At 43.3% G+C, this 69,458-nt stretch overlaps 1 protein-coding gene across 2 annotated transcripts; it reads left to right on the top strand.

Annotated features, from left to right (window-relative positions):
* Window positions 1-23,724: 23,724 nt before the first annotated feature.
* Rasgef1b (RasGEF domain family member 1B) lies at window positions 23,725-60,234 on the top strand. Of its 2 annotated transcripts, none has more exons than XM_028773644.1 (14): window positions 23,725-23,926; window positions 34,703-34,885; window positions 36,434-36,556; window positions 36,996-37,133; window positions 42,210-42,425; window positions 42,933-43,007; window positions 44,482-44,577; window positions 44,684-44,786; window positions 47,472-47,551; window positions 48,702-48,797; window positions 53,814-53,909; window positions 54,420-54,543; window positions 55,426-55,498; window positions 58,842-60,234. In XM_028773644.1, the coding sequence occupies exons 2-14, from the start codon at window positions 34,709-34,711 to the stop codon at window positions 58,864-58,866; spliced, it is 1,422 nt and encodes a 473-aa protein (XP_028629477.1). In that variant the 5' UTR covers window positions 23,725-23,926; window positions 34,703-34,708; the 3' UTR covers window positions 58,867-60,234. The 2 variants fall into 2 exon arrangements, with proteins under 2 accessions (XP_028629477.1, XP_028629478.1); XM_028773645.1 differs by having other exon boundaries at window positions 42,213-42,425.
* Window positions 60,235-69,458: the final 9,224 nt, after the last annotated feature.

Here is a 69,458-nt window from a genome sequence, read left to right on the forward strand (position 1 = left end):
ATGAAGCCCATAGACATTAATAACAAAGGCCATGTTACCCACAGATGTCCAGAAGAGATGGCAAGTGGAACAAGGGGATAGAAGCTTTTCATAAGCTCCTACATGGATTAATTCTAAGAATATATTGCCATTTGTTTTTGAGCATTTAGCTAAGCATTTGCTAACTCTTTGCTTTATGAAGTCTTAGCTTACTAGACCACAGTGTACGGATAAAGCTATACTGCTGGATAAGTGAAGAGACCGAGAGTCAAACAGCTCAGCCTGTTCAATCCCTTTCACCCCAAATCCCAAAGTTAATTGGCACTTAATTTAGTTCAATACACTAGCCCCCTTCTTATCACCTGTAGACACAGCACTCACCATCTGCTGGCCTCGAGGCTCTACTGTGGTCCTAAGGGAGTTGCCTCTGAGGAGAGATTTCTCCTCATGTGCAGAGTTCAGAGCCATTGCAGACTGGAGCTCTTGCTTCAGCAGCAGGTTACCACAGCCTTATCAAGGCCACAGACAACTCCAGGAAGCTGATCGCTGCCTCTCCAGGTTTACTGTGCCTTGTTGCTGGCAATTTGGACCCAGCTCCCTGGGGCTGGAACTTAGTATAAATGAAGCATACCAACATGGGAGTTAAGATGCTGGTTCAAATTATGACACGGTCCCAATCACCTATGTGATCCTGGAGAGCGTGTCATGTTCTTTTTGAATTACTTTCTCTTCCCCACTTGCAGTCCTGACACAGTGACCCCAGGCTCAGATCAGTCAGGAACATGAAAGTGGTTTGCAGAAGGAATGGCAGCGTACCCTGTGCACACTCAGCTTCCAGTCTCAGATGCAGCTAGCCCATCCTCATAGTGCTAAACAGAGAAGTGGCGGACTCAGGCCCCAGAAGGTGTGTGTGCAGAAAGCCGTGAGCCACTCAATCTTTCAGGACCACTAGTTAGGGACTTTGGGCCACTGTAAAGCCCATTTTAATTCCCCCCACACCCCCTGCGGTCACATTAAGTCATTTTTGATTCAAGAAAGTGTCCCACTCATCCAGGGCTGTGCTCTATTAATTTTAGCATCGCCTGGGTGGATTACAGGTTTCTGATCAATCCCATGCAAGCTCTCTTTAGAGAAGAATTAAGGTAGCACCCCCCCCCCCCCGAACACCCATACACACCATGACTCACTTAATGCTTTAAGGTCTTCCACGTGAATAGCTTTGCTCTTTGCCCATGAACAGATTCTAGCAACAAAGGCTGCCAGGGTGTTCTTTCCTAATCATTTCCTGACCGTGGTCGTCATCATCATCATTGATGTGACATATTTACATTCAAAAATCCTCGGCGTGAGTGTGGCATTTGTCAGCTCTGGTACGTGGGGCGAATCTGCTATTATCAGAAGGGAGCCTGATGCAAATGCTCTGTGTGGAAGTTAGGGGAGCTTGATTTTGCCCCCCTTTCGAATTCAACTCCGTTAAAATACTAACTCATCCTACAAGACAGCAACCTTGTCATCTTGCTGACTCCTCACGCTGCCTCAGAAACAGGTGTGTGTGTGTGTGTGTGTGTGTTTCTCTTCCTTTAATGTCCAATCTGGCCTGCCTGCTGAAGGAGACACCAAAATGCCAGTGCACTGGAGCGAGTAATCGGCATTTACTCTCAGCTCTGCTCCATCTTCCAGGCAGAAGGACAACGGGATTTGAATGGGTGGGGGTCCCTTTGCCTGTGGCTCCATGCAGTAGGCCTGCCAAGCATTACTATTCCAGCCCTGCAACCTGCGCCAGACTGTTAATGTCTTTATACTTATTCAAGTGTCAGAGAGTGCTGGCAGATGTCAGAGAGAACGGGAGGCTGTCAATAAGGAAATTACTTACATTCACGGGTGATGGCAGCAGGCTGTCAGGTAGCATTTGAGGAGATGTCAAGCTGAAAGGGAGGAACCAGAGAAGAAAGAGGGTGACAGCAAACAGCGCTGGGAGAGGGCCCCCTTCTTTGAAAACCTGTTTGGAGATATTTTTCTCTTCTTTTTATTTCTAGAGATGAAGTCTAGGTACAGCAGTCACAGGTCACAGAATAAACAAGGAGGTGTTTTCTATTGCCAAGATAGAAGAACAGGGTAGCAGGGGGCCTTTTGTGTTTCCATATTAGGCAAACAATCCAATTCTTTTCATGATAAAGAAGTAGGCATAGGTTTCCTGAGAGACAAGTGCTTTTCCATGCCTTATGTATTTTATTTTATAGCTGCTTCTTCTATCTATTGTATTGTAGGGGTGGTAAAAAGCTTTCCTGAGTTGCCCATGAGAATCAGCTATTTTAAAACACATTTGGTATGCCAGAGGAGGGAAGGATACTTCCTCTGCTGAACAGTTTTAAGATGAAGTTTGACTGAAGGGAAGGCCCTTCATTTCTCTCTGTCTTTGACTGTGTGGGAAGGGTCGCTGGACACTAGGCGCTGGGCTGGACGTAGGAGCTTCTTAGCGTGAACCTAAGGTCTAGTTCCTGTAGAATACTCTTCTTTCCTCCTCTCTCTCTCTCTCTCTCTCTCTCTCTCTCTCTCTCTCTCTCTCTCCCTCTCTCTCTCTCTCTCTCTCTCTCTCTCTCTTGCTCTCTCTCTCTCGCTCTCTCTCGCTCTCTCGCTCTCTTGCTCTCTTGCTCTCTCTCTGTCTCAGTCTTTCCCTTTGCTTTCCTTTTCCCTTCCTTCCCTCCATTTCTCAAGTTTCTCCCTCCCTTCTTTATATGTTGGATTTTTTGTTTGTTTTTTGTTTTTTTGGTTGGTTGTTTGTTTTCTGAGACAAAGTCTTCTTGCTTAAACCACAGCCGTCTTGACTAAACCTCCTGAATGTTAGGGTTCCAGGCCTATGCCACTGTATTTGGGCTATCACAGATTTTTAGTGGCGTGTGTAGCTCCTATTCATTCCTGCAGTGTCAGTATCTGTGTGCGTGGAAGAGGCGGGGTCTATGCTCTGTTATCGTGACTCATCATCCAGCTTCAATGGGCTTCTAGATGGAAGGGTGACCCCTGGAATGTCCTTCTAGAAACCTGAGACCTACTGTTTGTTTCTGTTGATGAGAGAAAAACAAAAACACCATCTCCATCACTAATAACAATAAAAACTGACCTCCTTTGGAGAGAATATGGCAATGTGCTCCACCCCACCCCACCTTGGGGTTAACATGGGCTTCCTGGAACTGCCTATACACAATGTCCCATATCTCCAGCTATAACATAGATTCCTTTTAATTTTAGAATTTCTCATAGAAGGGATCAAGAAAAGTAAATTGGACACATTGTTTTGTTTTGCTTTGCTTTGTTTTCAACTAGTCAAAGAAGAGTCAATGTGTTAACTAATGGGAATCCCACGGCTAGAGGTACCCAAGAGCAGTAGCCAGATGCAGGGCGATTGTTCACAGAATCTCTAGAAGACGCTGCTGGCCAGGTCTGAACTATGGAGACAGAACTGGAGGTTAAATGAAGAATGAAGCTGAAGTCTAGACTTAACCTAGACGGAGAGACCCCTGCCCAGATTTTAGAGAGCCTCACCACACAGCTTCCCCTGTAGAGAGGTGTAGAGTTGGTGTTCTGGGTAACCAAATGTGTATGACCTACCTGCCTGCTGGTCTGGCTGTACTCAAGGTTCCCAGAGCTCAGCCCTCAATCCAGTTAACTCCAGTCATGGATGGATGGTACGCAGTTTCTGAGGTATCTTCTCAAGCTTGGAAGTACTTTCCCTTAGGGTATGTAAACACACTTCTGCCAGACAAATACAGCAGCAAGCAATGAGGTCAAAACCCTGCAGAGGGCCTTTGAAGTATCTTTTGTCTCTGTAGCTATAAGTTCCTCGTCACTACTATATTGCCCTTACCGGGCGGTGTGGCGCATGCCTTTAATCCCAGCACTTGGGAGGCAGAGACAGGTGGATTTCTGAGTTCGAGGCCAGCCTGGTCTACAGAGTGAGTTCCAGGACAGCCAGAGCTACACGGAGAAACCCTGTCTCGAAAAACAAAAAAAAAACCAAACCAAACCAAACCAAAACAAGACAAAAAACTACTATACTGCCCTTGAACACTCAGGTTCAACCCACCTCACTGGTTCTGTCTACTGTACCTCAATGTGACATTCTGGTTAGAAGATGGCCCAGCCTAGGATGTGTGTGGAAGGATCACTTCAACACTGGAAGGGACAGAAATACATGCTGCAGGAGACAATATCATGAGAGAATCCAGGAGCTGTGGGCGGAGCCATAGCAAGGCTTTAGACTCCCGATGTCTATGATCCAGATTGCTTGCATCTGCGATATGCTCTTTATCTTATGAAATGACCCCATTAAGAGTATAGAACCCATCCAATCAATATTTTTTTACAGCAGTAAAATATATAGTATTTCTGAAGTACTCCTTGCATTTTCCCTATTCCTAATGTCTGGTTGTCTGATTATTGCCATTTTCAATCTTTTACCCAGTTTTCTGCTGGATACTAGCCAGCAGCAATGGGAAATACAGCCACAGCACCTGAATCCTGGAGTGCCTTCCAGCATTGTTATCTTCTTAGTGACTCAGAGACCGGCTGCTAGCCCTACTTTTCTGGTGAGGCTTGAGATTTTAAAATCTTAAAGGGTTTAAAAGGAGCCTAGATTATAAGCAGAGGTTGTTATTACAGGACCCACTGCTCTCTGGTAAGTCATGTACCTACTTAGAGGCCTTTGCAATCTTACCTTGTAACATCCTTTTTAATCCCAATTTGTATTTTACCTGCATGGGTGTTTTGCCTGCATGTGTGTCTGCATACTACTTGTGTACCTGGTTCCGATTGAGGCTGACAAAAAAACAAAACAAACAAAAACCATCCAATTCTTCAGAACTAGTGTTGTTGGCCATTGTGAGTCATTATCTAGGTGCTGAGAATTCAGCCTGGGTCTTCTGGAACATCAGTTGGTATTTTTAACCACTGAGCCGTCACTCCAGCCCCCATGATGACATCTTATATCTCTCCAGAAGTACTCATTGCATGTATGATTGCATGTTTACTTGTATGACAGCTTACGTATATCACCTCTATAGACCCCAGGATCACAGAAATCATGTCTGTTTTTGTGAATATTAGGACCATTGCATAACAGGATTATAATAAAAACAGATATGTGAGTAGTTGAATGACGTTGTGCATAGATAAATGAGTCCCTATCTGTCTAACTCTACAATTTCAGAGCTTTAGATTAGGCAGAAAAAGTTCTTGTAAAACTGAGGTCTAGGTGACAGGTTCTGGGAAGTGCTATGTAATAATGCAATATAAAGCTGTTCTGCACAAGTTGCCTGAGCTGGAATCGCAGCCACATCACTTTTAACAGATTGAACATGTTTCTTAACTTCCCTGTGCTTCAGTTTCTTCATCTTCAAAATGGAGCTAAGAGTAATCCTCATGTGAAACAGTTGGAGGGACCAACAATGTGTTCATTCTGTCTCTCAGAACACTGCACAGAGCCTAGAACGCCTGCCTGGTGCATGCGTTGTATGTTTGCTGAAACATGCTCTGTGTAGAGAAGTGGACACTCCCGTTAGTCTTGTCCACACACTGCTGGGTGGCCCAGCTTATCAAGCCTTGTTCTGGTCCTTTGGATAGAGCATCTCAAAGATATCCCTCATAAAGAACTTTAGGCCAACTCTCTCAGAAAAGAAACACATCAAATCAGTCTATACACCTTTCTTAACCCTCCGTTTTCAGAAAAGGAAATATTCAGCAAAGATATATTATTTTTGAAACTTCAAACATGCACTATCAGTATTCCCTTAATTGTTGTGAATTCTCTTCCTTCGGGCCACATGGTCTGCAACCTTTGTCAATAACCGTGGTCGGAGACAGAGTGGTTAAGCCAGGTTCACACCAGGTCAGGGTTCATCAAAGCTCTGGAAACTACGAGCCTTCACTCATCTCATTTCTTAAACTAGAAAATGGAGGTGACATTAGTCACATCCGTGATGGTTAAATGAGATGGATATAAATGTCTAACAACACTGGCAGATCACAGACACTTAGGCAAGTTTACTGAAACATTCTTTCCACCCCATTCAACACTCCACTGTCCTCTGTGCCTTCTCTACTTTCCTCTCCAGTGACTCTCCATCCCCTTAGGGGCTGGAGTTCTTAGAGACCCTTCCCTTTCCTTACATTTCCCATGAATCCTCTAGGCTTTAGGCAACAGAAGCCAAGGATCAAGGAAATGTGGCAGCTGGCTAGAACATCTGGATGGAAATTGCCCTTTTCTGGTCCTTCTGACTGGTATTGGTTTTCAACAAGGTTGGTCTGGGTTTATTTATTTATTTATTTATTTATTTATTTATTTTTGACCTTCATCAGTGTCCTTTACTCATTTCCCAGGATCCTCCTCTGTCTTGTCTGCCAATGTTCTTGTCATGATCACAGAAGTATTGAGCTATTTTCAATGTTCACTTTCAAAACCCTGTCACACTGGTGTTATTGGTATGAAAATACAACTCATTCAGAGTAGGTGCCACCCCTCCTTTTCCAGTGTCTGAGTGAGGACATGGGGAGAGTATCTAGTTGGTAGGGGCACAGAGACCCATGGCTTGTCAGACTCCTAAGGCACACTTGTGTGTATCACACTGGGCAAAAGGCAAGGGTTATGGCAGAAGTTCCATTCTTTTTCTACTAGAGAATACACACACAGAATAAGTCATAACCTCAAGTGGTAGATGCCCAGAGGCCAATAAACCAGTACCAGAACTTTCAGTTTTGTTGATTTCTCTGTGAAGAGTCCCCCTCCCCTGTTTTCTTATATAGAATTTCTTTCCCCACCCAGTCACTTGTAGAGTCTAACAAAGAGATCCTTCCAGAGAGAAAACGTTAACTTCACTTTAACACCGTTATCTCAGTGTGAACACTAGCTTCAGAGAGACTAAACCATCCATACGTGTGAAGTCTGGACTGTTAAGTGGAACACAGCAACCAAAGTCCAGGGAAAAGATCTGGAGAAGTTTTTCTGTGAACCATTTTTATGCCTGAGTATGAGAAATCCGCGAAGTTTCACTTCCATTTTTAGTGAAACTAAAATGAAAGAAATGTACTTAATTTCTGGGATCCTACAACAGCAACAAGGGCTGTATGAATATATGGAATAGTTTCTATCTAAAATTAATATATATATTTCCAATAACTTATAATAAGATTTTTTAAAATGTTAGAAAATTTGAATCTGTGATATATTTACATAGTTCAAAGAGGATGAAATGTGAAAAGATATCTTGTAAAAATTTCCTGTCTCTTCCTCTTACAGCCTTCCTCCTTCAGATAACCACTTTCCAGTTCCTTGTTTACAACAACTAGGTGCTTTTTGTGTCATATATACGTGTGTGTGTGTGTGTATCCATCGATCTATACATACATACATACATACATACATACATACATACATACCTCTCTCTCCTATTATGGAATTCCATCCCCAATGCTTTGTAGTGATCCTCCCTTATACCCATAAGGAGATGGTTGCTGTGAACACCTCAGAATGTATTTATCAGTTCTATGCTAACAGACATTCAGTTAATGTCTGTTTCTTCTAATCTTTTTCCCCTCACAGAATGGTTAAGTTTGTTTGTATGTTATTTCACAGGACAAGAGGTGTGTGTCTGTGGGCTCATGTTCCTTAGTTGGAATTTCTTAACAGACATATGCCTTGGTCAGGCATGGTGCCTATCATGATAGTTCCAATGCTAGGAGGCTTAGGCAGAAGGGTCAAGAGTTCCAGGCCAGCCTGATCTAAAAGTAACTTTCAGACTATCTTGACCTGTACAGTGGGATCCTGCCTTAAAACAAAACAAGCAAAACAGTGAAAAAGAGTCTTCCTTCATAACCCTTCACAATACAGAAGATTTTTCCAAATCTCAGCAGCAAACAGTGAGTATGGATTTACTGGTTTGCTATCGTGAGCCAGAGTGAAGTTTTTCTTTTGTGTGGAAGCCTCTCAAATACAAAGGGCAGTTTCCGTGCTTTATGGGTTTCCTGTTGGGTCTTTTATGACTTTCACTTCATTCGGGTTGTAAGCAAGTGTGTAAGCCACTTCCTGCGTCGATCTGGATATAGGCTTCTTTAGGGGAAGGTGACCATTTCTGCCATCTTCTAATGCGAGTTGATAGGTGTCTGATGGTGGCAAGCACTGAGTAATGCTACACTTGTTTATTCTGTGGTAAGACTTGCTCAAATTGGGTTTGAGCACATTGAGGTGCAGCCCTCCAAAGTCCTAGCTTTCCTCCCTGTGGTTGGAAATTGCTCAGTGTGTTTGAAGTAAGAACCTACAACTGAGACAAATCCTCAGGTTTCCCTCCCCTTAAGCCCATTAGCTTTTAACATGTATTTGGTAAAAAAGAAAAACCTAGAACGTGAAGAGAGGTTGCAGTCATCTCTGTGCTGAAATTCATGTCTTGTTGAGAACTAGTTGTGAGTCAGGCGTTCTGCTTAACACTGAGAATGCTAACAAGCAAGAAAAATAGACCTTTGACTCCGAGGAGTCTAAACTACTCATTGTCTAAGTTACACATGAAAATGACCTGGGGAGATTTACAATCCCTCTGTTAAGCCTAGAGCTGTCATTCAGGAACAAGTATTTTGTTGTTGTTGTTTGTTTGTTTGTTTTTTGCCTTTTTGTTTTTAGAGACAGGGTTTCTCTGTGTAGCCCTGGCTGTCCTGGAACTCACTCTGTAGACCAAGCTGGCCTCGAACTCAGAAATCTGCCTGCCTCTGTCTCCCAAGTGCTGGGATTAAAGGCGTGTGCCACTACTGCCCAGCAGAAACAAGTATTTTTAAAAGCTCTGTAGATATGCTCTAAGTGAAGCCACAGTTGAAAACTATTGGCCTGGCCGTACCTTAGAGAAAGCGAGGAAGCCACTGCGTGTTTGGAAAGGGAAGTGGTCACAGAAAGTTTGATGATGTATAATACAAACTACGTAATATTAACTTTAAAACATTCTCACCACAGTGTTCAAGTGATGAGCAATAAACCAAAGACCCGCATTCAGATTTACAGGTGATGCAGAGGTTGGATGAACAATTAAAGATAACTTATAGAAAAATATCAGGCAAATACAGAAAATGGTGCTTTCTCCTGCACAAGTTGTCCAGTTTCTTGAAGAAGCTTAAACTGTTCTTGGGGATAGTTTTGAGGATCACTTAGAACATTTAAATATATAGTAGAAATTAGACGATAGGGATGATTATTGGATATCCCTCAGGGATAATATACTGTGGTTTATATATAATAATAATAATAATAATAATAATAATATACTTATTTAGAAGATGCAAGCAAGAGTCATAATTTTCACAGAGTTTTTCAACAACACAAAGTGAAATTACACAGAATAGGAAGATACACAGTCATGCTTGTTTTTTCTTTTCTATTTTGCTTTGTCTTTGGGATGGGAGCTTACTCTGTAGCCCAGGCCAGCTTGAACTCACAGTAATCTCTTGCGTCAGTGCTTAGTCTCCCAAGTACTGAGGTTACAGGTATTCAACATCATGCCTGGCTAGTCAGATGTTTTAAAATCAATCTCTCTCTCTCTCTCTCTCTCTCTCTCTCTCTCTCTCTCTCTCTCTCTCTCTCTCTCTCCCTCTCTCTCTCTGTGGGTGTGTCTGTGTCTGTCTGTGTCTGTCTGTGTCTGTGTGGCTTTTTGAGAGTGTCTCTGTTTCTCAGTGTGGCCTCAAACTCTTTATATAGCCCAGGTTAGCCTTGAACCTGTGATCCTCTGACCCCTCCTCCTCAGTGCTGGGATTCCCCTGACTTCTAAAGGATTCTGGGAGAGGCTGAGGTGTGAGGCATGGGAGAGGCTGTTGAAGAGTTGTGATAATTATATTTAATTAACTTTCATTTATTGAGTTCCAATTTCCAGAGTTTGTGCTAATGACTTTGGATGCATCATTTAACCTCAGTTCGCAAACAAGCATCAGTGTCATCTTAGACATGGAGGAGTCTTAGACATGAGGCTTGGAGTGACTGGACATCTGTTCAAGTCAGCTCTGAGTGGGGGTTTTGTGCAAGTTCTTCCTCTTTCCATGGTGGGCGATCTTGATCACTGTACAACATTGACTGTCCCAAACCTCAGTGGGAAGCACATGATTTTTGTTTCGCTTTTGGTATAGCACTTATTTGAAAGTTGGCCAATGTTTGTTGTGTGTGTTCTCTGAACTCTGCCTGTGATACAAAACACATTCTCTGTGGAGTAAGGTCTTGTTGGATCCATATCTCGGCTTATTGTTAGATGTTCTTATTCAATGAAGTAAAACTTCCCTTTCCTTCACTTTCCACTTCGATGATGGTGGAAATAACACTAGATGTTGTATATAACTGTTATAATGTTGAGAACATATATTAGGAAACCGTGCAACAAAAATGTTAATAAATATTAGCTATGCTTCCCATCTTTTTTTAAAATTTAACTTGAATGTCCTCAGAGAACTCTAGCTTACACAGGAGTAAAAAAAAATACTCATGCTAAAGGGATTGTATTGCTGGGTCCTACAAGCATATCAACTTGGCACCAGGGATTATACCACTGAGTCCTTAAAACCTACTACAGAATTCAATTGATGAGCAGAAAGTTATGTTTGTTAGTGTTAACTGTTATGATCTATTAGTCTATGGCCACTATTTAAAGATTTTATGTAGCAACTGAATATTAAGGTATTGTCAGCAGATTTCCAAAGGCAGGCGATGGGGCTGCAGAGATGGCTCAGCAGTTAAGAACTCTGGCTGCTCTTGCAGAGTACCTGAGCCCAGTTTCCAACACCCACATGGTGGTTCACAGCTCCTGTAACTCCAGCTCCATGGATCTGATGCTCTTCTTTGTCATCTGAGGGTACCAGCACACACACACACACACACACACACACACACACACACACGAAAAATAAAAATAAAAATAAAAATAAAAGGACAGAAACAGCAGTTATTAATACTCTGGGCTCTGAAACCTCACCCTGTATATATAGATTCGTCTGAGGAAAGCCTTTGAGAGAGAAAACTTAGGCAGTTTTGTTCTCCCACAGGGAAATAATCTACTCATTTGAGTTATTATGTATAGAAAATGTAAAAAAAAGTAGGTAAACTTGAAGATTCAAATTGCTTAAACATAGCGAACCATTGTCCATTGTCAAGCAAAGGAAGGACTCTGCTTCCTATCACACCAGACACGGGGGATGCTCTGACCTTGAAGTAAATCACATGTGTGTCTGTCAGTGAGGATAGTCATCGGGTAGGCTGAAGTTTCACTCTGCTCAGAATGCAGTGGGGCCAGAAGCAGCAAGAGAAAAAGGGAGATCTCCTGAGAAAAAAGAAGCAGCTGGGCCCTTGATGTAGGCATTGAGGTCAAGGCCCTGGGTTTTCAAGATAGGGGAGTGGTCAAGAAGGGGGAGTAGCCAAGAAAGGGGATTGGTCAAGAAAGGGGAGTGATCAGAAGGTAGAAAGTGATGGGCAGTACTGTTGGGAAGAGGGGAGAAATCCCTTAATGCAAACAGTGGAGTTGTCAGACCACAATTCTGTGAGTTCTTAACACTGATCATCCCACAACCCCTCTTTAGAGCCAGGCCATCCTAACCCACAGGGCTTAAAGCAGAAACAGATCTCACCCTGGCTTAGGTAGCAGAGTCTTAACACGTGGGCACAGAGCAAAGGCAAAGGCATACAAAGTGTGTCTTTGAAGCAGCAGGTATAGTCTGGTCCTGGATTCCTCTAGCCTGAAGCCAAAGGGTGATCCATGGTCCATTTGATCTATAATTACTTCAGGCTTATGGATAGGTTGGTTGAGAAGAGAGGAACTATTCAGGGAAAGTAAATCTAGGCTTAAACATAATATTTTTTTAAAAAGCAGTAATATTTTAACTCACATATTTACTAATTAAACACTGAGCACCTAGTATATGCCAAGTATTGTTGTGACATCAGAGCAGAATACAGACAAGGTCACTGTCAGCCTGTGCCTTTTCTAATTGTTCTATTAAGATTATATTAGTGTACATCCCTGCCCCATCCTCTCTCCTCTCCCAGGCTGGCCTTGATTTGCCTATATAAATGAATATATCCTTGAACTTCTGATCCGCCTGTGTTCCAGTTTGTGAGTACTAGGCTGATATCAAGGACTTTCTACATGTCAGGCAAGCACTCCGCCAACAGGACTACGTCTCCACCTCAAGATTTTTACTTCATCTAGTTCTAATAGAAGAACAAAAGTGGACATAATTTTAGAGAGACTTAATATTTTTCAGGGATCCTGAAGTGCTTTTCATATTTAAAAAATGAAGGCAGATGACCCTATCCTGACAAAATTCACTAACTCCTTCTTATACTTTGGGTCTGAAAGATGAGCAGTTTCCCCAGGCTATCCAAGAACACCTCTGGTTCCACGAGTGAACATCTCTGTGGGGACTGCTTATCTGGACCTCTGATGCTGTCTGCCTTGCCTTCCTGGGTGATCACTTCATGACGGCAGCCACCTTCTCTGTTTTGTCCCCAATGGTTTTTGTTAATGCCTTCTCAAGGGCCTGGCCTACAAACATTTTTTAGTAATGTCTCAATTTAGGGGATCAACCGCACCTTTTTACTCACATCTAAAGGTTTGTCCTAGTGCCAGGAAGGAGGCCCTGTAGGAAAGGCACCTGGTTCAAGCCTGACAACCCCAGTTGATCTCCAGAGCTCACACAGTGGAAAGTACCAACTCCTACAAAGTGTCCTGTGTCCTCCACGTGAGCAGCATGCCAACACCCACTCACATAAACCACTCACTGACACATAAAGAAAAAAGTGGTTTTGTTTTGTTTTTTTAAGACATGACATTCAGTATTAAGACCTGGCTGGTTACCTGACTGACATGGAAATGAATTGGATACAGGATTAATGTTGCATTATACTGTCTCTCATAGAAATTGTATCTTAACTGTGTTTTAAGCAACCTAAAGCAGGGATGATACTGTGCCTTTGTACAGTAAGTTTGAGTCACCTGCTGCCATATAGAGCTGAGATGTTACCTTAACATCCCAGAAAAATGCCCCGCCCCTGTCAGGCATTCTCCAAGGCTAGTTAACTGACCTGAATGCCAATGATGGAGAGAGTGGGAAAGTCGCTCGTCTGCAGCCAACTTACTTTATGTTATCTTAGTCCCTACATGGAGATTTATTGCCCACATCTCTGTGTGATCAACGTCCATGTAGCTATTAGGTAAAGTATTTTGGACAGACCCCCTAGCTTCCAGCAACCAAAAACAAAGAGTGTCATCAGATACCACTATGGCCTACAGTAGAGTTTCTGTTCCAATGTCTATGTCTTGTTTATGGATAGCCTCCAATCTTGGATAGCCTTGGATGTTCTTGGATAGCCTGGGAAAATGTTTATGATTTGCTTTGTTTGGATACTATGCTTCACTGAACTGCTACCACATTGGGACATGGGGTTTGGAATATCTAAATTTGTGTTCCTGGACCATTGCCGCTTATATTTGGCTTCCAAATATACTATCAAACCTCTGAGGTGAGGGCCGCTGTTTTGCTTTTGCTTTTTGTTGCTGGGCATGGTTGAGGAGGTAAGAAAAGTGAGAGCACATTCCCAGGCACAGATCGAGAGTCTCAGGAACATTAGTGTAACCAGGCAGAAGTGGGCTAAGAGACAAACTTGCCCTTATCTCTGACAGCAGTGGGGCTGGAGCAAGTCTGTCCCTCCTGGGCCTTCTCAGGTCACTTGGCTATTGAAGATCTCATATCTCTATCTAACAACTATGGCTAAAAGGCAATATTTCAGAGAGTATTGCAGAGCTCAGTGGGGAGAATACTTGCCTGGCATGTTTAAAACCTTGGGCTGCATAAACTGGCCATGGTGACATACAGCTTCAGAACTAGCACTGGGAGGTGGAGGCAGGAGGATTAGGTGTTTATCATCAGTCTGTGATTTGAATGGGAAGCCAGCCTGGGCTACATTTGACCTGTCTCAAAATAAAATGCAAGTAAACAAAGAAATCAATCAGTCAAGCAAGCAAACAAAACCAAATAAAACAAAAAAGCCAGTCTTTGCAAGGAACAGCATTTGCCAGTGGCAGTCTTTTCCCTCTTGTGGAACTCCAAGGGTGTGAGACAGTCTTCTCTAAGCTGGTTGGTTGTGTTTTGTTCTAATCTGACTAGAGTCCCTTTGAAACACTGCCAAAGGCTCTTGAGGTGAGCCCAGCTGCCTCCCCTTGCTCTCACTGGTCCTCCTGGTTTAAGCTGCTTCTCTCCAGAGCTCTCTAGATCATGTTCTACAAGCCTTTGTGCAAATGACCACTGCCATGTTATTTTTCCCCAAAGCACTGGTGTCTAGCAGACCAGACATTTGTCCTTCCTTAAGATGTGGATGACTGACTGTTCCTAGATTTGGAATGAATTTGTTTCATTATTCTATAGTTTTCAAATTGAGTGTGTGTGTGTGTGTGTATGTGTGACATATGAGAGAGAGGGGGGGGGAGGGAGATGGAGGGCGAGAGAGGAAGAGAGAAGGAGGAAGGGAGGGAGAGGGAGGAACAGAGGGGAAGGGGGGGGGAAGGTACACAATGTCAAGTGTATGTCCTTGCCTTCCATCTTGCTTGAGACAGAGTCCCCCTTCCCTGAACACAAAAGGCTGATTGGCCTGAGAGCTACTGGGAACTCTTGGGTCTCTACTTCACCCCTCAGTTGGAGCAGTGGGGTTGCTGGTGTGAGATACCAAGTCAGGCATTACAAGGGTTCTGGAGATCCAAGCTCAGAGCTCCATGCTTGGGAGATAAGTCCTTTACCCACTGGGCCTTCTCCATAGCCTGGTTTTCACAGAAATGGGGGAGTGAGTGGCGGAGAGACAGAGAGGGGGAGAGGGGACAGTGAGAAAGAGACACAGAGAGACAGAGAAAGACACAGAGGGAGAGAACTTTTCTTGTAATGTCATGAAACGCAGCAGGCCTCTTGAGTGTGAGGATTTCTTTCCTCAAGTTTGCTGTTCTATGACATATTGTACAGGGTTGGCTTGCACAGTGTTTTGTCTCATCAAGAGAAAGAACAAAACTCTTCCTCATTTTTATTTTGTTGTGCACCCTGAATCGAAAGGTTATGGTTAGCTTTAAAGTGAGAGGGGCTAGGGCTAACCAAACAATCTCATCTAGAGATGTTTTCAAAACATCATGTCCTAGTTCAACTATTTTGGAGGAAAATGGAGCTTGTTAGTGCTTTGGACATCCGGAAAAAAAATTGGGCTTATGATTTGTAACAGCTGGTGTTTGACTTTTAACCAGGGTGTTCCAGGGTGTTTAGGGGAAGAGTTTGTTGTGAGTTTTTATAAAACAACAAACAGAACAGAAGGCACATGTTTTATTTATCTGCAGGACTTTGACTAGACTGGGGGGAGATTTTGTCTTGCTGTGAGAGGTGTTAAATTCCTACCTGAAGAGAGAAGCCTTAGGTCTCCTCAGATTCAGTTCCTTCAATACACAGAGGATCTCTTAACTCACAGCCGCAGTCTGGCTTGGAAACCTGTCTTCACTTTTGTCCTCACTCTTCTCAAGCTCTGCTTCTGTGACAGCCACATCCCTCCTGCCCATATGCTAAGCCCAACACACCTCCTTCACCGTTGGAACAGATCTGAAGTGAATGCACCGTTCCACACTTAGGGGGCTGGAGTCAGCTTCCATTTCTTCCCACACTTGACCACCCTTCAGAGACAGCTAATTAGAGACAATTGTGTGGGTAATCGTAGATTCTAAAATTATCACCAGTTAATTCCAGGCCTTGGGAACATTCATCATATGCTAACAGCATGACTGCGAGGGGTTTGACTTTTAAGCAGGTTTCAGTCAAGAATCCGAGCTTATTCATGTGCTGTGTGTCACAGTGCAGAACGGGACCCACACAATCACATCAAGATGCAGAAGGCTTGATAAATCACATGAGGACCATCATATTCTTTAACAAACTTATTTCACATGAACTATCTTTTTACACTGTCGGACACAATTACCTGTACTACTGATGGGCACTTTATAAATGTGATCGATCTATAAATAGAAACAAAATAAGAGAAGTTCATAACCTCATCAGTAAAAATTGTGTTCAAGTAAATATAAAATTTTAAGGTTATGTAATACAGGTATATGGGAAAAAATCTAATTTTGTTGATAAATTCTTCTATTTTTAAGGAATTCACAAAATAAAAAAAAGAGTATCCTTTTACCTACCAACCGAATGATCATAATAAGCACATTGTCAAATCTGCTAAGTCTTTCTTCATGAGAAGAATTGAATTCTTCAGGTTAAAGCCCTACTGGCCTCCCATACCTAGGCTCCGCTGGTCCCAGAGACAGATTCTCTCAGCCATCTAGAGAAATGCAGGTGAATTCTAGAATCTGCCCCTGTGACCTGTGAGTGAGTGTGTGGGATTGTGTGTGTAAAGGGTGTGAAATGCACTCAGTGCTGTGCTTTTCCATACAGTGTGTCATCCAGATGTACTGTGCAGATGCTGGTTCTACTACTGAAATGTTGTTTATCCACATGTCAGAATGAATATTTGGATATTTTCACAGATTTAACTTCACAGAATCACCTAGAAGTCAGTGCTCTAGATAGATTGTCTAATTGACTTAAAAGACGATGTAATGTTGTGATTGGATATATGACTCTGAACCAGATGAGTCCTTAGTATGCGCTTTCATACCAACACAGCAAATGCTAATTGAAGAAGCCCTTTGACTACCATAATTTTGTGAGGTCTGACTAATAGATTAACTGAAAAATGATTACTGATAAAGGTATTAAACAATTTATTCTTTTATTGCCTTAGACATTAAATAAGATCATAAATTACCAGTGTTAGCAATATTTAGAGAATTTCAATGTGTCAGAAGTATCTAGAAAATTCTGATTTGTCATTTAATCAAGAGTCCTTAGTTTAGACTATCTGTCTTCAGCATTTGGTAACAAATTTTACTCCTATAATGTCAAGGTAGCCCCACAGAGTCAGCCCTGCAGGGATAATAATTAGCAAGTCAAATCAGGTGGTATTGGAAGTCCTGAGTTGTATCCAGGTCTTGGACAAGTGTAACTTTGCTATTATCTTGTTAGCCTTGGTGAGATCATTTATTCTCTCTGGGACTCAGTTTCTTCATCTCAGACATGCTTTGATTGGTGGCATGAGGATAGGAAAGATTAGAAGAGATGAAAATTAATATTCCTTCCAGCTCTAAAAATTGTCTTATTCTATTATTCACTTTCGCCTTTCTTCCTTCTTACTCAATGTTCTAGGACATAGAGTGATAATTAGTTAAAAAGGAAGGGACTGTCTAGAAAAATAAGAAAGCTCATTGTAAAAGGCTGAAAGTATCTCAAATATAAAACTCTCTTATCATCATCCTTGGTCATGTGGAGAGTTTGATGTAGTCCAGGACATGTGAGATCCTGGCTCCAAATAAAACAATGTAAAAGTGTTTTCTTCTGAATTCACTTTAAAGTCAACTCATTCAGAAGAAAACAGATGAATCTTGCCTGTATAGAAGTTAAAAATTGAGAAGTATATCTGAAAAATCCCGTGAAGAATACCTCCTAATGCAACCTCATGCATGGTTACACTGGATCCAGCTCAAAATGGTGATACACTTTAATCAATGACCCACGTTTACTAGATGTCTCTTTGTCAGTGCAGAAAAGTATGCTATTGTGTATTGCATGATCAACAGAGATGCATGCTCCGTGACCTTCTGATCACGACAAGTTATGTCAGCTTTTACTATATGGAGAGAAACATTGTCGTGTGTCACAGGTAACTACTCTCTATAGATAAATATGAATTGATAAGTGAAATAATAATGCTTATTAAAGGAACTGTTTTGGCAGTTCTTGTCTATAGAAAACTTTATAATTTTTACACATCAGTAAAGGAATTGAAAAACTATCCTTTGCATGGTGGAATTTCCCATGCAGTTGTTACATTCTTTGTGGAACATTAGGACCTTTGAGATAAAGAGCGGCAAGGGCTGGGATTTGCAAAAGTCAGTTCCTGAAGTGATCTTCTGTATTCAAGTCCTTATAAGAACGAAGTCTTCCTTAGCAGACTGGATGTAATCTTTTTACTGCTCTCAGAGAATGAATTGTCTATCTTCTATCATGGCTGCTGTTACACTGAGTGACTCTCAGTACCCTCCCTAAGGCAGTTTAGGAGATGAGAAAGAATTTTGAAAACTGACACATGATAGTAAGCATTGAGATGCTTGTTCAAAGGCTATCCTGGACATTTGTCTGAACAGAGAAGTTTCTCCAAAGCAGCGGGGCTCAATTTATAGTCATCCAAGAATTGATGGTCCTGAGCAGGGGAGTTAGGATCACAGGCAAACAATTTTAGATTCTGCTTTCCCTGTCCTTCTTACCATGCTCCAGGATTGTGAATGTTTGGATCCCCTACCCCACACTTTTGTATTTCTATGGAATTCCAACATGGCCACATTTTAAGCTAGGTTGGTCATGAGTAGGCTTTCCTTAGGTCAAAGCGGGAAGAGGGCACAAAACCAAAGCACGCCAAGCTATACTTCCTTCCCCTTCTGCTGTAAATCCTCAGACAATAAGGAAAGGAAAGCCATGGAGAGCAACACTCAAGAACAAGGAAGGAAATAAGGAATTTTCTCTAGGGTCTGGAGCCAAACTCTCCTCATTGCCCCAAGACCTTGGCACAATAACTCATTTTTCCATTGCTATCCAGTAAGAGCGAGAGTTTAAAGACAGAAGGCCCCAGGAAGTGAGGTTTGTGCTCTCCAGTATCCTGGTCATACAACTGCAGTGTTTCCCACTTTGTGGTGTGTATGGGTGGGTGGTGGGGGAGGGGTGTTACATTTTCTTCCTCTCTTTAAACTCTATTTGTTGTAAAATAAGAAAGGACTTTCCTTTCTTTAACAGGAAGTGGTTCATCTGTTAAATACTGTAGGTATCAGAGGGTTTTTCTTGTAATTTTTTTGCCCGTTGAAGAAAAAAAATTATTGCTTTGTATGTCATCAAGAAACTCTGTTTGAATATACTGCAGATTAACAAACAGCAAAATGATATTCAGACAGTATTAGATGTAGCTTATCAATACTTTATCTGCTCATTATTCATGGCTTTGCTGTATACAGTTCTCACAATCTTTTGTGAATGTGTACGACAGACCTTGTAAAGCATCCTTGCCAAGAGTGGGTTTCGGTTTACCTTCCTTGTTTTTCAAAGCTGGAAGGACAGGCAGTGTCCAGGCTCACTGATGATTCTCACTGAGACCTGGGCCTTTGTTTCTTTCCATTTACAAACTGGAGCTCAGGTTTCATATCTTCAACTGCACATACCCATATTCCAGAATGACTGAGAGAATAATTAGTGTGAAAATGTAAAAACACTCTGAGGAGTTTCATGGCCATCTCATAAAGCCCTTACAGATCTGTGACAACCCATAGTATCAGAGGCTGCCAGGGGAGAAAAGTTATTCACAGTACCACCCAGCTGTAAAGTCTGGGAACCTCAATAAAGATAGGCCTGGACCTGGGCCTGGGCCTGGGAAGATAGACCCAACTTTGCAGTAGTGGCACTTAGATCTTGAGGGTAACCAGCAGCTGTCTAATTGTATCTAAGGGCTTCTCAGTAGGAAGGAATTTATGCTTGGTACTATAAATCTAGCCAAGAACCCATGTCTGGAGCAGTCATTGACTCTAGAGGAGATCCAATTACAATCATTTTACTAAACTAATATTTCTTCCAAGTATATGCTAAATATCTGTCCTTACACCCATAGATAACTACCAGTCCTCACCATCATTGGGAGATTCCTTTGTTTGCAGTAGATGAATAATATGGCAGAGATACTCAAACGATCAAAATGCAGAACAAGTGATCACGAGGTTCCTAGCTCAGCTGGGACACCTCACACCTAAGGCTTGGGGACCCCAGCAGAAGAGGAAGCAGGAAGCTTGTATGATCCAGAAGACCCAGATGACTGCTGCAAGACACTGTCTTCCACATAAAAGGAAGGCTGCATCCATGCATTTTCAACACTGTGGCAACCCACATGGGACCATACGAATGGATGTGTCAACATGAATGAGGAAAATGTCACAAGGCCCCAGTCTAGAAGAAAAGCTACAGGTAGTCCATGAGTGCCTAGTGAGGGAGGAAGGATAGGTTTTCTCCTCATTAGGTTTCCCAGTCCTGAGGGGTCATCTGTAAACACATGCATGTGGGCACTAATTGGACTCTACAGATTGTGTTCTCTCTCTCTCTCTCTCTCTCTCTCTCTCTCTTTCTCTGTATAATATAATTATTCTTCTATAATGATTATAGAAGAGGTCATGAATACAGGCTGCAGGGACAGGAAGAGTTGGAAAAAGCAAGCAGGATAAGTAGAAATAATGTAAATGCAGTGTACTCACATATAAAATTCTCAAAAATAAAACAACAAGAGAGAGAGAGAGAGAGATCCAAGCAAGAGCTGCCTGTCCAATTCGGATACCTGCAGCATTTCCACTGCACCAACTTTATAATACACTCCCTTACTCCTTTTCTTCTTTGATCTTGACTGATGTTCTGGCGTCTCATTTTCTTTTAACACAGGAGGTTTGATATTTGAAGATGGTTATGTTTTCATTTTCACTTAAGGCCCAAATGCCTTAATGAAATTGCAAGTTATAACTAATGGAATTAAACTTGTATCTATTTTAGGTTAATAATAAACATTGCATTGCAAGAAAACAGCTTGTCTTCAACTTAAATACACATCTTAGACTTTTAAGCATTCTTTGCAAACTCACATGAGTGATTAGTGCCTTACTAGAACTGGAAGAACACGGGCACTGGATTCAGGATATGTGGCTTCTTTATTTTCCTGATCCTCATTCCTTCTTGTCACAATGTAAGTAATGATACCTGCCTCTCATGGCTCTGAGGTGGATTAAACATAACACAATCAGATGTAGCACAGGTATGGTAAACCTTTCAACAGTAGGTAGGAATGAGTCAATGACAGTTATATATGCTGACATGGATAGATTATTAAAAATGGAAGTTCAGGGACTGGAGAGATGGCTCAGTGTTTAAGACGTTGTTTTTGCAAAGGACAGGAATTTGGATTCCAGCAGCCACAGCAAGTCACTCACTACTCACAGCCCCTGTAACTCTAGCTCCAGGGTGTGGAGTGTCCTGGTCTTCGTAGGGACACACACTCAAGTACGCACCCGAACACAAATAACAAGTAAATCTAAATGACAGAAGAAAGAAAGATAAAGACAGATAAGTTGGGTCAGCATGATGGCTCAGTAGGTAAAAGCACTTGCTATGAAAACCTGACCCTTGTGTTCCATTCCTGGAACTCAGAACAGAACTTCCAAAAGTTGTCTTCAGGCTTCCACACCCATGCTGTAATGTACACACGCACTTCCATGCACACATGTGCACACACACATACACACACTCATACACACACACTCACACTCACTCACAAACACATCCACACACACTCACACACACACTCACATATACGTACACACAGACACACACACAATCATTGACTCTCACACACACATTATGCACACACCTAACAGTAATAAAACAGTGAATTATTTTAAAAAATCACAATCTGAAGAAAACATAACAGTAGACTGCACATTGGCATGTAGGTAAATAACTTACGAGACCTGTCAATCAATAGCATCTCTTTTCCCAAAAGGCGGGTTAAATACTCTGAATATAGCATGATGGAAGCTGGGATTTTTCTTTGGAAATGAAAGTGTCGAGAGAGAGAGAGAGAGAGAGAGAGAGAGAGAGAGAGAGATATGGATTTGTACTGTTCATGACAATACTTGCACTTTTGTGAGCCTGAGTACAAGAAGAGGCTTAGGAAAAACAACCCTTCCTTTCATAGCTATACAGTCCCCGGTATGGTGGAAGTGTAACACAGGTTACTGTCCTTCAGCACTGGAATGAGGTTCTAATCTGAGGGCTTGATTTGCCTTAATTTGACTGTTGGGTTTCCTAATATTTACATTTTTATATTAATCGGCTGTGTGTGTGTGTGTGTGTGTGTGTGTGTGTGTGTGTGTGAAGTTGAAGGATTCAGTTCTTGCCATTCACCATGTGAGTAAACAGGGACTCAGAGGTCTACAGTGCCTGAGGAGGGTTTCACAAGTGTCTGTACGATAGAGAGACAGCTATGGTTAGGAATGCTGACTCCAAAGGTGCATCCACAAATAATAGTAGTCACATTGGAGATAGAAGGACCCTGAGAGACCAGCCAGAATAGGGGGCTGGCAGGTGGCTTGGGAAACGAAACAAAACATTGTGTGAATGTCATAGTGGCATCTGCTTTAGATTTTTAGAATCTAAAGTGAACTTTATCTTTCGTTTATGGGGAAAGACTTCAGGAAGTAAAAAAGACAGCCTTCTGGGTTACCGTCTCAGGGATCTGAGAGCTCACAGATGTCACAAAGGACATTTCTGGTGGCACTACTAAGACATCCTGGTTTAGCAGGCCCTTTTAATTTCTTGCTACATGAGCAGGAGAGTGTGCTTTACCCAGCGTCATATGGTTTACTTATTAGTAGACTCCAGACGGAAGGCTCAGCCACAACTGCAGGACCTGCACTGCGGCTTCTTGTCTGAATCCATTCTCCTTCACAGTGCAGACACCAGAGTTAAACAAAAGGCTCAGGTTTTTTAGAATTAATTGCTGGATCCAGGGAGACACATCCACAGAAGGCCTGCATAGCAGGAGGTATGGGAGAGAGAGGGATCAGCCAAGAACAGTCAACGAGTAGGAACAGCAGGAATGTTATGGCTCTTTCCATCTCAGGAAGGAAAGGCAGGGACCTTAGAGAAGGGACCCTGTTGCTCCATCTTAATAAAGCCAACTACAGCCCCACAGGATGTCCTACAGTGTTTGTGTATGAACTGAAGCTCACAAAGCCAACTTTTCACATTTAGGGTCACAGGGGCAAAGTCTCCAAATCTTGTACATTTCCCCCGTGGGTATCTTTATTTCGACTTCTTCCCTTGCCTTTTTATCATGCTTACGAGAGTTTTGAGTTCTTACTTTTTTTTTTTTCTAAAATAGTTATCAGGCATTTAACGGTAGCTTTAAGTATGTGGCTACAATGATAAAAACAACCTTCACTGAGGACTAGCCTTACATAATAGAGTACGTTCTTTTCCTTTGCGAAAGTTCTAACACCTGTAATTTTATGCGTCGATTGAGTGGCAGTTTACTTAGCGTTTGCCTTCCAGTAGCCAATAAGCTTCTGGGACGAGGGGATTGCGGCCACCAGTGTGCCCCCCAGCGTTTATTACAATACTCAGCACTCAGCAAGCTTCGTGGTTCCTCTCAGATCTCTGAAAGTTACGCCGACAGTAACCTTCAGCTCATAATTATGATAATAGATACTGTACAACGAGTCGAGCCGGTATTTACAGGCAGAGCACACAAGGCAAATGAATACACACTAGGGGACACATGACTGCACAAACAGCCGCGGGCAGCGGCACGAAGGAGGAAACGCGCCCCGGACTGGGCCCAGCCCTGGCTGCCAGGACCCGCTGCGCCAGCAAGCCAGCCTCCGCAGCGTGGGTGGGTACGGCCGCAGCGTCATGGGAGTCCCTACTCGCGGGGACCCAGGCAAGTCCCCGAGCGCCCGCTGCAGGGCGGCGTGGGCGGAGAGCCGCGCCGCGATTGGCCAGCGCGCGGTGGGCGTGGCCAGTGGCGGGGGCGTGGCCTGCGGCAGGAGGCGGGCACTCCCTAGCAAGGGGGTGTGCGCGGCTCCGGCTGGAGTTTCAGTATAAACAAGGACCCCGACTGGATCGGCGGGTTTTTCCTTTCTTCCTGCGGTCGACCCTTCCTGGCGTGAGCTTGCCTTTGGGGGCGCCTCTGTACGGCAGCCAGGAGGTGGAGGCTCGGGGCAGTGTGCGGGTAAGTGCTCCAGGGGACCCCGCGGCGGGATGGCGGGAGCGGGCTGCGCGGAGCCCCGGGGCTGCTCTGGTTCGGCGCCGGCTGTCCAGTGCGCCCGGGCGCGGCGGGAGATCCCCGGCCGGGTAGCGCTGGCGAAGCCAGAGACCTAGGAGTTCCCGCGCCTCCTGCTTCCGTGCCCTGGGCTGCCGCGCTCCCAACAGGTGCGGGGCTGAGCACTGGGGACTCGGGGATCCGGGGATCTGGGGACGCTGTGCTGCGCCTCGCCCCAGCCAGGCCTTCTGTTTGGGGATCTTAGATAGTGAGGGTTTGGTGTCTCATCCTTTTCGCTTTCCCTCTAGCTTCCTGTGCACACCTAGGCTGTTTCCATGTACTTTTTGACTAGTTTCCTAGGGTACTTGACAGTGTTCAGGCTGTTTTTTTTTTTTTTCTGCAGTTTCCTTATAATTTAAGGTCTGACTCTTAGAAACAGTCAGGGAAACAGGACTTGTGTGTTCCCCAGGCTCGTCTGCAAACTTGAACAAGTAGCCTGTTTTTTTGTTTGTTTTGTTTTGTGACCCAGGTGAGTTGCCTTCGGACGCTAGCCCCGGTGATACTAACGTGGCTTGGGGTACCTGAGCCTCGTGGGCTGAGCGCATGAAGGAGGCTCTTCTTTATTGGAGAGCCCCAGGAACAACTTCAGCACTGTATAAGGGAAAAGGGTAAACGCGGAAACAGAGATTTCTCAACCCCCCCCCCTCTGTGTGTCTGTCTCTGTCTCTGTCTCTGTCTCTGTCTCTGTCTCTGTCTCGTGTGCGTGTGATTTGACTATTGCTTGCCACCTTGCCCCATTCAAATTGGTGCAGTTCAGGCAAAGCACTGTGGCTTAGGCACTGACAGTGCAGGGAGAGTGTGGTAAACAGCGCAAGGAGAGCATCTAGGCGGCAGCTTTCTCTAGTGTATGTAAACGTGCCTGTTTGCAGATGGGTTCGGGGAGTCTGGTGTGTGTGGATAATATGCACGCATACTTGTGTATGTATGTTTGGGTGAACGCGTCTCCAAGGAGTCCTTCGTCAGCAGCGCCATGTGACAATGGCCTGGAACTGCTGGTGTGCGTAGAGCTATATTTAGCCCTGATGGTGTCTCACAGGAAGGACGGGTCTTGAGCTGGGAGGATAAAGGGGGAAGAATTCAGGAATAAGGTTATCGAGCTCTTGACTGATGTCTGGCACTGTCAGACTTAGATGGTGAATAATTACTCTTTCCTCACGAGCGCAGTAGCTGGAGCGTGGCGTGTGATGACCGTGCCTAAAATGGAGCATAGTTGTGACCAGGGTGGTCAGCCGATACGAAGAAGATTAAACAAGGAGGTTTAAAAGGAGAAGACAGTGTGTAGCTGATTTGAAGATTTGGGAGGAAACAACTGGTCACGTGAGGTTCAAAGCCCACAGAGAATTGATTTCTTAAAAGGAATAAAAATATTTGGCTGTTGAAGATGCAGGGAAGAAAAATGGCAGCCAGTTAAACAGTGTTATTCGTTAATGGCAGTTTTATTTGGAACAGGGAGCAATGTTTGAGTCACTGAAGACCCAGGGCATTTTTTGACAGAAATCAGGACTCACCAACAGTACTGGCTGCTTTTCCCCTTTCAAGCAGATATACTGTCAAGTGTGATAGCATCAGCCTCTGGTGAGCAAGTCGCTTCCCTGTGTCAGTTAAGCCTTTGTTTTCCTGAAGGTGGCGGCCCTTCTGGCTACGAAAAATCCTGGCCTAGGACTTATTTATTTCAGATTTGCTTCCAATCATGTGCTGCACATGGTGTCTGTGCCACCACACTTCGGACCTGGCCTTGTAGAAAGCTCTTCGTCGGAATGTGTGTGCATTGCCTTTCCCCTAGCCTGAGCATCTGATGGAGAATGTTCTTAAGTATAGATAGCTGAATATTGCTGTTCATTGTTTAGCACAGTATTCCTTTTACTGCCATTCTTATCGAATCCTTATAGCACTAACCTCACTGTTTAATAGAGCACTGTAGGCCAAACGAGCCAGTTAAATACCACTCCTCTACAGGGAAGAAAATAGGTAAGAAAACGGAGAAAGATGTGGGCCAAGCGGACCTGTGTAGGCCACGTAGGCTCCCTAGTATCGTATAGAAAACCATGGGAGCACCCTGTTCAGTCTCCTAGGTTACCTAGAACTGAACTTGGAGTATTTGGATGCTCCAAGGAGAACACTTGGGAAGGGGACAGGGAAAGGAAGGTACTCTGGCTTGCTTGGAAGAAGAATCAGGAATGTGAAGCAGGGGTTGAAGAGAGGCTTAATTCTGATGGCAGAATTTATTAGAAAACAAATGAAAAAGCTTTAAAGAGATCTTGTGAAGTCTTTACATTGGCTGACTGTCCTGTTGAGGATTTGGGGGAGGGGCTAAGTAATTGAATTTAAGTATTATCTGTCTCTACTATCATTTTTCCAGAGCTATGTAACTATATAGAGTTGTCTATACTTTTATTGATTTATCAGTTAGACCTACAAAACTTAGATATGTATAGACATTGCTTATTCTAAGATGAGCGTTGTAGCTTGGCAGACCTCTGCCCTGGGAATGAGTCTGGGCAGATGGGAGCCCTAACAAGACCTGGGCCTTCTTTATGTAACTGTGATATCTGTGAAGTGGACACAGGAAGTTAGAGATGTCTGTCTGTCTCAGCTGCTTTATCTCCTTGCAATCTCCCTCCTCATCTATGGTAAAGTGGGCCAGGGCAGGATGAAGGCAGCCTGTCACACGGGCAGGTGTCTTCTGGCGCATGGGAATGAAAACGGTGAGCCACATTCTTTCTTTGGTGAACTTAGGTAGGAGTTTAGTATTTTCTTGAACTGTCTTTTCCTTTTCTTCATTGTGAGAATATTTTTTAAAATGACTATCAATTAGGTGAGGTCAGAAAAACATTGCAGCTTGTGAACTCATCATCCTTGTCAGCCAAATGCCAATTTCTCTTTCACCAATCCGTTTTCATAGACTTATATAGCTATTATTTTCTCTTAAGGTGAATATATACCTAGAAATTAGCCAGTTGATTGAAATTATGTTAGGGAACCCTGGTGTAAAATTTTGACACAAAAAGATTTAGTCATGTAAAAAGGAAAACACTTTAAGACCATAATTAGCCTTTTTCAACTTGTCTAAAAGACAAAAACTGAAGGGAGAAAAAACATAGTTTTTTCAGCCCCCAAAATTAAATTGTCCCATTTACCATGTTACATAATAAAATACAAAGAAAAATAATCTTGTTTTTTTCAAATAAGTCTACTGAGTATTGAACTATTTCCCTAATGAAGTGAATTAGGCACAGAGAAATGAAATATTTTAATAAAAGTTACCCCCTGTGATACTTTATGATTTAACTTCAGCTCTATCATACACCTTTCACAAGCTGCAGTTCATCTGTTCTGTTTAATAGGCCAACCTCTAGCCATGTGGAGATATTTAAACATAAGTATGTTTAAGTTAAAAAAATTACTGACTTCCCAGTTGTCTTTTGTCATCTATTTCTTCTGCTCCTTTCTCCTGTGCTGGGATGAAGCCCAGGGCTTTGTACATGCTGTGCAGAACCTGTGCCACCACGCCACCCTCCAGCCCACAAGCCAGTGTGAAGTCACAGTCACTGCAGCCTTGGTGACCATCAGACAATGAAGAGGCTATTCTCTTAGGATTCCAGCCCTTGTTGGCAACATTTGATTAGGAAATGGTGATTTTCGAGATCAGTCTTACTACTCTCAATGAAATAACTGATTCTCATCACAGATGGGCATCTGGTGCATCAGGAAATAGAGCGGATGGGCACTGCCCACTAATTTGTGTCTTACTTGTTCCCCAAGCTCAGTCATATGCTGAGACCCTCACATCCCCTGTACAGTAGCTGCCCATTCCTTGTTTTTGTAAACCAGCTCTAAGTGCTGGAAAGCACCAGCTCTGTCAAAGACAGGGACCTGGGCGCCACCTACTGCTCAGCTAGAGAATTGCAAGGATGCTGTAAGGGTAAAGACTTTTAAGGCATGAAGGAAGTCAGCATGTCCTGGCTTCCCTTACTACACACTACAGGAAGGTTTTCAATGACACTCCAGGCCTATTCAGAGTTTCCATGTACCAAAATGTCATTTTGTGCTTTAATAAATTGCTAACAGCGCCCCATGACAAAAGATCATAAATCTAACCTTTGTCTTTCTTCCAACTGAAAATGTTAACTAGTTGAGTCAGAATTCTTTTCCTTTGCCAATTAGAGATTAGTTAAAAAAAAAGAAAAAGAAAAGAGAAAAAGAAAAATTCTAGGTAACTAAAGGGCTGATAAAGCAAAATGTAAATTGGCTCGTGTGTGTGTGTGTGTGTGTGTGTGTGTGTGGTGTGTCAGCGGGGGTGGAGTTGGGGGCCATGAAACAAATCAGGAAACATCCCCACTCCTTTGCAGAGGGAAGCAGGTCCAGTTCCCAGCACCCCTAGTGGCTCATAGACATTCATAACTCCAGTTCCAGGGATCTATCGCCCTCTTCTGGCCTCCTTGGGTAATACCGCACATACACTTTAATAAAAATAAATTTAAATAAGTAATCTTTCTCCCTTAACTAGGAATCTTACTGGGCATTTGGATTCAGTTCTAAAAGCTGCACATTGTAGCTGTGTTTCCATGTTCTCTGTCTTTCTACTCTCAGCCACTTGACTTCTTAACAAAATAATACCTCTTTTCTAAAGAGGGTTAGTGGAGCTGTAGCCTGCTAGGATTTTCCACAGATGCTCTCTGAGGTCTTTGCTAAAAAGACTTCTCAGTCTAAGGAAAGAAAGGAGAAGATAACCATCTCAACATTTCCAAGCTTAAAATACACTGCGATTCAGGTAGCGTCAGTCAGAAGCTTGACTTTGGCCTTTCACCTGGGCTCGGATCCACTGTCACCTGGGTCTTTGGTCAGTCTGCATTCCCAAGTCTAATGTCACCGAAAGGAAGCTGTCAGTCTGGAACATCAGCAAGAAGGATTCAGGAACTTGTACCCAGCAGCGTCTGCAGTGTCAACTGAGAAGACAAAGAGTTGTTGAATATGCAAGGTGCGAAGTTCCTTTGGAATCTAGACAGGAATTGAGAAAGGTCGAGTTCCAGGTGTCAAATGAAATTTCTTCCCACTAAACAAATGTGCTTTCAAGGTTTAGCTGAGAGAAGGAGGTCTTTGCCTACTTATTTAAATTGGGACACTTGTCTAGCATTTAGGCTGCTACTAAAACACTGTAATCAGTGTAGAGCCGTTGGGTTGTAAACACCTCGTCCTGTTATGACAAGGAGCAGAAAAGTGTTTCTGTCTTCTCTTGAGACTGGAGGAGACACTGACGTGCTGTTCTAGGAAAGGTTTGCACGGCATCTGCCACAGAAGCAAGGGATGGTTTTTGATGTCTCCCCACGCCCATCTGCACTGCAGCCTCTTTTTCAGTTTGAGTTACCACCTGAAACCACCTCATCTCCCGTGCACCTGCTTCGTCATAAATAACACTGAGTAAAAGCAGTCGCTAATTCAAACCCAGCCTGCTGCTCACAGAAAGGCAGCTTTTCATCTGGAGCTTTGGTTGGTCTGAAGCCATTAGGCATGCCTTTCAGATTCATTCATCCTGTAAATCACCCACAGCCTGTTCCCTTGCTTAGGGATCAATGTCAGGCCAAACTTCCTCAGGGTCCTTGGAAGTACATGATCTATTTTTGTGCCCAAATTAAACAGCCCCTGTAAAATGTCTGACAGCTGAGTTCAGCTTACCAAATCAATTTTAAGAAGGAATATTCATCTTCTCTGCCTGGGTTGGGCACGTCTCATTCCTTCTAGAAACTTTTCCAGCATAGTTTATAATCTGTGGGCCAATTTCAGTGGCCAGAAAGGTGTTTTTTCCCTTTAGCCTAGTATATTGTTTTATAAAATAAAAATATGTTTCCTGTTGTCTTACTGAGCTGTCTACCTGAATGAAGACCTATTAGGAGCAGGGAGCGTATTTCAGGAACTCTGCCTCAAAGACAAGTCATTCTTACATTATCTTTAACTCAGTTGAATTGGTACCCCACCCCAACACACACACACACACACACACACACACACACACACACACTTGATTTATAAGGAGCTGATCCTTGTAGTGGTGAGTTTTTGCTACACTGCTTTGGCTCCAGGCAGACTGCGTACTGTGCATGTGCACCCACCCAGGCGCTATCTTTGGATCCCAGAATGAAACACACACACACACACACACACACACACACACACACACACACACACGTTTATTTTTAAAATGCCTTGGTTACTTCAAAGGCTGTCCACTCCTAAACCTTCCCCTGCTACCCCAGGCCCAAATGGGAAAGTGACCAGTAACCATTTACCCGAAATCTTACAGCTCATTGGCTCTCTCTCCTGCAGCTCTTCTCTTATGTCTCCCAGGGCATCCTGGTGATGCTCTCCTGTTCCTCTCTGCACCCCAGCCGGAGCAACTCTAAGGGTCCTACCCAGTGCCCACTATTAGCCATTGGCATCTTTATTGGTTGGTCAAAAACCAACTGGGGACAAGGACCTTTAGTGTTTGAACACTCAGATTCTCAATCGAATCAAAGCATTAAGAACCAATCTCCAACAGGTTCTAAATGTGTTCCAGGAAGGTCCTCTGCTGATCCATTCTACCATCTTGCTTTGGGGTAGACATAAGACATGTAGGGTCTATACAGGACAGCTCCCTGTACTGTACTGTATATATATATTAATATATATACAGACATGCCAGTGTATTCATGTGGGGACAGCAGGGGAGAAGAAAGGTCCGTGCTATTAGCTTACTAGAATGTGCGCTGAATCTCAAGCAACCAGCTTAGAAATGAATCTCTCTAGAGCAAGAGTTATTTTCTAGCCTGTGATATATGTTAAATGGTGATTTGAATAGTCAATCGGTTTCTGCATATCTCATACAAGTCTCTTTTTCAAGGGAATTAACTCTTGGTGTTTGATTTAGCTATAAATCAAGCCAGGACGTACCCGGGTGCTTTTATACACTCAAATTTTGGAAAAAGACACTGGTCCCCATTCATAGGTGTATCGAACAGGGCAGACCTTGTATAAAAGAAAAGGGGTGGACAGTGGAGGGGTCGGCTTTACACTAGAAAGCATGGGAAGGAGTAATTTAGAAGCACATGGATCCCAGAGCCAGAGCCTGTTAGCCATAAGAACTGTAAGGAAGGATGGTGGCTGCAGAGGCATCAGAAGTACAGTGAGGTAGAAAGAGGAACGGAGCCAGAGGGGAGAGCAGCATGCCCTTCCCTGGATCTGCCTGGAGGTGTCATTGGCACGCCCACCCTGGAGATAGCAGAGCCTGGGCATCCATAAGTCTCTGATCCTCATGTCTGATACTTTAGCTATGGAGTTTATTTTCCTAACAAGAAACAATCTCATTTTGTCATATGGCTCCCAGTCTTCAATTCTAGAACTGAAGCAAATACAACTAAAGGTCCAGTTGTGGAGCCTGGGTGTTGTTGAACAAACACCAGCTATCGATATAGATCACAGTACTGACAATGCTTGAGGAGCCAAACTGCATGGCTTACCTTCTTAGGTATATAGAAACTCAAGTTTCCAAGCAGTGTGTTCTGTGCCACTTGGCTGGTTTTGTGTTTATGTGCTTCAGTTAGTCTTTCAGAAAGAGCCTAGCTTGGCTGCTAGCTAGCGGTTGTTGAGGGTGCCTGGTGGACACTAGGTCCTGTGATCTTTCTATTGTCATTTGGCTCATTCAAGTTTTTTTTTTTTTTCCTTTTGCTGGCAGTCTGTAAGTCCTGGGTGCCACCCACTATATATGTATATATATATATGTATATATATACTTACACACACACACACACACGAAATGCTGTGTTATTTCACATGCGGCTTGAATAACTACCAGCTGAATCAGCTTACTCTGCATCGACATGTCCCAGTGGAGTGGTTGACAACAATCTCTTTCTTCCTATTTCTACCAGTTTTGGTTTTTTATGGAACTTTTGGAAATTCTCTCTCTGCACTGGCTTCAGGATGGGATCAAGGTCACGTGGTGAGTTCACCTCCCTGAGTCTTTGGTCACATTCATAGAGACAGGAGTTTGGATCTGGCTGTGAGGGCACGTGGCTCATTCTGTGACCGTCTCACCTTGGCCCTAATCCCTCCAGGTCCTCGGGCTCACCCTCCATCCTCCGGATGACTACTTCTAATTGACTGCAGTTGGAAAGGAAATCTAGTTTCTACCTCTTGAAACAGATGGTTTCTGTGGCCCCTTTGAATGTTTATCATTTTTTGATTTTCTGGAGTTCTCAAGTCCTGGTTAACCATCTCCCAGAGACACTTGAGTTGATTGGTTTCAATAACAAGAGAAAGAAATATCAAGGAAACGTCATAGTTCTGGGTAGAAGAGCTTCCCGTCTTCGGGGGTCTTATTCCTTATTCTGTGTGTGAAGGATTCTGTGTGGCTACAACCACTGGAAGGAGTTCTAGGATGCCAAACTGTTTGGTTTCCACCAGGGTCAAGGACTGAGGTGCATATTTTATATATCAAAGCAGACCTAGCCTCCAGGTTCTCCCAGCATCCCTCAGTCCCTACCTGACATACCCCGCCCCCAACCCTGAACTTTCTAGTCCAGGGGCTGGACTGCCCTTCCCTCAAAGGCTCTTCCCTATATAATCCTGACACTTTGCTTTTCTCCCATTCTCTCCTGTGCCCTTTCTCTTTCGCTCCCCGCCCCCATGGTGACTCCCTGGCTTCAATGCTTGGGGCCTGTGAACTCAGAGAACAGCTTCCCAATAAACCTGCCTTTAATCTAATCTAATCTGGTCTGAATTGGCTCCTTTCACCTGAAGAGAAACAATCTATAACAAACCAAATCCAGAGAGGGCTCCCTGGTGGTTCTGAGAGTGACTTAGCTGAGCCTGGTCTCTCAGGACCCCACCTCCGAGGACGAGGGTGGGGCCCTCTCTTCTCCTCATCAGGGACCAACCATGTGCAACAAGCAAATTACACCTGAATAACATTCATGAAAATGGCAACTTGAAGAGGGAAGAAATTCATTTCTGTCTTCTGCCGTAGGCAACACTGAGATTTCCTTTGGTTTTTGTTTTATTATTATTATTTTTTTAAATTTACTTACAGTTTCTGCATGCCAGGTCTCATCATCTGAGTGGCTGCCTTGATTTTTTAATCTATCCATCTAGTCTGTGATCCTCTGGATGTAATGACCATGCCCTGCCCAACAGAAGCCCAACACTTATAGCCCTGGGGTGCTTAAAGTCCCAGAGGAGTGGTCCTCAATCTCTTCCTTCCTATTTCTACCAGTTTTGTTTTTATGGAACTTTTAGAAATTCTCTCTCTCTGCACTGGCTTTGGGGTGGGATAAAGATCACAACAGAAGATTTTTTCTTTCTATCTTTCTGTCTTTTTGGGGCAAGGCCTCTACATAGCACTGGATATCCTGGAACTCACTCTGTAGGCCAGGATTGTCCTGAACTCACAGAGGCCTGCCTGCTTCTGGCTTAAGAGTGCTCAGGTTAAGCGCATGCGCCACCACACCCAGCATATTCATAGCCCTATATGGTTCTTGAATCTTGTTTTTCCTAGTTGCTGTGTTCATTTGCCACATTGGCGTTATAGATTTTTTTCTAACACTCCATCCCTTGGGCATCACCTACCCAACTCCATGCACCCCACCATTTTGTGAGGCTCCTAGCTCATCCCCCACATCCCTAGGTCAGACAGATGCAGTGGGATGGATGAGCTCTATCCCCCTCATTGAGATGCAAATACCTTCCAGCATCTTGAAAAGAAGGATTAGCCCAGGTTGTGTTCTGCAGCACCCTCCACAGTTGCTCCCAGGTCTGTCCTGGGCACAGCATTTGGCTTTCCTTTAGCTCTGAATCCCCTGGTTCCACAAGTCCTGAATGCCTCCATTGTCCAGACACACAACCAGAAACCTGAGTCCTCTCAAAGGCCCTGCTCTAGGTCCCCCAAAATCCAAGTAATAACTTAATGGCTTCTGGCCTGCATTGAGCAGCGTCTGACGGGTTTTGTAACTGACAAAACACATCGACTGGTTAAGAGTAACTTACTTAGGCTGGACAGTACTCCTTGTTCTTAAATATCTTAAGCATCTCCGCAAAGAGGCTTTGCACACACTATGCACACAATACCCCAAATCCCACATCTGATGAGAAGAGCAAAGGTCAAATAGTTATCTGACGTTCTAGTAAAGATAGTGAGCCAGCCTCAAGTTTTTCGATATGTCAAACATAAATACACACTCAAGACGCACACGGACAAAGACACAGACTTGGATTCCACTTTAATTCCAGGTCTCTAGGAAATTACAGTCTTACCAGTTTAAGCTTGGGTACTCTTCCACATGTCCAGTACTCTCCCCTCAGAGCTCCCTTAAGTTTTGTCTCATTCATCCCAGTGAAGTCTTGACTTGAAAACCCTTGACGTAAAGCAGCTGGAGTCCAGTTCCTCTATGCCTGTTCACAAGTGACCGTAAAGACGTGGGTGGGAAAATGGTCCCGTGTGGATCAGGACTGGATCTAGGCATTTCATAATATTTGATTGAATGTATGCGTGAGCGTGGAACTCAGAGCAGCTTGGGTCCTCGTGGCTCTGATGGTGTGTCACAGATCTTTCCTTACCGTGCCTGCCTTCCGGTATAAGAGTTACTGATGGAGCCTTACCTCTTCAGACTGCGTGTCACTGATCAGCGTGTTCTCTTGTCTTTTTGTTCCTTTCAGGAAAGTATGCCTCAGACACCTCCCTTCTCAGCAATGTTTGACAGCAGTGGCTACAACCGAAACCTCTACCAGTCTGCAGAGGACAGCTGTGGAGGCCTGTACTACCATGACAATAACCTCCTTTCTGGGTCTCTGGAAGCACTTATCCAACACTTAGTACCCAATGTGGATTACTATCCTGATGTAGGTATTGCTGTTCCTCTATGGATTAGAAACTGCAGTAGGCTATGCAGGGACACAGCCTTTGACGTGCAGTTACCTAGGTTACTAAGAATTTTTTTGGAGAAGAATATAGTAATTATTGAAAGCTCTAAGACCAGATTGAGCCCAGGGATGGATGGTTTTGCAGTAGTCCTCATTGTAGGCAGCCTAAAGGGAGTGATGGCTGTAGGCTTACTCCATGCCTGCATCTTGCTCTGTAAATAAAAATGCCACCAGAGAGAGGGTTAGATGCTCCTATATGACATTAATGTTACTAGGGAAAGTCCATAGAAAGAGAGGAGTTACACCCAGATGTGATGGTTATACATTGGCCACCAGGTGATGTTGGCTTGGCTCTGCTTTCCCTTGATAGCCTATCAGGTGCTTCCTAAGCTAGGAAACCCACTGTGTAGTATCTTAGTCTTTGTTCCAAGAGGCAGGAGGTGTGTGTGTGTGGGTGGGGGGCAAGGTCAAAGGTCAACACCACATTTTTACTCCTCGGTTTCCTGTCTGGACCAAGTGAGTTCCCTTTCCCTCCTGTGTCTGTTGAGATGAATTTAGAAGAATGAGAAGTTGGGTTTCCTAGGCAGCTGTTATTGATAGTGAGTTCATGGAAATACCTAGAGACCACATTTATTAGTTTTCATAAATACAATAATAACCTTGTTGCACAAAGGAGAGCGTGTGCCTGCCAGTGGTAATTCACCATAATGTCGCTTACTGAGCTATCTCTGTGTGATTCATTACACAGCGTTTTCAAATATGCTCCCACCCAGGAGAACCTTGTTATCAAAAGTAAAAGGAATCCCTTGTTCAGCCCTGTAAGTGTTTATGAAACACTGAAGGTGCCTGAGGAGGGGTGGGGGAAGCAAACAATCCTTGGAATTCCTTTTTTATTTTTACCGAGAACCTGAAACTGTAGAACAAATAAGTGTGGCTTCATTACCGGCTTCTCGGGAGGCAGCGTGGTTGAAGAAAAGTAGATAGTGTTGTACTGCCCCTTATCCAGCTGCTTGTTCTAGAGGGAGCCACTCGGATGGTTGCAGGTCAGCCTTTGAATGTGTGACATAGACAGTGGGCATTCTACACTGCACACACCGGAGGACTCTTGACTGAGTGGGAGTAGGGTGGTTGTTTGTGTTTTTGTTTTTTATCAGTTAAGGTAGATGGTATGTGGACACATAACCTTATTCAGTGTGAGCAACATATTTACGGCAGCCTTGCCTCTCCGGGCTGACTTTCATTCTTCTTGATTACACCGGAAAATGAGTATGTCCTGGCTCCCAATGACTGATAAGGAAATGTCCTCTGGATTATTCCAGGCGTTGAATTTATCCTGTTATTTTTAGTGTGTGTAAAGGGAGAGGGTATGGTGATGGTGGAGGGAAAACAGGCTCATGCTATTTCACTATCAGGTGTTTATTCCAGCCTGCAGCCTGCTAATGTCAATGTAGAAGAAGGCTATAATATGTGGGATGGAACGGGTTCAGAGAGGTTGTGATGGTGACCGCTCTTTTTCTCTTGCTGCAGAGGACATACATATTCACCTTCCTGCTTAGTTCTCGGTTATTCATGCATCCGTATGAGCTCATGGCCAAGGTGTGCCACTTGTGTGTTGAACATCAGCGACTGAGTGAAGGGGATGGCGACACGGTAAGGCTACATCTGAATGGTTGCTTTCATTTGATTGGCTAGCTCTGCCTTAGGTTTTGTGATCTCCGTAAGTAACCATAGCTTAGCCCCAGGCTGATGTGCCTAAAAGGCACCGTGGCTGTGTGAATGGAATTGGGAGTGGTGTGAAGATCATGGCGTAGGATTCAGGAAGTGATCTGGTGATAGACTACCTACCTCCTATGTGGAGGGCCCTGGGTAGATTTCCAGGACTGCAAAATAACAATAAAATAAGCCAAAGGACACTGTAAGTCACAGAGGACCCTCAGTCCCACCTAGGTTGACTGCACTTGGTGGTGGTAGCTGCCTTTTCCACCCCAGGGAGTTTGCGTTGCTAGCCATCAGCCAGTGACAGCAGTTGTTTATTTAATGCAGACCATGGTGATTGATATCTCTGACACAGATTTCTTTCCCTCCCTAGAGCCAGATGAGAAAAATTGCACCTAAAATTCTTCAACTCTTGACGGAGTGGACAGAAACGTTTCCTTATGACTTCCGGGATGAGAGGATGATGAGGAACCTTAAGGACCTGGCACACAGGATGGCCAGTGGCGAAGAGGTTGGTCTCTGAAGTTTAGGAACGCTACTGGCACTTCCAGTTGAAGCCCAGGTGGGACTGGGATTCACCAGGGCTGGATTGCCACAGAACTCAGCAATGCTTTTTTGTTTTGACATTGGACAGCCCTCAACGTAGCCTCCATTGGCCTTTGGGTGGGTCAGGTGGGGAATAATTATTCCAGTCCACTTCAAATGAATGTGATCTGCAGTTTTATGTGGTTATTTGGGGGTGGTGTTCCTTAATTCACAGTGCCAGATGTGTTTTGATGTTATTGCACTTCAGTCTGTCTTCTACAAAGGTTTGACCCAGCTCACATATTAATCTTTGTGTCTGCCCACACTTAGAGTAGATACAGCTAAATAGCATATTAATAACTCGTAATTAGAAATAGACAGTGCAGGGCGAGGAGGGGAAAGCACATAGGCCAGCGTTTAGTGTGAGCGTATTGACAAGGACTGCTGTGGCTTATAAGTTCCAGATAAAAGAGAAATATAGCTGTTACAGATAGTCAGGGGAGGAAAAAACATACTAATTATTCTGGGTATTACATGAAAACCTTAGAAATTTGGGGCCGGTAGAACGTTTGCAATGCAGACATAAGGCAGTGTGATGAAATACAAGAAAAACAACCGAAACAAAGCCTTCTGTGGAGGGATTTCGTGTAGGAGGCTTAACACGCCTTTTACCGTGTTTACAGTGAACTCTCCTTGATAAAAAGAGAGAGGGTGCACTGTTGTGTAATTAGCAAAGGTGACTCCTGGGGCCAGGGGTGGCATGCAGGAAACAATCCAAGTATTCTGGTGCTGGAAGTTGCTTCAAGGGTAGGACCCAGAATAAGTGGCGATTCAAAGTCTCTTAGGTCATACTCCAGAAATATCACTTCCCTCCACCAAGCCTTTGATAGGCAGGTGCTAGCCAGCTTCAATAGATTCGAGGTTATTTGAAGCAGGCCTGGAGGGCTAACTTTGTGTGTTGAAGCTTGTTGGGCGAGGATAGCTTTGTAGTTTCCGTGTGGCAGATAAGTTTCTGGGAACAAGTTTGGCATAGATGCAACGCTGCCACCTAGAAAAAGGTAGCCTAGGCACCTGGCAGTGAGTGATGTCCCAGCAGTGAGAAGACCCGCTGGGCCTCCATGACAGCTCCCTGGAGAAGTGGTTCTCTCAGTGTCACTATGCCTTACTGCCATTCTTCTAACCTAAGATCCATGACAGGAGGCTAAACCAGCTCTTACGATCGAGCACTGAGCTCTCTCCATGGTATTCAGCCCAGGAACTAATGCTTTTACGATTCCTTTATGATGTCACATGGAACCCACCACTGTTTGTGACTCCTCTGGTCCGTTTGCTTGTCTCAGGTTCTTCCTGCTGCGGATGAACTGACACAGATGGATACCCACAAAGATGAATATCTGACACTGAAGTTTGCTGTAAACATTCTGTTAGGAATGGCCGCTGCTTAGCACAGCCAGTGTTGGCTCAGTGGCTTTGGCTTATGACTGGTCAAAGTGCCATCCCAGGGCTGTATCTTCTCTGAAGCTAAAATCTGAGTCAGAGTCAGTTGTTCAGCTCAGTTCAGTTATCCGGAGCTATTGAGGATGCCAGCCGATCTCTTCTCGGTTGCTTTTTAGAGATAGGAACTAGAAGTTGTTTCTAAACTTGTTTCCTCCAAAAAAGGAACACATGGTTATTATTGTTTCTAAAGATTTATTTTAGTTATTTTATGTGTATGAGTACGCTGTTGCTGTCTTCAGACACACCAGAAGAGGGCATCAGATCCCATTACAGAAGGTTGTGAGCCACCATGTGGTTGCTGGAATTGAACTCAGGACCTCTGAAGAGCAGTCAGTGCTCCTAACCGCTGAGCCATCTCTCCAGCCCGTATTATTATCATTATTGTTACTATTACTGCTACTACTGTTATTACTATTATTCATTTTTAAAGATAAAATGCAGTGATTTGAAAATACTAATGGCTTTTGGTTTTATCATGAGAATAAAATAAATGGTGATCCTTTTTATTTGTTTGCCAGCTGAGATCTGGTCTTTATCAACAAGGTCAAAGCTTCAGGGATTAGGGGGAATGGAGGAAAGGGACGACATCCTTCTGACCCTGACTTCTCCTTGACATCCTTTTGTTAACAGCAGGAAGCGGTCAGGGTCAGCTGGCTTTGAGAGTGGTGTGGCACAGGCATTATTTCTAGGTAAACAAGATTTCCCAGGGAGTATACTGAACTCGGGTAGATGGAGGCTGTGTCTGCCTTCACTGGCCAGGGCTTCTGGGAAGCTGCCATTTCTTGGCTGCTTTTATCCAGAATTTAGGAATTAGCTCCACACATAACAGTTGCTTGATTTGGGTGTGCTCTGGCTAGTTCCCTAAATTCCTAGCTCCCTTCTCATTCCATAAATCACGACACTAACTGCCTTGTGCTGATGTGTTAAAGGCCCTTGCTACACTTCTTGTCTTGGCAGGCTCCCTGCTATCACGTACCTAAATTTTTCTTCTCAGAGAGACCTCTCACAACTCCACTCACAGAGTCTTCCATTCTTGACTTTTATGCCTTTTCTTTCCTGGTACTCTGGGATTTGTAGCTCATTGTTTGTTGTTCCATTAGACTCTAGGTTATGCTCGTTTTGTTCTTGATGGTTTCTTTAACTCCTATCTAATGCTGGGCATGTACTTGGTATATTTGGATGGATGGATGGATGGATGGATGGATGGTGGATAGATGAATGATGGATGATAGATGGATGAATGGTTGGACAGATGAATGGATGGTGGATGGATGGACAGATGGACAAATGAATGAATGAACGAACAAACAAGTCAATTATGAGAATGGGGAAACATTATTCTTCCCAGTAGAAGAAGCCTGGGTTTGAACTGGGACCTGTTGCTTCTTGCCTCTGACTTCAGGGGATTGTTTTTTTGGCAATCAGTGAGTCCAGGTGTGCCCTGTATATAATTTAGTCAGGTTCTTTAGAATCTGCTAGGACAGTTCCACATAATTTAGCTTAATATGCTTCTCCCCTGGGGATTTGCCCCAGATGAAGTGGTTTATTAGGACTTGCCTGGAAGAAACATGAAATGAAACTAATGATTGAATTTCATGACAAATGACCAGAGTGGGCGGCACGCAATTTCCCTTCCTTACGGGGCTGGCTTTTGTAATAAGTACTTCAGCCTTTATTTGCCAGGTAATTACTGTCGCTGGCAACTGAAGTTATAAAGAAGAATAAGCACATATTTAGCAATTCATGACTCAGTGAGGAAGCATGCTTAACTTCACAGAACCTGATTTCTCAAATGGAATCAGACAAAAGCTGGAAGCTTTGAAAAGGGTCACAGTACTCCCTTCCCTCCCTCTTTCCCTCTCCCTCCCGCTACCTCCCCCCACTAATACAGTACACCCGTTGTGTACTTTTTTGTGTTATATCTTGCTGTTGCTCCTTGCTCACTGTGGCTTGCTGTTCCTCCACCCCTCCCAAAGATAACATTTTTTAAGTGGAGAACACAAATCTTTCACCTGATAGACTTTCAGGAGAGCTTGGCTTGCTACCCGTTGCTGCCTGTCGGAATCATCTGAGATGCATTTGCAGTGTGCTGCCCAGACTGTGCTTCATCCCAGCTCAGTCAGTAACCTACCCCATGCTGTAGGCTACCTTAACCAGTGCTGGAAACTTCAGGTGGTGACCAGTAGAAAAGTGGCCATTTCCACCAAAAGTCTCATGTGTTAAGGACCCTGAGACTGGTTTTCATGTATATCCAGCTAGTATCAAACTCACTCTGGTGAACTCTCAACCGTCATGCACCACTTCACCTGTTATTGGGAAAAAATGTTATACAATGGGCATATTTAAGAGCTGTCGATGCTAGGTAGAGAAGGAAAAAGATGGAGAAGGCTTTGCTTGCTCTTAACTTTTGCCTTGAGAACTAGCCTTTTACAATTTGTAATTTCCTTAATGTAAACATCTACAGGCATGTTTTTTTTTTAAACATACTCTAAGTCAAATTAGGAAAAATGTATTTTTAGGCTTACAATTTTCAAATTTTAAATCTTGGCAGATGCTACTGGATACCTTTTAAAAAGCTGGTGAGGCATAAGCATTGGCTTGCCCACATCTGTAGACTCCTGGGCCTGCCCTATGGAGCTGTCTGCCTAAGTACCCAGCTGGCATTGAGTTAGTCTGCATGGCTCTTGTCAACGTGAGCACCATAACTTACCTCGAAGGATGGTTGCTGTTAGCAGTTAGAGGCCAGAAAAGAAAGCCCAGAATAACTCCATATCAAATAAGTATATCCCAAGGAAGGAAGAAAGGAAGGAAGGGAGGGAAGGAGGGTTGATTCGGAAGTCATTTCTTTGCTTTAACAAGTGTTTTAAAAGGCAAGCAGTTGCCATTTACCTATAATACAGGAAATACATTAGTAATCAATGTCTCCTAAGAGTCATGAGTATAATAGCATGGTGCAGTCATCAACTGAGTTGAGTCCCATCTCAACTTGGTGGCATTTGGTGGTAGCATTGTGGTGAGAACTGCCCTGAGAGAGTCAGTGAACTTCTGTACTGATGTGTGCATGGGAGGGAACGAACATGAGCCAAGAGAGGTCAGACGACAAGAGTGAATACCCAATTCCACATTAGATGAGAAAGTTCAGAAAGGCGAAGTGGACAGCGATGGTGCGTTCTTGTCATGTAGCTGCCATATACTTGGCAGAACAAGGCTGGAAATTATAGTCATGGAGAAGTCATGTAGGTGACTAAAAACACGGAAAGATGATGATCCACCTTGAGATCCATGTGGCTTGGTCTGACATAAGTGAACAGGGACAGTTTCACTAGAGCATGCTTAGTCGTGTGTAGTATTTATTATTCTGGATCGATAGCTAATCTGAAGTTTCTGAGGTGTTTTCAAGGCCCGGCCTGGATTGTATTTTCAAAAGCAACCCAAGAGAACAAGCCAATAAGCCTAGGTTTTTAGCTGTTAGAGCTCCAAACATTTGTAGACAGGGTGTCTGAGGCCTCACAGTGCTGGAGAAGAATATTCAGAGAAAGAATGTCATCCTTCCCTCACTTCCTAGCAGACGTACCGGAAGAATGTCCAGCAGATGATGCAGTGTCTGATCCGAAAACTCGCAGCCCTCAGTCAGTATGAGGAAGTCCTGGCCAAACTCAGCTCCACAGCCACAGACCGGCTCACGGTTCTGAAGACCAAGCCCCAGGCCATACAGAGGGACATCATGACCGTCTGCAGTGACCCTTACACGTTGGCCCAGCAGCTGACTCACATAGAGCTGGTAAGGCACTATTGGCTTTGCCCTTTGAAGCCACAGATAGTTTGCTTTGGCAACCATTACTATCAGCAAACCATTACTGTTTGCTGATAGTAATGTCAGAAGAGAGGTCAGAATAACTCAAAAGGGAAAACATCCACAAAACAGCTAGAGCATGTTTTGTTGTGAGCATTTGAATATGGATGTTTCTGATATCCCAGGAATTTACTCATAAACACATACTAAACAGATGTAGAAGCAGAGTTTTCTGACCCTCTTTATCTTCTGCCTCTAATTATTTTCTCGCTATTTTCCTATTATTTCCTTCATTCTTCAAATGTCTTATGAAACATTGACCTAAGGAGAGAATTGCCTCTCTTCACATCTTGAAGCTGATAAAGTATTCAGGGCTAAAAGCTCATTTTATAATCTGCTTTAAGAAACATGGGGTAGTGCCAAAATTAATAGAGGGAAGTGAGCATCTGTTTTCTTTCTTTCCATCTTCTTTAATATTGTCTGCTTTTGTTTCAGGAGAGACTCAATTACATCGGCCCAGAAGAATTTGTTCAGGCATTTGTGCAGAAGGACCCTTTGGACAATGATAAGGTAATCAGTACCAAGATGTTTGTTTCTGTATTTTTCATTGGTTGTTTTGTGATTCATTGTAGTTTTTCTTGGGAGGGGTCTATGAGTGCCCATACAATAGTCCTACCCCATCACTTCCTCCTTATTGGGGAATTTAATAAGCCCTTCCTGGCGAGCAGACACAGTGTTGGTCAAAGAAGAAGATTAAGAGCATAATGGTTTTAGCAGATTAAGCCAGAAAGAAAATCAAAGAGAATGGTCTGTCTGTGATGCAGCAGCAGGGGCAGGAGAGGCAGGATGTGTATCCAGCCTGCACAGCAGAGCTCGTGGTGGTCTGACCCTTTTCTGTTAGTGAATCTGCACACGTATGAAGAACATGGTACTGGACATACACTATACATTTCATGGAGACATGAACATATTTCCTTGGTTTAGAGTGACCTCTAGAAGCACTTTGAATTGTTAGGCTATCTGTAGCTGCTACATCTGCTGATGAAGTCTCTCTGGGAGACAAGCCAACAGCTGTTTCCCGCCTTGGACCAGCTTCTCTTGGTATAGGAAGTGAAGACTGTGCTTTTCAATAGGAGGCTAGTGGACTGTTTTGTTTGTGTCTTCTGAAAGGAAGGAAAGAGTATTAATGAACCTCTCCAAGCTTAGCCTTGAACTCCAAGATAAGATGAACTTCTGCTTTTGAACAGTGTGGCATTCACCCTACTCAAGAGCATGATGGTGTAGATTTTCATTTATCTTTGGGTAAATGGTGCTCCAAAATTCTGTATTCCCTCTCTTTTCTGTGTTGATAGCTACTGGTATGGGCAGCCCAAGGTTGTTTGAGGATGAAGCCCTACTCCAATTGCATTTTTGTTGCTGTGATAAAATTCCCTGATAATAAATAACTCCGGCAGAAAGCTTGTTTGACTCACAGTTCCATATTCTGGGTCACCATAGAGAGGAAATCAAGGTTGGAACCCAAGTAGCTAGTCACATCCCAGTCAAAAGCAGAGAGAAACATGCCAGGCTTTAAGAATTTTATGCCTTGGTTCACTCCTAGGGTGAGGGGAGCGTAACAGTTTTGCTTTCTTATGTAGCTCTCTCTAAAAATGGCAAGTTCCTCAGAAATCAAACTTTAACCTTTAAAAGGGGGAAAAGGGACAGAGAAACAAGTGCAGCCAGGCCTGTTTGCTCAAGTGCTTCTTTGCTGTGTTGTTCAGCGCCCCCTTGCCTGGAGGAAACGATGCTGCCGCCAGGGGCTGGGCCTTCCTACATCCTTAGCAATCCGGACGGTCTCCCACAAACTCACTCTTCCCATGTGATTCTAGCTTGTGAAGCTGACAGTTAAAAGTAACCACCAAGTTCTTCTTCTATGGAATGGGGGGGGTCTGAGGCACATGCCACCCAGAGTAACGCCGTTTCTTGGGAGGGAAGGAAGGGCACTATTGTGAATGTATCAGTGCGGATTCACAGACCTCATCTGTCCCCTTTGCTTCCTCTACAGAGTTGCTACAGTGAACGGAAGAAGACACGAAACTTAGAAGCTTATGTAGAATGGTTTAATCGTCTAAGCTACTTGGTTGCTACAGAAATCTGCATGGTGAGACAACGCATTTGTTTTCCCCTCAGATCCAGTTTTCCTGCTTACTTTTTATGTCGGGCCTGTGTGGTGGGTTCCTGTGTGCTCATAGTCGTCTTCCTTACAGCCTGTGAAGAAGAAACACCGAGCGAGGATGATTGAATATTTCATTGACGTAGCTCGAGAGTGTTTCAACATTGGAAACTTCAATTCTTTGATGGCAATCATCTGTGAGTATTTTTGTGTGTATGTGTGTGCGGGAGGATACAGTTTTATGGGGCTTGCAAAATGTATCCACTGAAACATTTTCTGGAAAATGTACTCTCTTTAATCCGGAGTTATTGCAGAGCATTCAGAATGCTTTATGGACCCAGATTAGTGCAAGTACACACAATCTTCCCTTCGTAAGCTTGAATTCATTGAGTGTCTTTAGTTCATTTATGCTCGGTTAAATATCCATCTGTAAAAGCTGAGGACTGAAACACTTGTCTAAATAAGAGATTTCTAGAGGTATTTGGGCAGCTTGTATTCCAAGCATTATGGAAATGACCTGACCTGAGATGAAATCTTACCATTTCGTCAGCATAAGCCTGAAGATGCTCTAAGAAACCAAACCTTTCCTCTTGCCCGTGCTTCTGAGACAACATCAGCTTATGATTGTAGGCTTCCAGGTCTCTCCAGAGGATGCTGGGAGTTTTAGTGACTGACACTGTATTTCTTAGCACATATAGAAGCAAATCTTTGTGGCTCCATTTCAACACTCGATGGCCATTTACACACTTTCAGGCATTCAGTAAATATTTGTGTAAAAGAAAAAGAAGAGTTAAGTCACTTTGAAGCTAGAGAATCTTCTCAATTTAGTTTATTAACGTTTATCCTGATAACTCTCTTCACTAACCCCATTTTTTTCTATTTTGTCTGTATATCATCTGCCTTTGTTTTCTACCATTAAAATGCTGGCTATGTTTGACTCCATGGAAATAGTTAGTGGTCATCTAAGTCCGGGGATCTGAAAGGCTGACATACTACTCAATGATAGAGCATGACTTAGTTGTCTTCATCTACCCGTTAGAAAGTGCCAAGGCCAGCCACGGTCTGGAAGAAGATATTAACATATAGCCAACAAAGAGCTTGTATTCATGACCCATACAGAACCATACAATTGCACTATACAAGTAACCAGTGGATAATAAGTGTATAAAAGGATCATCAGAAATGCAAAAACCATCTCATACACTAAAATAAATTAATCAAAACTAATTGTACCAAATATTGCCCAGGGTAAGGGGTCCGTGGAAGGAATAGAGGGAGTTTGAATAGGTGTATGGCTTTAGCTACTGGCAGTTTCTTATAAAGCTAATCAGAAACCCACCCTGTAATCTAGGAGTTCTAACACTGACATACATATTTGCCCCATAAAAAGTGAGTACGCCTACAGAAAGATTTGTGCTAGAATTATAAATGAAGCTTTATTCCTAATAGCCCCAGCTTGGAAAAAGCCCAAATGCCCATTTGCAAGTAAATGACTGAACAAACTGTGGTGTATTCACACAATAAATACTCTGGAGCAGTAAAGATGAATCACTGAAACATATCTAAGCTGGATGAGTTTCACAATCGTGCTGAGCCTTTACCAGGTCAGGCACGACAAGGCATGTGCAGTTGGATCCCAGTCATGTGAAGGTCTAGACAAAGCCAACTCATGTCTGGCAATAGGTGACCCTTGACCACTGTTGCCATTTCTAGAGGAGGTGGAAAATGACCAGAAGTGGGGGTCCAATGGAGCTTTCCAGGTGATGGGAAGCTCTGATACAGCTTGATTGGATAGCTTGATTGGAATGGAGATGTATGATCTTGTACACCAATGAAATCCATCACATTGAACATCTAAGATCTGTGTCTGTGCTTTGCCTCAATTAGAAATCTCTTAGAGTTATTAAACATAGAAATAGTGGTGGCAAGAGATGAATATGTGTACTTATTTAGGTCCACATGGACTCCTCTTCCACAGCAATGTGGTACCAAGTAGCTGCAGTAGATAGGTTATCACTGGGACAGGCAGTGTTGCATCATGGGATGAATATGGCCTGTGGAGCCACATTGGCATGATCTCTGCTACTGGGGCAACCAGACAACACTGGGAAAATTCCCCAGCCTGGAACTTAGCTTATTCTTGAAGGAATGTGTGATGGGTATGTGAGGAAATATGTGGAAACCATGCATGCATGACAGGTTAGGTGACAGGAAACAGGTCAGCAAGTAACAACCTGTGGCCCAGTCACCAACTGTTCTGTTTTGTTTTAAAATGGCCAATGAGCTCACTAGAATTCTAATATTTTGAAGTTATTGAGAAAAATGAAAAAATAAAAAGAAATTCCCAATGTGAATATAAATATAAATTCAAACTTTAGCATCTTGTCAGGTGTGGTGTCTTATATCTTTCCTCCTAACACATGGGAGACTGAAAAAGGAGGAGCTGGAATTCAAGTCTTAGTTCTAAAGAAAAGTCCAGAGCAGTCTGAACTACATGAGGAAAAACCAAACTACATGAGAAAACCCAAACCATACAGACTTCAGCATCTATAAATAAAGTGATGAAGGATTGCAGTCATGACTATTTGTTTATGTAGTTACCTTGGCTGCTCTCGTGCTACAACATGGCAGGCAGGGTCACGGTCCCCCAGTATGACCTACATACTCCAAGAAATGTGCTTAGCCGTGTTCACCGCTGTGCTGCTTCTGAGCTGAGGAAAAGTTGGCAAAAAAATGTTGTAAAATTGGATGCTGTTACCACTAGCTGGAGAGCTCAGTTACCCGTGCTGAGTAACATACACACTGCAGGAGTACAAGCTACAATGATGTCTTAGGTCTCTGTTTTCGATTCTCTTCCCTTCATGTCCACCTTCAACCGGAAGCTGGTATGAACATGAGCCCAGTTTCGCGACTTAAGAAAACCTGGGCCAAAGTGAAGACTGCGAAGTTTGACATTCTTGAGGTATGTGAAAGGCTTTGTGTTGACTGGATAGAGCGAGCCTGGGATCCCAGCACCAGGAGGCTGAGCTTTAGGGCGGCCTGGGATGGATAGCAAGGCACCTGGAGGATGGAACTCAGCTGCATGATGCTGCTTCTCCATCAGATAGTACCATCAATGGAAAAGGCTTTCAGGCCAGAGGTAGGAAGGAGCCAGACAGGAGAGGGCAAAATAAAGTTGGCTTGGGATTGGTCTCTTTATCCAGAGGTAGACATTTTGGAGTAATTGATGGAAGAAATACTGACTTCTCAGTCACATAATTTTATACACCAAAATAGAACTGGGGTCCTGAACTGTAGAGAGAGGTCTGCTTCCCAGTTTGCCTTTTGTACTACTATACAGTGTCTTTATCTCCTTAGAATATTCATTCACCACTCTTTGAACAAAGTTGGTTAACCCAAACAGCCATTCCCATATAACTCTGACTTTATGTTTGTGTGTGTGTGTGGGGGGGTGTCTGTGTGTATGTCTGTGTGTCTGTGTGTGTGTCTGTGTGTGTATGTGTTTGGATAGTGTTCATTTTCCTGTTACCTTGGTGTGTTAATGTTTCCTATCTCAAGTCATTGGAAATAATAAACGTTCTTTCACCCAAACTGCCCGAAGTGGAAATTACCATCAGTTATATGTCCTTTTATTTGGATTCTCTAATAAAGTTCTTTAAAAAAAATAAGGCATGTTTTCATGGTTTATGAGTGATTGTTAGGAACTGCAGAAAGCAAATCCTCTTTAGGTGTTATGTCATATGAGTGCCTGTGCCCTGGCCCGTTGACCATGGAGTGAAACCAGAAACTTTTCTAATGCCAGGGTTCGTATCTCTCACACCAATTTTAATAGGTCTGATCTCAACAACTAGCTTAAATATATTTGATTTAGGTTTGACATTATCAAAGCTCACATAAGCTTCTAAAAATAAACTAAACCTCAGGAAGGAAAATGCTTGTGTTGTTGTTGTTGGTGGTGGTGGTGGTGTGTGTGTGTGTGTGTGTGTGTGTGTGTGAGAGGGGGGGGAGTGATACATCATTCTAATGAATCTCTTAACTCACTGTGACTCTGTATGTGCTGGGATGATTTTATAAATTGAGGGTGAGTAGTTAATAGCATTCTCTTTCTACAGCATCAGATGGACCCGTCAAGCAATTTCTACAACTACAGAACAGCTCTCCGAGGGGCAGCACAAAGGTCCCTAACTGCTCACAGTAGCAGAGAGAAGGTATGCTGTGAGACGTGTCACTTGTTACCTAGAGACTTGTTGGGATATAAACTACCACCTGAAGCTGTTTTAACTTGCTCAGACTTAAGAGGGGTGCACTTATAGAGCCCTTATCCCTCAGGAGGAGTAGGTCACGAGGAAGAGGAACTTAGGAGACAAAGAGAAGTGAAGAGAAGTAGAACTGTACAGTTGTGTGGTACATTGTTTGTATTCTCCTGTTTCTGATGTGTTCTGTAGTGCATCTGAGGTGTACTTCAGGCAGTTAGTTAAGTCGGATGATAAGGTGACTAATACCATTAGAAAGTAATTTGGTTTAATGGGAAAAAGATATTTAAGCTCAGCATAAGGTGGTTTGCTTAATGTAACCTTTCTTTCAAAAGAATTAGCTTACCTCCCACAGTCAAGCCATTTATTCTCAGAAAGTAGGTTAGTTGCTATGTCATTAGGCCCGCTGTGACTAATTGGATATGTAGGTGGCACGAAAAAATACAGGGGCAGTGTCTAAAAAAATATTAATGATCCGGTCCTGTCTTCCCCCACTCATTTTACCATGAGTTCTAGACCCTGAGACACATTTTGGCCTCAGTTCCTCTCAGAGGAAGGACAGATTGTCTGTCATGGTGTTTGAAAAGTAAATAATCAGTTATGATAACAGCTAATGCTGACTTCTTTTTCTTTTTAAGGTTTATTTATTTTTCTTTTATGTGCTTTGGCATTTTGCATGCATGTATGTCTGTGTGAGGGTGTCAGATCCCCTGGAACTGGAGCTACAGATAGTTCTGAGCTGCCATGTGGGTGCTTGAAATTGATCCCAGGCCCTCTGGAAGAGCAGACAGTCCCTTTAACTGCTGAGCCCCTTCTCCAACCGCTAATGCTCATTTCTTAGTGGTGGCTATCAACTTTTAAATTCTGCCTCCATGTTAAACAGTATTTTCAACCAGTTTGAAGAAACAGGGGGAAAATACTCCCTGACTTCTATGGCACCTCCCTGCAGAATCATCAGCTAAGACAAAAACTCCTTTTAAAGACGTAACTTTCCTACTACCATAACTGAAATTCCAGCTCTGGTGACATCTGAGAAACATTGCAAATGTATTAACCTTGGTTTTAATTGAGGAAATTTCTAGGCCACTTTTGCTAGATTTTATATTTTACTGAAAAGAGCCAATCTGAAGTGGGTTAAGCTTCCTAGTGACGATGAGCAAAAGCGAGGGAGGACCCTGACACCCTGAAGTGAGGGATGCAGGGCAGCTGTGAGGTACCCCACATCTCCCTGTGGTGGACAGCAGCCCTCTGATGAGGCCCTCTGTGAGGGAGGCAGGTGGCTGTGGAGTCCTGTCTGTCTGAGGGCTGCGGCTCTGAGAGCTGCCACCAAGAGAAGCCACTGTTTCTTATGCAACTTTAACAGCTGTCCCCAGAAAGGAAAACAAACCTAATTATTTACACTTTATGTCACTTAGTCATTTCAGCCTGCTTTATTGGTAAAAGGCAGTTCTATGTAAATTTCTAGGTTGAGCCTGTAGCTGATGGAACAGCCATAATTACAACCATCTGAAGAAGTGTGCCTTTTTTTTGTTTGTTTTTGTTTTCATAACTGGCCTCAAAAGATAAGAAATAAAAGCATATCTGGTGAGATCTATCCTTTTATTTTAAAAATGAGATTATTTTTCTTATTTTGAGCTGAGGGAGTACTTTATTATTCCAAAGTAACTGCCCATTTTACAATCTCCTTGGCAGTACATCTCGAATAATGGTCTTTGATCTTTTCCAAATCTCAAGTTTATGTGGTCAGAGCAGTGCATTTCCAGGTATCTGTTATGGTGCAAATCAAATCTGTCTTCCATGCAGGAGCCCTTAAGTGCTCTCTAATAGCTCCCCTCCCTGTGGGTACTCAGCATACTCGAGTCTCTCGGTGTATTTCTCATGTGGTTTCCAATCCCTTCGCTCTCCTATTTCTGTTTCTGCAAACTTGGTCCTCCTCCTTAGCATCGATTTCTAGATATGGAACTGATAATGCCTTAAAGTGCAAAGGCTAATTCTGAATTACCAGCACTTTGTGCTTACAGTACTCGGGGTTGAGCCTGGAGCTTTTACCTACCAGACAAGCACTCTACCATTCATTTCTAATATATCCCAGCTGTCATTTCAATGGTTTGCACTGGTTTATTTTTGAGAAAGAATTCACCAAATAGTCCATGCAGGCCTTCCCTAGTAGCTGGGATTATCAGGCCTAAATGAAATCTGAAAATATATACATATATATATATATATATATATATATATGTAGATTTCTCCATGTATGTATGTATATGTACATGAGTGCTCTCTATGCATGTCTGCCTGGATGTCAGAACACGGCATCACATCCCATTACAGATGGCGTGAGCTTCAATGTGGGTGCTGGGAATTGAACTCAGGACCTCTGGAAGAGTAGTCAGTGCTCTTAACTGCTGAGGCATCTGTGTAGCCCCAGCATTCAGAATATATTTAGAGGAGAAGTTTTTATTGCAGCTCCGTTGATGGAGTCCTTGCCTGGATGTACATAAAGAGTGGCGTTCAGTACCCAGCTCTCCATAGAACCACATGAGGCAGTCCATGCCCGAAGTCCCAGCACTCCAGAGAATTAGAGAAGTCTAAGGTTATCCTTGACTACGTAGTGATTTTGAGGGCCAGCCAGGAGGAATACATAATTCTACATGATAGTATATATATATATGTACACACATACATATATATGGCTATAGAGTATATATGTATATATACATGTTAGTTTATGTATGGCTATATAATATATATATGTATATATATGTATATATACATGTATTAGTTTATATATGGCTATAGAACATATATGTATGATATATATGTAGCTACTTAGTTTTCCCACTAATGATAGTGGCAAGACCTAATAGAAACAAGACATATTCCCTTTACTTACCTCACAAAACCCTTGAGTTCCTATATTCTGCACCAGTCAATTCGTGTGCAAAGCTGATGGGGACTCTCATTCGTGAACAAGAGGTTAAAGTCTGAGCTTCCCTTCTTGTCATGAGCATGAGAAATAGAGCAGCCAAGTGCCCCACATTAGGCTGGCTGTGTTTCCATGTTCCTGGAAGAATGACTCAGTAGCCGAGCATCTTGTAGGGACACTGAATACAAAATCCCCAGAAGGAATCCTTCTGCCTCCCATGGTTTAATGGCCTTGACAACTGCAGACTTATGTCTACAGACAGTAAATGAGGCTCACAGCCCAGCCCCGAGGACTGGGACAGCACAGAAGCTTCTCCTTTAACAGCACTGTAAACTACCACGTCTTCATTTTCACTGTGCCCCTGCTTGCCTGGGGCTGTCCCTGTATGCTTGTTTATTGTCTTCTGAGTGCGTTCACGACTTAGATAGAGATGAGAGTGGACCCAGCCAGTGTTTGGATCAGTGAGCATGGCAACACTCCAGTGAAACTCTGTGGTCACTGTCACTTCTACTTCACGTTTTTCACGCACCCTGAAGTATTATTCTTTCCAATGCCCTGTGCCAGCCACTTAAAAATGCAAGGTATGTGGTCCCTAGGCCATACCAAGAACAACAACACATACATTTAAAGCAAAACAAAGCACAAACAAATTCCTTACATTTTGCCAACCGCCCAGCTCTTAGTACCACCCAGCTGTAGAGCCAGTTCTTAAACTGATGTGTGATGGAGTCTGTAGCCCAGCACCTGCTCCTATGAGTGTTCTTTGAAAAAGGCAGCGTTCAGTGTAGAGTGAGAGCCAGGACCAGGAGAGGGAGAAGGAGGTACATAGTAATTCTACTTCCAGGGCTTTGCAGTCACGAGCAAATACGAGGTACTCAGGGCTGCTCATGAAGCAGAAGAAACATTTGATTATTCTCAACGATCAACGAAACAAAATTAACGAAAGGTGTTGTGGCTTTTTGAAAAACACTTCAGGGAAAAGATCTGACTTTCTCTCTAGAAGAGAGTTGGTGCTTGTTCTTTATGCGTAAGCCAAAAAGTTTGTTTTCTCATTCATGAGTCATGAGCTTAGAAGACTTCAAAGACCTGATCTTGGTGTTTTCAGAATTCCCCCAAATAATCTGTTGGATGCAGTATTTACAGTGAAGAACTTTTTCAAATACATCGCATTTGAGAAAAAAATAAAAATAACTATCAGAACTTTAATCTCTGATTCAGATGAGAGTGGTCTGACATAGGATACTTGTAAAGATTGCTACTCTAGGGTAGTCAGGGATGTACCTCCTTGTCAAACCATAGAATCCAGGCCAAGAAAGTGTCATTACAGCAGCATATTGGCTTTTGAAGTCTTTAATTTTAATTCACACATTTTCATCTCCCTCTCACTTGGAGGGCATCTGTCTGGCAACAGACAGTGCCAGGTTCTTCTAAGGGGCTTTTCCAGGGCAGCATGTGAAGACCTGCTCTCTCATGCAGCCAGATTTCTTCAAGAGGAAACTGTAGCAACTGCTGCTTATAACCTTCAAATGTCACATTATCTGGAGAAATGGCTTCAAGAAGAAAAATATAAAACCAACCAACCAACCAAACAACCAAACAAACCTCATTTAAAACATAGATGTTTAATGATGGGTTGATACAGAGCATAGGAAAGAGATGGGTCACGTGCCTTTAAGACTACTATAATTAAGGGGTCCCTAAATGAGTAGAATTCCTTTAGGTGCTTTCATTTGGGTAAGAACTTTTAAATGTTATTAAAGTAAACATTGAAGAAAATAGGAAAAATTGAACAAAAAGTATTGACCCATCCACTTGCCAACAGTGCTAGTCCCTACTGTGTTTAGGTGTTGGTGACATTTGCATCCTAGGCTAGGCCATGGAAGGTAGTGTTGATTCCATGTAGCATGGAATCAACAGAACAGTACACCGTGACTCACTGTGGCCTTCTATGCAATGGAAGTCAACACTGCTCATTTATCCCTTACATCTGTAATAAGAGGCTAGATGTCTATTACCTAGATAACCCTGAATCTTTTTCTTTCTAGATTGTGATACCGTTCTTCAGTCTCTTAATCAAAGACATTTATTTCCTCAACGAGGGCTGTGTCAACCGTCTTCCAAACGGCCATGTCAATTTTGAGGTGAGTGGAACGAAGAAGGATGTGAATATCAGAGTAGGGCTCAGGCGTGGTGGCACTCAGGAGCCAGAGGCAGGAGGATTGCCACAAGGTCAATCTGGTCTACACAGTGATTACCAGAGACCAGTCTACATAGTGAATTTCAGAGCAGCAGTGTCACATAATGAGAGTTATCTGTCTCAAAAACTAAAAACTTAAAACAGAAGCCAGAGTGCACTGTTTCTCAGTGCCCAAGCCTAGCAGCATGGCAGATTCCACAGCTCAGGACACACTTGCTATTGCCTACTGTCTCTAAGAAACTGACAGTACCGAGCAGCACAGAGGTTGTTCCCCTGGCAGCACTGACACTTTCGTTGGGAACGTGAGTCATCTTCCCTTCCCTAGCTAGCAAATACAATGCTTATTAGATAAAGACTCCGAAGTTCCCAAACTAGGTGCTTTTCAAATGGAATTGAGTCCTGTGACCTGAGAATTCTTGACAATTGCCCTTAAAATCTTTTCATTCTCTTTCAGAAATTTTGGGAACTGGCCAAACAAGTGAGTGAATTTATGACATGGAAGCAGGTGGAGTGTCCGTTTGATCGGGACCGGAAGGTCTTACAATACCTTCTCTCAGTGCCCGTATTCAGTGAAGACGGTGAGTCTTCAGCTTGCACCTGCCCCAGACACCCCCAGACAAATGCCCGTGCTTGGTTGCCTCTCATTTACAATGCCAGGCCTAGGAACTGTTCCAACGTTTTCTTTCTGTTGCACCAAAAGTCGTACAGTTCACCCCTAAAATGTTTTCACTTTGTAACCAGCCAAACATAGGACATTAGACATCTTTCCTGATGCCTGTCCTGCAAAGTGATAGGCTTAATTGAACAGCTATTAAAGGATATTTCAAAAAGGTGTGGACAGTCTTGACCTGTTAGAGCACTGGGAAATGGAAGCAGAGAATGCCTGGTTCTGCATAGGACAATTCATCAGTAGTCTGTAAAATACTTAGTAGGGGGCTTACCTACCGATTTGTTATATCCTCAGGGTTTGTTGATGGTATCTGCAGTAATGTCTGGCAGACATTTTGAATTCATATTGGCTGTTTGGGGTTGGGGAAACAACTTATTCATCTCAAAGATGAACAACTTTTACAATCTTGAGATGATATTTTTTTGGATTCAAACAACCTACATGTAATTTCTGTTAAAGAGCTGAGGGCGCCAGGAAAGAGCCATGGCCCTTCCTTTCAGAGAGAGTATAAACCTGAGTGTACAACAGGGCTGTACGGTGGTGTGCATGTTGAAAGCCTCTCGCCTCATGCATTCTTGGTTAATTAAGGGCCTTTTCAGCTCAGGGCCATGGGGGTTGTTGATGGCCAATCAGAAGCAGAGTGTCCCTCTGTGTTCTTCAGGATAACTCAGCATATCTGAAGGGTGTACTGGAGTTTAGGCACAAGCAGAGCAGACCTTTCCAGGAGTGGGGTTAATGTATCAGGAGCTGGCTTCAATCATAATGCATTCTTTCCTTTGGTTGATTGTAGCTCTCTACCTGGCTTCATATGAGAGTGAAGGACCCGAAAATAATATAGAGAAGGACAGATGGAAGTCTTTAAGGTGAGTCTCAGTGCTTCTTATGGTTGTGCTAGTCTATAGGGAACACTGGCTTTAGCTCAGGAAAGTCATATGCTTGCCTTGTGTAGGAAGTCCCTACCTACCTGTTTGGCAGGGTCTTCTCTAGATTTTTCAAAGCTTAATTTATTTAGGGTTCTTAAATGCTTCAACTTCCCTTCTAGCCCACCAACAAGAGGTAGGGGAGAAAAATGGCTAATAGGACAAGGGTATTGTGGGCCTTTTTAGAAGTAGTTCCTTGTGGTGATTCCACTTCTTTTCAGAATATCAGCAGTCCAGTCCAATAGCAAACACCAAACATGAATCAGTAGTAGTGGCTCAATCCAGCAGAGACCGCAAGGCTCTGCCAATCAGTATGAGTCAACAGAAGCAGCAAAAATCAGCCGGAATACCATGAGAAGTTCTTTGGCAAATCTCTGTCTATGATGTGAAGACCAACAAAACGTTGTAGATGTAGGAATGTGAGAGCATCCTTTCGCTGTCTGTAGGGTTCTACTTATACTCTTTCCAAGCATCATGTATCCCCTCAAACATCTGCTTCAGCAAAACATTCCCTCACAAGACAGCTTCCAGAGAAACATCACATGACACAACTGAGTTTCCAAAGAAACCAGGAGTTTCCACTTCAGAGTCTTATCTTCAGGTTACAGAATCTCTGTGGCTTGGCATTCTCAGTGCCACCATTCAGTCCTATTGCCTTTTATTTCTCTACAATGGCAGATAACAGCAGGATTGCAGTTCCTCCCTCATGATGTAATAGAATATGGAATTGAGATTACTCCATGGTATAGCACAACAAAACAAGTTTAAAAAGCCAGTTTTTCTTTGTTTATTAAAAGTTCAGACTTGGGGCTGAAGAGATGGCTCAGTGGTTAAGAGCACAGACTGCTCTTCCAAAGGTCCTGAGTTCAATTCCCAGCAACACATGCTGTTGGCTCACAAGCATCTGTAATGGGATCTGATGCCCTCTTCTGGTGTGTCTTAAGACAGCTACATTGTACTCATATACATAAAATAAACAAATTAATAAATCTTTTAAAAAATGTTCAGGCTTTATTGTTGAATAGTTCTAATCTTAAAACTATTTGTGTGGGGTCCCAACAAAAATGCTGTCTAAAATTAGTATCAGTTAAAGTTGGGGTATCAGTTAACAATCAGATATCAGGCCTCCTTTGATTTGAGAGAGAGAAAATCTGAACTTAAAATATATTTTGTAGGTTTAAAAAAAATAACAAAACTTTGGCTATTCTATTAGTATTTTTAAACAAATTTGCAAGTGTTTGTATTTTAAGCATGTGAGATATTTGAATAAGCTAAAAAGCAGCCAGGGCATAGTATGATACTAGATGATGAAGGCTAGTTCAGACATACACCAAAGTCAATACAAATCTAGGGGGTTGGGTGAAATAGCCCAGATTTATAATCTCAGCACTCAGGAAGCTGAAGCAAGAACTGAGTTTAAGACCAGCACAGGCTACATGGTGAAACCTATCTCACAAAAACAAAGGAAAAAAATGGAGAGTTAACTCCTCTAATTTATATTTTAGGGTGAACTTTGCCTGCCATGTTTCTTCTTTGCAATCATCCTCTCTTTTTTTCCCCCAAACAAGCAGGGCCTTTGGTAAGACTCCTAGTATCTGAAAGCTTGCTGTGGAGAAGTAGACAGATTGGTTCTGTAAGATACTCACTATTTGAATTATTCATGGAATTCAGATATATAAAAACCCAAGCCTACCAATACTATCTTTACAGTTACTCTGTTCTGGTGCAGATCAGTAGTTAGGTTGCAAATCCAGGGTTTGACAGGAAAGACTGAATCGTATAGCTCTCTCCAAGGCTCTGTGCACTGTAGACAGGATATGGTAACCCAAAGATTTAACCAAAGATTTTAGTGGGTTAACTAGAAAGTGGTGTGAGAAAGGCCATGTACTGGCTGAATTCAGACACACATATGGGGATCTGTTTATAGCTGTATAAACTACATGGTATAGCACAACATTTTAAAAAAATTATCTTTTTCTGGTCCGAGTGTGTTTGAGGGTTGGAAGCCAGGCATGTTGGCGCACCTAGAATCTTAGATCTTGTGAAGCTGAGGTAACAGAACCACATGTTTGGGGCTAGCCTGACCTACAGAATGAGTCTGAGGCTAACCTGGGCTATAAATCACAATTCAATCTCCAGAGAAATAACAGTAGAGGTGCTGCTGCTGCTAGGGCAGTGTCTTGATGAGACGACTTCTTGAGCACACGGTGGGAGTTATTCTTTGGTGTAAAAAGATGAGTTTCTATGTTAAAATTGTCTTCTAAGGAAACTTAGGGAACAGGCTACTCCTTCTATCTAAGTCCTGTGCTCAGCCTTTCCCATAACCATAATCATGGCCTCTCTGCCCTGCCTCCTCCCGAGGTGGAAGGAGCTCCTGAGCGTACACCCCTCAGACACACCTGGCTCTCGTCTTGTCACCTGTTACATTGTCATTTATTAGTATGGTGTGTCTGTTTCTTTCATAGCTGCTGTGCAGTCCACTTGAGGATGACTCAGGGGCATGTCCCCATGGCTGTCCCTGCCGTCCACACGCTTGCCAATTGTTCCTCAGCCCCACTTCCTATCTACTAAGTAAACTGTGCTGGCAAGTTCTATGTCAACTTGACACAGGCTAGACTAATTATGGAAGAGGAAACTCTAATTGAGAAAATGCCCCCATGTAATTGGCCCTCAAGTAAGGCCATGATAAATTTTCTTGATTAATGATTGACGTAGGAGGACCCAGCCCATCGTGGACAGAGCCGACCAGTGCTGAGCATCCTTTGTGGGGCTGTAAAATAGCAGACTAACCAAGCCATAAGCAGCAAGCCAGGATGTAGCACTCCTCCAGGGTCTAACCTCCAGGTTCCTGCCCTGACTTCCTTTGAGGGTGGCCTGTGATGTGGAAGTGTAAGCCAAATAAACCCTTTCCTCCCCAAGTTGCTCGTGGTCATTTTGTTTTATCACGGCAGTAGAGGCCCTAAGATGTAAACCTGTGTATCGTACACATGTCACACATACATAAAAGTTCATTGTCACTAATGGTGTGTACCTTTTGATTTAATATAATACCACTCAAGGTAGAGATTACCGTAGGCAGTGCTTCGGCTGTCTCCATTAATAACTGTTTAGGTGTCCAGCAGTCTGCCTGAAGGACCACTAAGATGTCAGTCCTCGATTCCTACTTCATCATTTCAACTCTGCAAAAGTACATTTAAAACGTAGCAGAGATGAGCATTAAGCAAGCAAGGCATTCTGAGCCAATACAACTGGACCTCTGCCTTACACGCTCTCCTTTATTCCACAGGTCCAGCCTTTTGGGCAGAGTTTAACACCTGGAAAGTGTTGCTGCTGTTGCTGCTGCTGCTGCATCAGACCGACCCTGGAGGCTGGCCTTTGTTTTCTGGCATCCAGTACTAGGAACTGCCTCACAGACTCTGCAAGGAAGCCCAGCTGTAGATCGGATGGGAAATTCATTTCCCACAGCTGACAGATTGACTTGGATTTCTTTTGAGACTGAAATCTTCACTAAGACACTTGAGAAAGAATCCTCTAAAAGTCCCGGCTGGCTCTGCACATGATTCATCTTCTGGAATTTCCATGTGAATCATAGCTCTGCACCTGGATGGAGTTTTCTTTTGTTTGTTATTATTATTATTTTTTGGCCTGAACATTTGCTGCTAATGGAACTTACACAGCCGACCGCTGGCTCTATGGAAGCCCATGTTTCTATGTTAATTTAAATGAAAAAGGGAGAGGAGGGAGGGGAACCCCTCCCACGTAACCCCCAAGTTTGGATCCTGGACCTCAGCTTGAACAGTATCCCAGTGAGGACAAAGATTGGGTGGGGCTCTACTGCCTACATCCCCTTATCCAGGGGGGTATTGTAAACACCCCTTCCCCCACCTCCCACCCCCTCTTCCTCCAAGGCATTGCGTTGGCTGCTGGCTAGCAAACTCCTTCTTACCCATATAAGTTATTTAATATAATAATGAAACTCAACACTGTGGTAGGAAAATAGCCACTGGGGGATGGGGGGGGGGTTGAAAGGCAGAGTTTGTCACTGTCAGACTGCCCATTCTGCGGGAAGGGTCACTGTTGGATTGCCCGTCCTGCGGGAAGGGACTGAGTTTTCTTTACCCTTCTGAGCTGTTTACAGCCGACCACTGTGTCCTATAGATGTATTTTCAGTAGGTTTTGGTTTTGTTGTTGTTGTTGTTAACTTAGTTTTCCATGATGCTGCCCCATCCCCGTAAATGTAAATGCTATGACTTTAAAGGTCTTGAGGGGAAAATCCATGACCTAACCACAGTCGTTTTTCACTAACTTATTTTTCATTATTCTCTGGAGACAGTTGGTGGCTAAACGTGTGAACAAGGAGTGCATTAAGAAAAGTTACCTCCTTCCCGAGTAGCAGTGACCAAATGAAAACTGGGTTGCTGGCTGATCAACCTTCACATCCAAATTAGGTCTGTAGTTGCTCTGCAGGCAGCCATTACCATACTCTAGGAGAAACTTTATAGAGTAGAGATCCCTGCTAACGACAACGCACAATGCCGAGTTCCAGCCGTGTTTGTTAACCCTTCTGACGCCATCCTGAGAATCAGCATGTCTTAACTGTGCATCATCTCAACAGGCCTGACCTGTCTCCAAGTCGTCCCTTCACAACGTCAATACATTTTACACTCTGCAGCCAGGAATTGTGGTGTCTTCCTTTGCTTTCTGAGTGGAATTGTGGGTGGAGGGATGGGCTCATAGCCATAGTCTTTCGACTGGTCCAAAATTCGTGCACTCCCGAGAGAAAGGACTTAGGAATATAGGCACAGATGCACATTTGTGTTCTACGAAGAAATCCTAGGCAACATTCAATCACTAATATTTTTCAGACACAGTCTAAGATGTGTAGGCACAGATTCAAACGTCGTCATTTCCACACTTAGTTACTGTCTTAGTTAGGTTTCCATTGTTGTGAAGAGACACCATGACCAAGGCAATTCTTATAAAAGGCAACATTTAACTGAGGCTGGCTTAACAGTTTCGGAAGTTCAGTCCATTAGCATCATAGTGGGAAGTGTGGCAGTGTCCAGGCAGGCATGGCCCTGGAAGGAGAGTTCTACATTCTGATCTGAGGGCAGCAAGGAGAAGACTCTCCTGCCCTGGGTAGAGCTTAAGCATAGGACCTCAAAGCCCACCCCCACACTTCCTCCAACAAGGCCACACCCACTTCAACAAGGCCACACCTCCTAATAGTACCACTTTTTATGTGAAGGGCCAGAAGGTCCACTAGGTACAGGAGGCAGAAATAGTAGAGAAACTGAGGCTCTGCCCTAGGGGAGACTTCTTCAAAAAAAGGCATGGCAGGGTAAACATTTTGATTTAGTTCCTGATTCCCGCTGTGGCCTGGGGGTGGTCTTTAGGTGCCTTGGGATGATGGAAGCTGACGGAGAGCACCAGTGGGACGAATAAGGGTCAGCTGGGTACAGTATGGAAGGTCCCCTCTTGACTGTGTCTCTGCAGTCATGTCCAGCCTGGGAAGGGTCTGACTCACCAGCCAGCAAGATTCTTAAGATTTTAAAATACCTTACAGAAAAATTTAAAATGTAATTAATATAGCCCTACAATATTGTCCCCCCTTTTGTACTGTCTTCCCCTGGCCTCCATAATTGTAATTGATTGTAGCAATGTTTATTTTCATCTGTCTAACTTAGGGGTTGGCACATTATGGCCTGCTGGCCAAATCTAGCCAGGTCCTTGATCCCTATGGCCTATAGGTAACAGGTTGAAAAACTCAAACAAGGAATTATATTTTATGCCATGGGGAAATTATATGAACTTCTAATTTCACTGTCCATAAATGAAGACTTAAGGGAACATGGCCATGCTTACCATTTATGCTTCTCTCATGGCTGTCTTCTGCTACAGAAGTGTTACACTGTGTAGCAGAGACCGGATAGCCCCAAAGCCACGTACATACACTTTGGCCCTTTATGGAAAGTTTGCCTGATCTAAGTAGTTATTTTTGTTGATTTGTTTTGTTTTTCTGCAATAGACCAATAGTTCTCAAAACTGCTATAAGGTCTGTTGTAGCATTATATACCTAAATATGGCCACCAATTTTTTTTTCCCTAAGTAGTCTCAAGACTAGAAATGTGATTCCAAGGCGGTTTAAACAGGTGTTCCGTTACCATGGTTATCATGCTCTTGTTTTTACTATCCAGCCGAACCCGAACCCCCGTGTGAGAACTTTTATGCAAATCATGGAGCATTTCTGCCTTCTGTGTGGTGCACGGCCTTCACAGCACTTTAGTAGATACGTCCCCAATACCCAAGAATACCCAAGGTTGGCCGGAGGCCTTCCTAATGCAAGCGTAAACAGCTCTAGGCAATGACAGCAGCTCTGTTTAGGCATGCCTGTCACTCAGTTCAAATCCACAGGGCTTTGAGCTGGGCCCTGGCTGAGGTCTGGGGGTCTCAGTAGAGGATAGATGAAGGCAGATAAAAGGAGGGTGTATGACTTGAAATAACCCCTTCTTATGAGGACACAACACAGTTCACTAGCAGGCAGTCTGTTTTCCATAGCTAACAATGATACCACAATTAACACTCTGCTGCTACTTCTGTCTTTAGAGGCTTTACCCATTTACCTGGTTGGAACCTTGGCTCTCCCCATGTCTGCCAGTCTTCTAGCACTCTCTTCTGGTACAGTCCTGCCCCGCCCCATGCACCTGCCTCCTGTGTGGAGACTGGCATCTAAACTATAACATTAGAAGTTGAGCTGTGGATTATGAGTGGCCCCCAGGATTTATCAATGCTTTTTACTTACCCCGCGGCTCTCAATACAAGGCAATGCTTGCCTATATTCCAAAAACAAATACTGTTCTAAGGGAAAGAGAATGGTGGCCTGGGGATAAAGCAGCTCAGGCCAACTTTCTGCTGTAGCCAAGGGTTCAAAGTAATTCTTGAATGTGTTTCCTGGACAAGAATGTGGTCAGTGACCTGGAAACTACTAAAGAAACATAAAACTCAAAGATAGGACAGAGGTGAGTTCCTTGGCTTTATTTACCTTAGCAAGTTTGCAAGGCAACACTTTGGCCAGAGTTGGGCTTCCAGTGAGAGGTGGAAAGGCAGCCCTGTCCTGGATAATTCAGGTCAGAAGATTTTGTTGTGGACTGAAAATTGCCTCAGTTCTCTGTTTCATGTGGTCAGGGTCACTTGACCTGCCACAGTGCTGGCAGGGATGTTGGGGTTGGAGGTTTGTCTCTAAGCCTTATTATGCCTTAGGGACTGTCATTCAAAACTGCAGGCTAGCTCTGTGTGAAGTAGAACAGTGCCCTAATTCAAGGCCTATTCCTCTCTTTCTTTCTTTCTTTCTTTCTTTCTTTCTTTCTTTCTCTCTTTCTCTCTCTCTCTCTCTCTTCCAGTGGTTTCTAGTGCTTTCTTTCTTCTCCCTCCACTTCCTCCTCCTCCTTCTTCCTCTCCCTCCCCACCCCTTTTTCACTTAATTCAATAGAGAAATTCCCAGGTGGCTGATTCCCTTTGTAGTGCTAGTAGCCACCCATAGGTTTAGTGTCTGCAGTCTGAACCTCTGCCTTACTTTTTATCTACATCTGTATGTCTAGTCAGTCTGGGCAGTATGAGGCAGCTGTCTGAGACTAGTGTTGACTGTCAGCATGCTTTTGAGCCCAAGTTGTCAAACTTAGCACTCTAGAGAAAAGTTCGGAGATCCTAATTTAGGGGACTGAAAGAGACTAATTAGAATAAAGAGTAAAATCGTGTGTCCCTTGACAAAGCACCAAACAAGTGTTGTACCTCGGCCAAGCCTACTTTCTCCCCCTTTCCACCTATGCTGGCTTGGGGAAGTGAAGGTTAGTGTGAACTCATTTTTCTCCTGATGAATCACTGTGGGAAAGTCAGTTTAGCAGAATGTGTTGTCAATGTAGTTGAGACACAGTGGTTGGAGGACTGACATTGGGTTTGTTTTGTTTTTCAAGTGATTACAAATCCTAAGTGCAGATCAGTGGTGATATGGAGATAGTGTGTGCTTGGAAAACACACGAGTGAGCAAGACAGTAGACTGCTTATCATCCCGTAGTCACAGATTTCATTGTCTTTAGTTAAATAATTGGCAGATCTGGTTTTAGGAAATAAATCAAAGTGATTCTAATATAAGTATCTTGGGTAGCACTGTCCCCACAGAGACCAGCAAAGAAAATCTAAGTCAGTATGTTTTTTTTTAAAGGAGTTAAATTATTAACATCCCCTGTAGCTATTAGTACATGAAGGTAAGTCCACCCTCAAGGATAATATAAAAATTCCAGCACAGTGATTGACATGGTTTGGGAACATGGGATAAGTCTGAAACACATTCTTAAATACTACATTCAGAGTAAGAACCAGTTGCTAACCCTCACTTAACTCAGTTTCCTGGGACTTCCAGGAAGCTTCTCTGAATCTTCTTTGTAATGGGTCTGCACTAACTGAAGAGGAGTGGACTGTTGGAGTCTAAAGGTCTTCAGTATTAGAATTATCATTCTCAGCTTGCTGAGATTCAAAGGTGAATTAGCAAGTACATGCAGCATCCTGGTTGTGTGCTGCCACCTTCTCTTCTGCCAGAATCCTTTGCGTTTTTGTTTAATCGTGTTTATGGAGGGAAAGTGTAAAAGGCTACTACTGGGTAGCAGATGAAGGCCTGACAGAAGCTCAGTTCACCGCTCCAGCCGCATGCCATGAAATAAGATAGTTCTTCATAGAAAAGAGTGGTGGTTATCCAGACAAGATGTTGAAAATAGACTTATGCAAGATGTGTTACATAATTTCAAAGGCCCTAGATTAAGAATGGATAAGAATTACACAAAGACTTTGTCCTGTAGACTACATCTTTGTCACGGCAGCTGTTACAACTAATACAGATATATACAAAAGATCTTAAAACGCCTCTTTCTACTTCACTATTTACAAAAATCAGGCTTTGGCTTACCAAGATTTAAAGAAGTGATGATCCCAGTCCTCTTCTGCCTTTGTCAGCCTCCTTTTGGGGACACACTATGGCCTCCTTTGAGAGTTGTTCAGACAGAGGTGAAAGTGGGCTGTTGAATATGACATGTGTGCTAGACAAAGTCCTGTGCCAAAGGAAATCAGAAAGGATATAAATACATCAACCCTGGATGATAAGAGTTTTCCTTGTGGAAAAGTACTCAGCGAATTGTAACCCAGGTAGGACCCAACATCAGAGAACAGATCAAAGGTGGGAAAAGACAAGCACAGTCTCCCAGATGAGAGCGATGGTGAGGGCTGTGGAAATAGCCAGGCAAATAGCCCTGGGTGAACGAGAGCGCTTGAGAAGAACTGAGGCACTAAGTAAGGATCTGAGCATCTGAAGGACTCAAACTCGTCTAAAACCTAATGAGAAAACAATGAGCCAAGAAACCGGTTCCCTGGGGAACCCACAAACTATTCACTGTTAGATTAGGTGTTAGGTAAGTGAATGGAATTGGAAAACGTAGTGGCTTACTTTCAGTTATAGTCACTTACTGAACTGATCCTGTGAATGCTGTAAGAAGACTAGGAAGTAAATTATCAGAAGCTGCTCTCTATCTATCCCCAAACTAACAAGGCCATGTGAAGAGCACAGGAGAGCTGGAAACAGAATAACTCAAGAGGTTCTTGGGTTCCCCCTGTTTATATAAGAATGCTTTCAAAAACAACACCTTTCTAGGGAACTAGGGCCTGGAAACTCTGGCCACCCAAGCTAGCAACTTTCAGGTTCTCATGAGTTCAAGGGATGAAGTCCATAGATCACTGAAGACAAGAATAATCTTTTATAGATGCATAGGTGGGAGCCTAACAGGGAGAAAAAGAACTGGGGTGTTTGGATTAGACGAGGACAGGAGCCAGATGGTGGAGAAGCTGACATTTGTCGGGAAGGGGAGCTTCAGAGAGAGTAGAGAACGAGAAAAGGTATACTTTGGCTCTGTTCAGTATCTGAAAGAGACAGAAGAGAAGACACAGAGGAGGGTTAAGCTTTTCTGATTCAGGACTTAGGTGGACAACCCCAGCAGAGGGAGGCTCCTGAGGACAGGGTGAGTGGGCATGGATTCTGGGAAGGAGTACTGTATTATCTCACTAACGGGCTCATTATTTCTTTGTTCTCTTGAGCATGCTTTAAGGTAAATTCACCTTCCTGTGGGGTAGTCCCTTGGCTAGATAATGACCAGCTGAACTGGATTAGCTCTCCAGGGAGGAGGCAATAGTAGGTCTCCATTGAGAGCTTTTGGTTAGGAGGTTGCTGGTTTCCCTTAGGTTTCAATTCTACTGTGTACATATATATGTGACACACTTTCCCCAACAGAGTGTTGTCTGAAAAATAAAGTAACTACAAAAGCAAAGAACTGCTTATTGCATGAGCTGAACTCTCTAGATATGGTGTTCTGTAAGAAGGAATACTTTGGTAACAGACCTGCATTCCTCATTATAAAACTAGACTTGTGTGTTTGAACGCTTGGCCCATACGGAATGGCACGATTAGGAGGTGTGGCCTTGGAGTAGATGTGACCTTGTTGGGGTGTGTGTACACTGGACTAGAGCTCCTCAATTTGCAGTCAATACCCAGAGACTTTTTCCCTCTTCAGCACTAGGATTACAATTATGGGACACCATGCCTGTTTCATTTTGTTGGTTTGGGTTTCCAAGGCAGGGTTTCTCTGTATAGCCCTGGCTGTCCTGGAACTCACTCTGTAGACCAGGCTGGTCTCAAATTCACAGAGATCCACCTGCCTCTGCCTCCTAAGTGCTGGGATTAAAGGTGTGTGTGTCACCACTGCCTAGCTGCTATGCCCATTTTTAAAATATGGGTTCTAGGGATCAAATGCAGGTTCTCCTGCTTACAGGATAAACACATTTCTGGCACAGTCATCACCTCAGCCTTGTTTGTTTGTTTGGTTGGTTGTTGATTGGTTTTAATTTAGTTCTTCAGTTCTCCAGTATGGATGTCGTAGGTCATAATGACATCATGTTGCAATGTTAACAGGTTGGACACTCTGGCTAGGATGCCTACCTAGACACAGTGAGTCACACAGATCAATCCAATGCTGTTCTGATGGCCACCTATAGAGTAAAATAAATGCGGTGTTTTAGTTCTGCCCTTAAGTTTTACAATGAGGAATGCAGGACCACCTGTGTAGGGGTAGTACCACCCACAGTGGTCAGAGCCCTCCCACGTCAGTTATCAATCAAGATAGTACCCACAGACATGCTTAGAGACCAAGCTGATTGAGGCCATTCCTCAATGAGATTCTCTTTTCTCAGGCTACTCTAGTTAACTGCCAAACATCTTTCTTTCTTTTTTTTAAGGCTGGATTTATTTGTCACAATCAGTTGTATCATGTCTTAAAGGAAAGTGAGTGGGAATTAAGCTGGACTGTCAAAGCAATGAATGCAGCTTATTACATCATAAGTTCTCTACTAAATTCCTTAGAAACAAGTATTATCTATTCTTGAGGACCAGCCCTCCCCAGGATGAACCACAGAGGGTGCAAAGAAAATGACACACCTTTGTCTTGTAGCCAAGCATACTGGTAGGTCAGGAGAGTTTATATGACCTTGCACTTGCGATTTAGCAAATTGGTAAGAGGACCAGTGCCGAAGCCTGATCCCAGTACTGTCTTCTTATTATCCTGCTGGAATTCTAATGTCATCCTGAAACTCAATATGTCTGATGTTCTTCTTCCAATTCATGATGGGATATAGATGTTCGAAGTCAGGAGAACAGAAAACTGCCAATGTGGCTCATTGGGGGCATGCTTGTCTTGCACACATGAGGATCAGGGTTTCAGAGATGCCATCCTACAGCACTTTTAGGCAAGTGATATGGTGACAACAAGAGCCCATAGGAGAGCAAGGCAAGTGGAAGAGAAAACTAATTTTCTCATCCAGTGTACATCGCTGCCTACTTAACGTCCTTTGGTCATTATTCATCAACCTGAAGACATTGCATTCCCCCAGCTCTCGCTGTGAAGATCAGGATGGCAGTGACTTTGCAGCAATCCTCCTGCCTCTGCCTGCCAGCGTTCTGGTTCACAAGCAGGTCCTACTATGCACTTCTTACTCTCCCAAGGTCAACATGCAAATAGTTCCTACTCGCTCGTGTCTAGGCCAAGGGTAGGGTGTCCTTCTACCCACCCTCCTTGAAGTCAAGCCGAGCTCTGTGGTTCCTTTGTCCCCTGACATGGGAGAGGGAGAGGCTTCACTTCCCAGCAGAAGCTTTGTAAGCCAGTCTCTAACTTTCTTAGAGTCTGCTGTTGCTGTGCTGTGATCGAGCTAGAGGGTCAGGACAACAGTATGGACACCCCGGGATAATACCCTGAGCAGAGAAGTCTTCTAACTCATTTTGAACATGGAGCTGAGAGTGAGGAAAGAGATTTGTGTGGATTAAGCCATTGAAACACAGGAGCTGCTTGTTAGCATAAGCTAGCTTGTTCTGAATGATGTACCTCTCAGGTCTGTGCCTCCTGGGAACTCTTCCTCTTAATGAATAAGTCTGTCAAAATCACAAAGTTATTGTTGACCATCTTTCATCGCCCACCCTGAGGAGCATGTCTTCAAATATATCTAGAAACTGACCACTGCTCCAAGACCTTATTAGGTCAAGACAGCACCATCGGCTGTCAAATTCCTATAGTACTTGCCCAGACTTTGGTTTCTTATGGCCTCCTGACCACATAACAGTGAGGGAGGTCGCTCAGGACAGACTTCCTTTCTATTGCTCGTATCATTGTTCATATGCTGATGATGGTTTATCATTCTCCAAAGTGAGGTCTGAGGTTGCATGAGATCTATGCCTGCTGCCTCTCCAGCCTCATCCTCTCCCTTGTGGTCCCCCTCAGCATTGTTCATATCCCTGGTCCTGTCACTTATATCTGCGGTCTTTGTTAGTCTGTGGGCATACTAAGCTGAGCTGTTTCCACTTCCTGGGCTTGAAGCATTCTTCCTAGGACAGCTTGCTTTGTTTGCCATTTGCCATCAGCCCTCTGCTCAAAGGTCTTCTCCATGAAGCCTTCTGATCCTTCCCCATCAGCTAATCGCTCCTTAGCATTCATGCTACTTTGGAGTAATAAGACAAAATGTTACTATTACATCATAAGTTCTGTACTAAATTCCTCTTCCTGTTTTGTCTTATGTAGTATGAATTAGCATGTATATACATCTCTACAGATTTAAATAGAGATTATGCATTGGAAGAAAATAGCATTTATTGTGTCTTTTTCTGACTTATTTTATTGTGTCTTGAGTCTGACTTATTTTAATATAATGATTTCTTGTTTTATTTTCCTGAAAATTTCATTTTTTTATCAAAGAATAAAATTTCATTATGTATGTATCATACATTTTTTTGTCCTTTGAGTTGTTGATGGACAGCTAGACTGGTTGTATATCTCTTAAATCACTGATTAATTTCATTTACTTCAGCTTTCCTATGAAACAGAAACCATAATCATTCCTACAAAGGAGTAGAGAAACTATGGCTTAGCTCTATTAACATTTGCTTAAGGTTACAGAACTTGTTAGTTGGCAAAACTCCTATTTATCTGACTCTGACCCTTAAAATTATAATCTCGCTTGCTGTATAATTTTCTTTTCATTAGGAACATTTCAAATGGACATTAAAAATTTATTTTGGCAATGTTAGAAGTAAGTGTTTATATAACTCTGTGAGCAAATAAATTCAGATGGCATTATATAAATTAGAGTTTTAAGCTTGCTGGATGATGGTCCCTACAGGATGGAGACCAACAAGTTTGTGTCCACCTAGATACTGGTGTGACAAGGAGACAGGCTTCTGTAGATACAGGTGTGCAACAAGGGGACAGGCTTCTGTGGATACAGGTGTGTGACAAGGTGACAGGCTTCTGTGGATACAGGTGTGTGA

The sequence above is a fragment of the Grammomys surdaster genome, unplaced genomic scaffold, assembly GCF_004785775.1.
Source record: "Grammomys surdaster isolate TR1022 unplaced genomic scaffold, NIH_TR_1.0 233, whole genome shotgun sequence".
Taxonomy (NCBI): domain Eukaryota; kingdom Metazoa; phylum Chordata; class Mammalia; order Rodentia; family Muridae; genus Grammomys; species Grammomys surdaster.

Excerpts from the sequence above, each read along its gene's own strand:
- Rasgef1b (XM_028773644.1), top strand. The coding sequence starts at position 34,709 with ATGCCTCAGACACCTCCCTTCTCAGCAATGTTTGACAGCAGTGGCTAC. Across the intron at positions 42,426-42,932 it reads AGCTGACTCACATAGAGCTG|GAGAGACTCAATTACATCGG; the intron begins GTAAGGCACTAT and ends CTTTTGTTTCAG. Across the intron at positions 44,787-47,471 it reads TTCTTTGATGGCAATCATCT|CTGGTATGAACATGAGCCCA; the intron begins GTGAGTATTTTT and ends TTCAACCGGAAG.